This window comes from Haliotis asinina, chromosome 4, assembly GCF_037392515.1.
Source record: "Haliotis asinina isolate JCU_RB_2024 chromosome 4, JCU_Hal_asi_v2, whole genome shotgun sequence".
In the NCBI taxonomy this organism is placed as follows: domain Eukaryota; kingdom Metazoa; phylum Mollusca; class Gastropoda; order Lepetellida; family Haliotidae; genus Haliotis; species Haliotis asinina.
In genome coordinates this window covers 2,314,105-2,386,193 of record NC_090283.1, presented here as the reverse complement: position 1 = coordinate 2,386,193, position 72,089 = coordinate 2,314,105, and the positions used below count along the sequence as shown (strand labels likewise).

Sequence of the window (72,089 nt, the reverse complement as noted above, 5' to 3'; positions counted from 1 at the left end):
AACGATGCAGTCACTTACCAGGTATCTCGGATTTTATTTCACTTTGGAGACGAGGAAACTGCAGACTGACTTCCACTGGAGTCGGCCATCAATTGTCTTCAACACAACAGTGAGTCAGTAAAGACCGACCCCGCTCCACACAATATTCATGTTTAGTTTTACCATCTTTTTTTTTCTTTTTTCTTTATGGTTGACATAAACACATAAGATTATAACATGGCGAAAATCGGCCAAAATGTCAATTCTGATGTTTGAACATTGCAGTGAAAGTATCTCATGGATTGCATGATATAATAAATAGCGGAATGTGAACACATAAAGCTTACATATTTAATAACACTTAAACCAAATTTCCCAAGAAACATCCGAGAGTTGTGTGTTCATTGATTAAAACCACTATGCCACTCATTGGTGTGACAATTAAGCCATTTCTCTATAAAACAGCACATCATTGAATACGAAGGTCCTTTTTCAAGAAAGTGGCAATAAACGCAAAAAAAGGCAACATGCCCCAGATTGAAACGTGTGTGCTAAAATAAACATGTATGTTGAAACCTGCTGTGCTGTGCGTCAACACATGCCTCTGTTGTATTCGACCAGTATTTGACTGTCACTAACCCCATATCATTGACTGCGGGCAATCGTGTTGGAAAAGCGGAGTCCAAGGGCAGCATGCAACATAACATATTGTGCAAACACACAGAAGGGACCTGTTCTACTTGAGATGGAGGCTGCAGTGGTATGCATCTGTTGGACGTTATATTTTGTACAGAAATAATGTTACATTATTACATAAGGTGGTTACAGTGACATGAGTCTGCATGAGAAAGCAGCTAGTGCATCATGCAGGTGTAGAGGATGTTATATACTGTATACAAATAAGGAGGTGGTTACGGGGACATGAGTCTGCATGTGAAGGTCACTAGAGCACTATATGGATGAATAGAAGATAACGAGGGCGTGACAGTGACGCGAGCCTATGTGAGAACATTGCTACAGTATCGTGTAGTTATTGGGGATATTATACATTATCATGTGGGTGTAGCGGACACAATATATTGTATAAACATAACAAGGAAATCCTTCCTACTGAAACTGGAGGTCACAGTGACATACAGAGGGACCCGGTCCTACTTACTTTGGAGGCCTCGTGATGCCAGCGTTGTCTGACATTTGACTTGATGCTCCATGCTGAGTTTACAGAGGGATCCAGTGCAATCATACACTAATCGATTGAAACAGAAGGTTTTGTAAAAGAGTTTATAAAGTCATATAGTTCATTCTGCTAACAGATAAACACAGTGAGTAGCGTGAAGATATTGATCAGTGTTGATATCTCGACAGCTAGTTAGAGGTAATTTACAGTTTCTGGGAATGTGGTGTGACCAGTAAATCGTGATCACAATGCACGACTAGTCTCTTGTTTACAACACGCAAGACGTAGCCCGAAGAAGTCGTGTTGTAAACAATAAGACGTTTGTAAACAATAAATCCATGCCATACAGTGTTAAGCTGCATAATCACTCAATTCAAATCATCAATCAGTGAACTCCACACGTTGACAAAGGACACGTGTAAACGTACATTTTATGTTGTTCGAGGTCAGTGCATGTTGTGGTGTTGGTGCGTGTGTTGCATGTAGCTTGTTTCTCAAGAACGAAGAAGGTAAATATAAAACTGACACAGAAGGCGTAGAAATAAAATCTTTACTAATGGGAAAACCTGGATCTGATCAGGATCATTCAAGATTAACATGACTCATACACAGGTCACCTCTTGATCATGAGAGTGATCTGATGAAATAATCCATTCCGAGGGGCCGGTGATGATTAAAACATGCTTCACCACATGCAAACTGAGCTGAGGCGTCATGCGTTATCACAACACTGTCAACATGTTGACTAAGTTGAGACGTCATGCTTTACCACAACACCGTCGACATGAAGACTGATGTGAGACGTCATGATCATAGCCTATTCGTCGACACCCCAGATCAGCATAAATCTTTAATTATAATAATGCTCATCCCACTCGCTCATGGCCAATATTGACAGTTACATCAGCAGTGTTTTACCCCGTGATTTCCATCAAAGACACTTTGCTCATTTACAATGTTGTACGTGGAAGACGTCGGCGTTCAACGAACATATATTTAATAAATGGTGTGCAAATTACAGTTACCTACAAACATTCCTTTTATAATTCATACATATCACGTCAAAGTCGTTACAAAAGTGAGTGGCTGTACAGAGTCAATGACTATACAGATGGCACCCGTGGCGAGCCACCTCCTCGTGGTGGGTGCTGGGTAACGCCAAGAGCTCACCGACACCCCCGTAGTGGACCCGGGGGGATATTTGGTCCACCAACCCGTTTGCCGTGGGTTGCGGCCCTGTGTCGGCGGAGAAAGGGATCCTGGTGGTTGAGAGCAATAGGGGCCTGTAACCGTGTTCCTGTTGCTCAATACACCACTTTGGCCCTGACTTCGCCTAGACGGGTGGTTGAATGGGCCCGGTTCAACCAATCGGGTGGTCATGCTAAGCCCTGAGTATCTATATTCTCCTTCATAAATTTCCGAAACTTTTTTAAAGTTTATCAGATGTCTTGGCCTAATCATTATATATTTGAATTTCGAATGAGTGTTTTCAATTTTGTAATTTGCCTAGAGTCTTATGCCCAGAAGGCGGTGGCTCATGGGCCAATTTGGTTTATCCTCCGGATTAAGTGGAGTATATCATTTCTGTAACCCTTAGGTGTCAGTTTGCTGGAATACCGCTTACACATGACATCGCCCTTGTTGGCGCTCCGTGGTGGGCAGGGAACAGATTTGATGAACCAATCTACAATTCACTATGGGTAAGCAAAATAAAAAAAACAAAAAAAACGGCAACTTTCAGAATCTGATTCTGAGCTTAACTCTGATGAAGATGAGATTGTCACTAAATTGTTATATTCTGAACGGGATACTTGGCCACGCTTTCTTGTTCTGGAAGCAAAGGGTGAGCGAGCCCTTTCTTCTTACTCACCATTTTTGTTAGAAAAGGGATTGCAGGGCAAAGCTTGTGAGTTGAAAAATGTTACCAAGTTACGGTCTGGGGGTCTATTGGTTGAATGTTTCAGGAAGTCCCAAGCCATTAACCTTATGACGTCAACCAAATTAGCTGATATTCCAGTTACATGTTCAGCACACAAGACCCTTAACTTTTCCAAAGGACTAATCCGTGACAGAGACCGAAGTCTCGCAGATGAATCTGTTGAAGACATTGTATCTCAGCTTTGCAGTGAAGGTGTCATTGAGGCCAAACGATTTACATATCGTAAAGATGACGATGTGTCCCCATCAAAGACATATCTGTTGACTTTTGACACCCCGGTTTTACCTCATTCTATTAAGGTTGGATGTTTTTCCATGACAGTTGATCTCTTTATCCCACGCCCGAATCGTTGTTTTAACTGTCAGAAGTTTGGCCACGGGCACAATTCCTGTAGGAACAAGTTAGCTTGCTTCCGATGTGGAGAACCTGATCATGATGGGAAAATATGTACAAACACCATCAAGTGTTTACATTGCAAAGGTGACCACATGGCATGTTCTATAAACTGTCCTGTGTGGAAATATGAGGCCACGGTACAGAAACTAAAAAGTGAGAAACGTCTCAGTTACTCCGATGCCAGGAAACAAGCCAGACTGCTTACACCTGATTCAGCACGTTCATCATATGCATCAACGATCAAAAAGGTAACTACATCTATTCTTTGTCAGACAGACCTTACTTGGGTAAAATCTGAACATCCAAAATCCCTCTCAGAAACTGCACTAAATACAGAAAGTTCCAAATCTGCCACAGATCAGTTACCAGTAAAACAAAGAGGAACATCTACACAAACAGAGTCACATCAAATCAATGTGTCAAAAGCTACCAAAGTGGATATAAAGAAGAAACAAATTCAGCCTGACAGATTGCCAAAAGCATTGAAAAATACAGTGCAGATCCATAATAAATATGGACTGCTTGAAGACATGGATACAGAAGTATCCCCCGTGTGAGCACTGGTGGCCATACAAGTGGTCGCTCTCCAAAAAAGAAAGGTAGAGCAGTCTCTCCTGTTACCGCTCCTTAGATAATTAAAACACTATGAGTCATTCACCTAAGCTAGTACAATGGAACTGCAGAGGCCTCAAGAATAAGTTTAATGAACTACAGTTGTTAGTTCAAGACTTTAAACCGTCAGCACTATGTCTCCAAGAGACTTATCTCAAGTATACTGATACATTCGATTTACGGCAGTACACTTGTTATCACTCTTTTTCTCCTCCAGGGGATAAAGCGACTGGAGGGTGAACAATATTAGTTAGACGTTACATCATTCACAACGATATTCATTTAAATACCAATCTCCAAGCCGTAGCTATTCGCCTCAGTCTGCACATTGCGTTTACTCTGTGCTCTTTGTACATTCCACCTTCATCTGTTCTCCGACAAACTGATCTCCAAAATCTCTATGATCAGTTACCAAAGCCCTGTATCATCATGGGCGATTTGAACGGGCACAACCCTCTATGGGGAAGTACAAGTACAAACCATAAAGGCCAGATTATTGAGGATTTTATATCTGATAATAGCTTGTGTGTTTTTAATGACGAATCATACACCTATTTACATCCTGGAACTGGAACCTATTCTATACTTGATCTGTCTCTTGCTGATTCGAATATGTACAACGAATTTGACTGGTCTGTTCATGACGACCTTTGTGGAAGTGACCACTTCCCAACTGTCCTAAAAGCTATCAAACCTGATGATGATCCACCTTTGTCACGGTGGAATTTTAATAAGGCCAATTGGTCTTTATATGAAATGTTGTGTATGGAAAAAATAATACCGGCAAACTTTATGAATGTATCAGATCCGATAGAGTTGTTTTCAGCTGTTTTGAATGAAATCGCTGACGAATCAATTCCTAAGTCCTCTGCAATTCCTCACCTTCGTAAACCATGGTTCAACAATGAATGTAAACAAGCAAGAAAGTGTAGGAAGAAAGCAGAAAAATACTTTCGCAGACATCCTACAGTTCATAACTTAAATAGTGTCAAAATTACGTGTGCCAAGGCACGACGAACTTATAAACAAAACAAGCGCCAGTCTTGTAGGAAATACGTTTCCAACATTAATTCGCGCACACCCATGTCTAAGGTGTGGAATATGGTCCAACGAATAAAAGGCAAAGGTTCCAAATCCTCTGTTAAACATCTTAAAGAAGGTGATACACTGATAACTGGTAAGGGTGATATTGCTAATAAAATCGGTGAAACTCTTTCCAGAAATTCATCATCATCAAATTATATACCTGAATTTCAGAAATATAAAAATCGACAAGAAAAACAAAGAATTAATTTTGACTCTAATAACGGTGAAGATTATAATGAAGTATTTTCATTTCATGAGCTACATACTGCTCTCGAGCACGCTCATGACACTACCGCTGGTGATAACAACATTCATTACCAATTACTGAAACATTTACCTGAGACATGTCTTTTGACACTTTTGGAAATATTTGACCATATTTGGATTTCAGGAAACTGTCCTCAGTCGTGGCACAATGCCATTGTAATCCCCATACCAAAGCCTGGCCGGGATCATACAGATCTATCAAATTACCGCCCTATATCGTTAACCAGTTGCGTTTGTAAAACCATGGAACGAATGGTAAACAATAGATTAGTCTGGTATTTGGAAACGAATAATCTTATCACAGATATTCAATGTGGTTTCCGGAAAAACCGAAGTACTATTGATCATTTGGTACGATTAGAATCCTATGTTAAGAATGCTATTGTAAATAAACAACACGTTTTATCAATTTTCTTCGATCTGGAGAAAGCATATGATACTACTTGGAAGTATGGCATTTTGAAGGATTTACATGATTTTGGTTTGAGAGGTCGTTTACCTCATTTTATCTCACAATGTTTAAAAGACAGGCAATTTCAAGTCCGAGTGGGTTCAACTCTATCTGACCATTACGATCAGGATCAGGGTGTCCCACAAGGGAGGGAGTATTTTGTCAGTTACTTTATTTAGTATTAAAATAAATAGTCTTTCTAAAGTTTTAAATGATGCAGTTAATGGATCACTTTTTGTGGATGATTTTAATGTTTCTTGTCGTGGTAAAAATATGCATGCCATAGAGAGGCAGTTACAATTATGCCTAAATAAAATCCATAAACGGTGTCTTGAAAACGGTTTTAAGTTTTCTAAGTCCAAAACAAACTGTATACATTTCTGTAGAAAATATAAACCGCATAGAGACCCAGAATTATGTTTAAATGACACACCCTTATCATGTAAACATCCACTTTTAATACAAATTATTGCGTTATATAATGATCTTGCTACTGGCCAATGCGACATCGTCTTTTGTTGGTTGCCCAGCCACGTTGGTATTACTGGGAACACAATGGCCGATCGTGCTGCGAAGGCAGCTCTCAACAAATCTGTGACACCACTTCTTATTCCCTATTCCGATTATAAAGCTGTTATCAGATCTTACATCCGGGATATAATGCAGAGGAGGTGGGACACTCAAGTAGGTATCAATAAATTACATGAAATAACACCCAATATTGATTATACCTACTTGGGGTGTCAGTCCAGATTTGAGGAGGTCATCTTAAGACCATACCGTATTGGCCACACCAGATATACACATCAATATCTATTGAAACGTGAAGATCCTCCGTTTTGTATCCCTTGTGGTGAACGAATCACAGTCAAGCATGTCTTGCTTGACTGTGTGGAATATTCCATCACAAGGGATAAATATTTTAATGCACGAACTTTGAAGGATCTTTTTTTAAATAATAGTTCTCATTTAATTATTGCTTTTTAAAAAGATTTAGATTTGTTGTCTGAGCTGTAAATAGATAAATATTTTACGAATGGAGGTTTCAATTAGTAACTGAGATTGTTAGTGGCAGTATCCTCAAGGGGGGTTAAAGTACCGTAAAATCATTGTCCTCCCGAGAGGGTACGTAAGTCCCGTAACATTCTAGGTAAATTAAAGCTTTCCACTGTTTTAATCGTAGTTTTGATGTATGGTTAGATGTGACGAAATTGCTAACGGCTGAAGGGATGATGTAAATCCAGCTAGGGTCCATGCAGGTAGCGAAAGTACTGTAAGTCCCCATGGTCCCTAGTCTGGTGATCTACCTTCAGTTGTTGGCAATCTATAGCCTGTTTTTACATTGTATTGTCCTCTGTAATGAAACTGTTTTAGATATCATTACTAGTTTTAAATGAATGTCTGTGATATACTAGTGATTTTGCTGTTCTTTGTCAACTGTCTTTAGATTGTTTCAAGTATTATTGATATATATCATGGATCATTTGTATTGTTCTCGTCACGATATGATGTGACGATAAATATTAACTCACTCATTCACTCACTGACTATACAGATACAATCTCAATACACGCCACAAGATATTTATCCGCAAAGGACTAAGACCACTAGACGCTTCCACACAACGAATATATGTAGGGAGCTGGCTGTATTTCAATTGTTTGAGGCTGTGTGTTTTCCATGTCAGTCTGACCCCAGGTGTATTATGATAAGACGATAGAGCCCCACAACCAAGAATTGTACCTCCATGTTTAGCTAAACAGCTTACTTCATGTCATTCTGCTAGTCACATTATGATGTGTCACTTCAGGTAAAAAAAAAAAAGAAAACAAATAGTCTCAACTCTTTTTGTTTGTTGTTGTTTGGGGTTTTTTTTGTTTGGTAAAAAGAAGACATAACCACGATCACTTACTTTTATCAGATTTCAATTTTTTCGAAACTTGCGTTTATTTTGCTGTTCAGTACATATTAATTAGCATTTGTTTGTTCCAAGTATATAATGATTATTATTGCCATCACAGTTGCAAAACTGACCTCCTTTGAGTTTAAACATAAAACATTATGCATGCGATCAATTCTCAGTCCTTATGCCAGGACAGGAAACTTGAATTCAAATACAACATTAATTACAACGGGGTAATACCCTAACTTAATTGGTTTATTCCTGGTCTGCCACACCACTGATGGAGACTAAACCTAATCCTGGTTTTAGAAACTGAGGGGACATGTCATCAAGTGAACTTTAATTCAAGGTGCCACCCAAGCCAATCGGGGAACTCAGGTATGAATGTGTTCAGGGTGTATGGTGACGTGAACACTTCAGTTGGAGAAAGACCTCATGTTATATAGCCGTGCTGAAAACTCCGAGTCTGCCGACGCCGTGTCGTATTTGGACTTTGAGGGTAGTTAGGTACGAGGGGATGTCAATACGTTTTGATCCTTGAGCATTTTTCATGCCCAGGTGTCACAGCCTACAGTACGACATTGAACCGTGGGGTGTAGCTGATGTGTTATATAAGTTTTGGTATCCTACTCTCAGAAGTTATTGAACAGCTCACATGGACAGAAAGAGACCCCCCTCACGACAGTGAAAATAAATAAAATTTAGTATAGAGCAGTAATTAAGTTTTTTAGTTCTTGAAAGAAACTCGGTGAAGAACATTGAAGAAAGGCTTTCAGCAGTTTATGGGAAGTCTTCCCCTTCATCTGCTACCATCAAACGATGAGTCAATGAATTTAAGCATGGTAGAGAGAGTCTTGAAGATGACCTCCGTCCAGGTCGCCCAACAACAAGCACTAGTCAGGAAAACATTGACAGGGTGCATAGACATGTGCAGGATAATCGTCGAATCACTCTCCACGAGTTAGAGGAGATCACAGGCATTTCACATGGATCCATTGAGACAATTCTTCATGAACATCTCGTCATGTCTAAGGTGTGCCCAAGATGGGTGCCAAGAATGCTTACAGATGAAATGAAGCAAACACACGGAAGGGTACAACAAGAATTCAGAAGAGTTTTACTTTAGTCTAGTAACCTGTGATGAAACTTGGATCCACCACTATGATCCTGAGAGCAAACAAGAATCCATGGAACGGAAACATGTCACCTCTCCCAGGACCAAAAAGTTGAAAGCCTCCACATCAGTGCAGAAGGTAATGGCGACAGTCTTCTGGGATAGCAAAGGCGTCATCCACACAGATTACTTAACAAAACGAAGAACAATGAATGGGGAATATTACGCTAACTTGTTGAGGCAAGTGCGACAGTCAATCAAGGAGAAACGCCGGGGCAAGATCAGACGTGGTATTCTTCTACATCAAGACAATGCTCCAATACACACCTCTCGCGTTGCAGCCGTTGCTGTCCAGGAATGCGGGTACGAAATCTTGCTGCATCCCCCCTACTCTCCAGACCTGGCACCAAGTGATTACCATCTGTTCCCAAATCTCAAGAAACACTTGCATGGTCGTAGATTTCAGGATGATAATGAGCTTATTGTTGCTACTGAGGCTTGGTTTGAGGACCAACATGGCGCCTTCTACAGAGATGGCATCAGCGCCTGTCAGAAAAGATGGAACAAGTGTCTTAACTCACAAGGGGACTATGTTGAAAAATAAATGTGGTTCATACCAATAATTTGTGTTTTTCTATGCAAGGCTCAAAACTTATTGACATCCCCTCGTACATGTTTGTCACTGAGAGTTCTGTGTGTAGCAATAATTTCACGTGTCATAAGTAAGTTAAGTGAAAATATGTCATGTTGAAAGTGTAGTAAGGCTTCCTTAAATGAAGCGTCAATAAAAGTTGCAGTTTCCGTATTCATTAAAATGAATTTGTGGCCAGCATTACGTTCTATACTCAGCACAATACAGACATTAATTATACGTTGTATTTCAGATGTTTACAGAACTGATCATAATGCTCCTCCATAATACAATGTAGGTTCAAGAACACACATTCTCTGCGCAATGCTATGTTAAGCAGTGCAGGAACAGAAGGTAGCTACGTGCGAATGTGTTATATTGTAATTTGAATTATTATATTGCATAGATTTCTGTAGAAATCCATATATGATCAAATGAATAAACAGTGTTCGAGACCATTCTTTGAATGACACACTTCCATGTTTTTACTCTCCAGTTGGCTCCTTGGCACATGGTTACCATCTTGCATATTTAACGTACGCGAGTTTATCAACAAAAGCAACCAAGAGAGACCATGTGTACTTTGACGCACTTTATACCAACAACGACCGTCCCTTTCCTCAACATTGTTGATATGTCATTATTCATAACCATCAACAAATCTGCCATTTATCCCTGTTCTTAAAGTTGCTTTTCTTTTGCTTTTCTTAAACGAAAGCGTTAGCCTGAAAGCGATTAAGCTTATATCTAAAACGTTTCGTTATTTCAGGAAAAAAAAACTGAAATCAAAACCGTTTATGAATGAAAGATATTGAGAAATCTGCTGGCGACAACAACATTGTCGACATGCAGACTGAGGGGAAACGTCAATGCACGGACGCACGTCGACACCGTGAAAGTATATCACGGACGTGTACCCCCGGTTTGCCAGCAGCAGGGATTCCTGGGATCAGTGGACACTCATGAATGAGCGAGCAGGGCAAGTTGTACCCTGTGTAATGTGGTACGGGGTAACTAGGCTACTGATTGAACGTCCATACCATCTACATGTTGCGGCAACTTTTCACGACCACCAACACCACAAATGATCGCCCCCATACTGGCAGACCGAGAGTTACAACAATACTTATACCACTAAAATACCATTTTGTGCGGCAGCATGTACATAATCCCTGCATGCTGGCATTTAATACAGCACGCCAGGGAACACACGGAAGACCAATGAGTACTGATACAGCAGGCCAGGGAACACACGGAAGACCCATAAGTACAGATACAGCACGTCAGGGAACACACGGAAGACCAATGAGTACTGATACTGCACGTCAGGGAATACACGGAAGACCAAAGAGTACTGATACATCACGTCAGGGAATGCACGGAAGACCAATGAGTACTGATACAGCAGGCCAGGGAACACACGGAAGACCAATAAGTACTGATACAGCACGCCAGAGAACACACGGAAGACCAATCAGTACTGATACAGCACCCAATGGAGCACACGGAAGACCAATCAGTTCTGATACAGCACGACATGGAGGACACGGAAGACCAATGAGTACTGATACAGCACGTCAGGGAATACACGGAAGACCAATGAGTACTGATACAGCACGTCAGGGAATACACGGAAGACCAATCAGTACTGATACAGCAGGCCAGGGAACACACGGAAGACCAATGAGTACTTATATAACACAACAGGGAACACACGGAAGACCAATCAGTTCTGATACAGCACGACATGGAGGACACGGAAGACCAATGAGTACTGATACAGCACGTCAGGGAATACACGGAAGACCAAAGAGTACTGATACAGTACCCCATGGAGCACACGGAAGACCAATGACTACTGATACAACACGCCAGGGAACACACGGAAGACCAATCAGTACTCATACAGCACGCCGGGAGACACACGGCAGAACCATGAGTACTGATACAGCACGCAGTGGAGCACACGGAAGACCAATGAGTACTTATACAGCACGTCAGGGAACACACGGAAGACCAATGAGTACTGATACAGCACGCCATGGAACACACGGAAGACCAATGAGTACTTATACAGCACGTCAGGGAACACACGGAAGACCAATGAGTACTTATACAGCACGCCATGGAACACACGGAAGACCAATGAGTGCTGATACAGCACGTCAGGGAACACACGGAAGACCAATGAGTACTTATACAGCCCGCCATGGAACACACGGAAGACCAATGAGTACTTACACAGCACGACATGGAAACACACCGAAGACCAATGAGTACTTATACAGCACGTCAGGGAACACACGGAAGACCAACGAGTACTGATACAGGAGGCCAGGGAACACACGGAAGACCAATGAGTACTGATACAACACGCCAGGGAACACACGGTAGACCAATGGGTACTGATACAGTACGGCAGGAAACACACGGAAGACCAATGAGTACTGATACAGTACGGCAGGAAACACACGGAAGACCAATGAGTACTGATACAACACGCCAGGGAACACACGGAAGACCAATGGGTACTGATACAGTACGGCAGGAAACACACGGAAGACCAATGAGTACTGATACAGTACGGCAGGAAACACACGGAAGACCAATGAGTACTGATACAACACGCCAGGGAACACACGGAAGACCAATGGGTACTGATACAGTACGGCAGGAAACACACGGAAGACCAATGAGTACTGATACAGTACGGCAGGAAACACACGGAAGACCAATGAGTACTGATACAGTACGGCAGGAAACACACGGAAGACCAATGAGTACTGATACAGCACGGCAGGAAACACACGGAAGACCAATGAGTACTGATACAGCACGGCAGGAAACACACGGAAGACCAATGAGTACTGATACAGAACGGGAGGAAACACACGGAAGACCAATGAGTACTGATACAGTACGCCAGGAAACACACGGAAGACCAATGAGTACTGATACAGTACGCCAGGAAACACACGGAAGACCAATGAGTACTGATACAGTACGGCAGGAAACACACGGAAGACCAATCAGAACTGATACAGTACGCCAGGAAACACACGGAAGACCAATGAGTACTGATACATCACGCCAGGAAACACACGGAAGACCAATGAGTGCTGATACAGCACGCCATGGAACACACGGAAGACCAATGGGTACTGATACAGCACGCCAGGAAACACACGGAAGACCAATGAGTACTTATACAGCACGTCAGGGAACACACGGAAGACCAATCAGTACTGATACAGTACGCCAGGAAACACACGGAAGACCAATAAGTACTGATACATCACGCCAGGAAACACACGGAAGACCAATGAGTACTGATACAGCACGTCAGGGAACACACGGAAGACCAATGAGTACTGATACAGTACGGCAGGAAACACACGGAAGACCAATGAGTACTGATACAGGAGGCCAGGAAACACACGGAAAACCAATGAGTACTTATACAACACGCCATGGAACACACGGAAGACCAATGAGTACTTATACAGCACGTCAGGGAGCACACGGAAGACCAATCACTGCTGATACAGCACGTCAGGGAATACACGGAAGACCAATGAGTACTGATACAGAACGGCAGGAAACACACGGAAGACCAATGAGTACTGATACAGTACGCCAGGAAACACACGGAAGACCAATGAGTACTGATACAGTACGCCAGGAAACACACGGAAGACCAATGAGTACTGATACAGTACGGCAGGAAACACACGGAAGACCAATGAGTACTGATACAGTACGGCAGGAAACACACGGAAGACCAATGAGTACTTATACAACACGCCATGGAACACACGGAAGACCAATGAGTACTTATACAGCACGTCAGGGAACACACGGAAGACCAATCAGTACTGATACAGCACGTCAGGGAACACACGGAAGACCAATCAGTACTGATACAGCACGTCAGGGAACACACGGAAGAATAATGAGTACTGATACAGCACGCCAGGAAACACACGGAAGACCAATAAGTACTGATACATCACGCCAGGAAACACACGGAAGACCAATGAGTGCTGATACAGCACGTCAGGGAACACACGGAAGACCAATGGGTACTGATACAGCACGCCAGGAAACACACGGAAGACCAATGAGTACTTATACAGCACGTCAGGGAACACACGGAAGACCAATCAGTACTGATACAGTACGCCAGGAAAAACACGGAAGACCAATAAGTACTGATACATCACGCCAGGAAACACACGGAAGACCAATGAGTACTGATACAGCACGTCAGGGAACACACGGAAGACCAATGAGTACTGATACAGTACGGCAGGAAACACATGGAAGACCAATGAGTACTGATACAGGAGGCCAGGAAACACACGGAAAACCAATGAGTACTTATACAACACGCCATGGAACACACGGAAGACCAATGAGTACTTATACAGCACGTCAGGGAGCACACGGAAGACCAATCAGTGCTGATACAGCACGTCAGGGAATACACGGAAGACCAATGAGTACTGATACAGAACGGCAGGAAACACACGGAAGACCAATCAGTACTGATACAGTACGCCAGGAAACACACGGAAGACCAATGAGTACTGATACAGTACGCCAGGAAACACACGGAAGACCAATGAGTGCTGATACAGCACGTCAGGGAACACACGGAAGACCAATGGGTACTGATACAGCACGCCAGGAAACACACGGAAGACCAATGAGTACTTATACAGCACGTCAGGGAACACACGGAAGACCAATCAGTACTGATACAGTACGCCAGGAAAAACACGGAAGACCAATAAGTACTGATACATCACGCCAGGAAACACACGGAAGACCAATGAGTACTGATACAGCACGTCAGGGAACACACGGAAGACCAATGAGTACTGATACAGTACGGCAGAAAACACACGGAAGACCAATGAGTACTGATACAGGAGGCCAGGAAACACACGGAAAACCAATGAGTACTTATACAACACGCCATGGAACACACGGAAGACCAATGAGTACTTATACAGCACGTCAGGGAGCACACGGAAAACCAATCAGTGTTGATACAGCACGTCAGGGAATACACGGAAGACCAATGAGTGCTGATACAGCACGTCAGGGAACACACGGAAGACCAATGAGTACTTATACAGCACGCCATGGAACACACGGAAGACCAATGAGTACTTACACAGCACGACATGGAAACACACCGAAGACCAATGAGTACTTATACAGCACGTCAGGGAACACACGGAAGACCAACGAGTACTGATACAGGAGGCCAGGGAACACACGGAAGACCAATGAGTACTGATACAACACGCCAGGGAACACACGGTAGACCAATGGGTACTGATACAGTACGGCAGGAAACACACGGAAGACCAATGAGTACTGATACAGTACGGCAGGAAACACACGGAAGACCAATGAGTACTGATACAACACGCCAGGGAACACACGGAAGACCAATGGGTACTGATACAGTACGGCAGGAAACACACGGAAGACCAATGAGTACTGATACAGTACGGCAGGAAACACACGGAAGACCAATGAGTACTGATACAACACGCCAGGGAACACACGGAAGACCAATGGGTACTGATACAGTACGGCAGGAAACACACGGAAGACCAATGAGTACTGATACAGTACGGCAGGAAACACACGGAAGACCAATGAGTACTGATACAGTACGGCAGGAAACACACGGAAGACCAATGAGTACTGATACAGCACGGCAGGAAACACACGGAAGACCAATGAGTACTGATACAGCACGGCAGGAAACACACGGAAGACCAATGAGTACTGATACAGAACGGCAGGAAACACACGGAAGACCAATGAGTACTGATACAGTACGCCAGGAAACACACGGAAGACCAATGAGTACTGATACAGTACGCCAGGAAACACACGGAAGACCAATGAGTACTGATACAGTACGGCAGGAAACACACGGAAGACCAATCAGAACTGATACAGTACGCCAGGAAACACACGGAAGACCAATGAGTACTGATACATCACGCCAGGAAACACACGGAAGACCAATGAGTGCTGATACAGCACGCCATGGAACACACGGAAGACCAATGGGTACTGATACAGCACGCCAGGAAACACACGGAAGACCAATGAGTACTTATACAGCACGTCAGGGAACACACGGAAGACCAATCAGTACTGATACAGTACGCCAGGAAACACACGGAAGACCAATAAGTACTGATACATCACGCCAGGAAACACACGGAAGACCAATGAGTACTGATACAGCACGTCAGGGAACACACGGAAGACCAATGAGTACTGATACAGTACGGCAGGAAACACACGGAAGACCAATGAGTACTGATACAGGAGGCCAGGAAACACACGGAAAACCAATGAGTACTTATACAACACGCCATGGAACACAGGGAAGACCAATGAGTACTTATACAGCACGTCAGGGAGCACACGGAAGACCAATCACTGCTGATACAGCACGTCAGGGAATACACGGAAGACCAATGAGTACTGATACAGAACGGCAGGAAACACACGGAAGACCAATGAGTACTGATACAGCACGCCAGGAAACACACGGAAGACCAATGAGTACTGATACAGTACGCCAGGAAACACACGGAAGACCAATGAGTACTGATACAGTACGGCAGGAAACACACGGAAGACCAATGAGTACTGATACAGTACGGCAGGAAACACACGGAAGACCAATGAGTACTTATACAACACGCCATGGAACACACGGAAGACCAATGAGTACTTATACAGCACGTCAGGGAACACACGGAAGACCAATCAGTACTGATACAGCACGTCAGGGAACACACGGAAGACCAATCAGTACTGATACAGCACGTCAGGGAACACACGGAAGAACAATGAGTACTGATACAGCACGCCAGGAAACACACGGAAGACCAATAAGTACTGATACATCACGCCAGGAAACACACGGAAGACCAATGAGTGCTGATACAGCACGTCAGGGAACACACGGAAGACCAATGGGTACTGATACAGCACGCCAGGAAACACACGGAAGACCAATGAGTACTTATACAGCACGTCAGGGAACACACGGAAGACCAATCAGTACTGATACAGTACGCCAGGAAAAACACGGAAGACCAATAAGTACTGATACATCACGCCAGGAAACACACGGAAGACCAATGAGTACTGATACAGCACGTCAGGGAACACACGGAAGACCAATGAGTACTGATACAGTACGGCAGGAAACACATGGAAGACCAATGAGTACTGATACAGGAGGCCAGGAAACACACGGAAAACCAATGAGTACTTATACAACACGCCATGGAACACACGGAAGACCAATGAGTACTTATACAGCACGTCAGGGAGCACACGGAAGACCAATCAGTGCTGATACAGCACGTCAGGGAATACACGGAAGACCAATGAGTACTGATACAGAACGGCAGGAAACACACGGAAGACCAATCAGTACTGATACAGTACGCCAGGAAACACACGGAAGACCAATGAGTACTGATACAGTACGCCAGGAAACACACGGAAGACCAATGAGTGCTGATACAGCACGTCAGGGAACACACGGAAGACCAATGGGTACTGATACAGCACGCCAGGAAACACACGGAAGACCAATGAGTACTTATACAGCACGTCAGGGAACACACGGAAGACCAATCAGTACTTATACAGTACGCCAGGAAAAACACGGAAGACCAATAAGTACTGATACATCACGCCAGGAAACACACGGAAGACCAATGAGTACTGATACAGCACGTCAGGGAACACACGGAAGACCAATGAGTACTGATACAGTACGGCAGGAAACACACGGAAGACCAATGAGTACTGATACAGGAGGCCAGGAAACACACGGAAAACCAATGAGTACTTATACAACACGCCATGGAACACACGGAAGACCAATGAGTACTTATACAGCACGTCAGGGAGCACACGGAAAACCAATCAGTGCTGATACAGCACGTCAGGGAATACACGGAAGACCAATGAGTACTGATACAGAACGGCAGGAAACACACGGAAGACCAATGAGTACTGATACAGTACGCCAGGAAACACACGGAAGACCAATGAGTACTGATACAGTACGCCAGGAAACACACGGAAGACCAATGAGTACTGATACAGTACGGCAGGAAACACACGGAAGACCAATGAGTACTGATACAGTACGCCAGGAAACACACGGAAGACCAATGAGTACTTATACAACACGCCATGGAACACACGGAAGACCAATGAGTACTGATACAGTACGGCAGGAAACACACGGAAGACCAATGAGTACTGATACAGTACGGCAGGAAACACACGGAAGACCAATGAGTACTGATACAGCACGTCAAGGAACACACGGAAGACCAATGAGTACTGATACAGCACGCCATGGAACACACGGAAGACCAATGAGTACTGATACAGCACGTCAGGAAACACACGGAAGACCAATCAGTTCTGATACAGTACGCCAGGAAACACACGGAAGACCAATAAGTACTGATACATCACGTCAGGAAACACACGGAAGACCAACGAGTGCTGATACAGCACGTCAGGGAACACACGGAAGACCAATGGGTACTGATACAGCACGCCAGGAAACACACGGAAGACCAATGAGTACTTATGCAACACGCCATGGAACACACGGAAGACCAATGAGTACTTATACAGCACGTCAGGGAGCACACGGAAGACCAATCAGTGCTGATACAGAACGTCAGGGAATACACGGAAGACCAAACAGTACTGATACAGCACGCCATGGAACACACGGAAGACCAATGAGTACTTATACAGCATGTCAGGGAACACACGGAAGACCAGTCAGTACTGATACAGTACGGAAGACCAATCAGTACTTATACAGCACGCCATGGAACACACGGAAGACCAATCAGTACTGATACAGCACGCCAGGAAACACACGGAAGACCAATGAGTACTGATACATCACGCCAGGAAACACACGGAAGACCAATGAGTACTTATACAGCACGCCATGGAACAGACGGAAGACCAATCAGTACTGATACAGCACGCCAGGAAACACACGGAAGACCAATCAGTACTGATACAGCACGCCAGGAAACACACGGAAGACCAATGAGTACTGATACAGCACGCCAGGAAACACACGGAAGACCAATGAGTACTGATACAGTACGCCAGGAAACACACGGAAGACCAATGAGTACTGATACAGCACGCCATGGAACACACGGAAGACCAATGAGTACTGATACAGTACGCCAGGAAACACACGGAAGACCAATGAGTACTTATACAGTACGGCAGGAAACACACGGAAGACCAATGAGTACTGATACAGCACACCGACGTCTTAATAGCTTAATTGCTGTAGACCTTACTTCGGGCCTTCCCTCACCCCTCGTCATACTACAGGTTGCCCTACAACAGCATGGAGAAATGTTCTGTTCACATATGATGGTCGGTACTGCGTATCAAGTGCAGATGGCAGAACAAGAATATGCCGACGACGTCATCAATGTTACTCAGACTAGTATGAGTACCTGTAGACGACGTCAAGGTTGATGTGAAGGGGGATACTACTACCAGGAATCCTCCTGTGAGTCTGGATGCATTGTCTCCTACTACGGCTCGTCCTGCAGGAACTGTTCCAGCACGTGTAAGACTTGCAACAGGAGAACAGGGATGTGTGAAGAATGCCTTCCATCAGAGACATGGGGAGGTGCAAGCATCATGGTATGGGGTGGAATAGGCCTGAACCAGAGAGTGGGTCCTGTGGTGTTCCAGCTCACCAGACCTTGGTGCAGGGAGAGGAGGCGGCATCACAGCGGTGGGCTACATCGACCAATCTCTTAGACCCCACGTCATAATTGCACTTGATTACACAAGATATTGTACACAAAAACTGTTTTTGATCCTCTTATTTTGCGCCTTTCTGTAATGATTCGATTACAGTGCCTATCTATTTTTAAATCGTACTGACGCTTGTGTTCAAGCACTGAGTATATACAATGCGTACACACGCACACGCACACACATATACACAAAAAAACCCACAAAAACACACACAGACACACATACATCAGACATACAGAAAGGATTATATATATGGAGTGAGTGAGTGAGTTACGATTTAACGTCACATCGGCACTATTTCAGCCATATCATGACGAGAACATTCAGCAATAAATACGACTATTGTGTCCATTATAAAACCTGTCAACGAAGGACAGTAAAACAACTAGGATATCACAATTAGCATTAAAACTAGTGTGGAAAGGTAAAACTGATATCGTTATATGGACAATACAGTACAAAAACAGGCTATACATCGCCAACAACAGAAGGTAGATCACCACATTAGGGACCATGGGGACTTACAGTACCTTTGCTACCTGCATGGACCCTAGGTGGATTTACATCATCCCCTCAGCCGTTGGCAATTTAGTCCCATCTAGCCAAATATTAAAAATACACATATGCTACGATTAAAAACAGTGGAAGTCTAAACGTACATGAAATAAGTTGGGACTTACGTACCCTCTCAGGAGGACAATAATTTTACGGTACTTCAACCCCCTTTGAGGGTACATCCACTAACAATTCAAGTTACTAATCTAAACTACCATAAATTAAAATGCAGCTATCTACAGGACATAAGAATCAAAATTCAACGATGAAATCAATTTCTTTTAAAAATCCAAGAATTAAATGACAACTTACGCTATCAAAAAGGTCCTTCATTGTTTTTACATTGAAATATTTATCCCTATGATGGAGAATTCAACACAGTCAAGCAGGATATGCTTGACCGTGGTTCTGTCATCACAAGGGATACAAAACGGAGGATCCTCACATTTCAATAGGTATGAGTGAGTATATCTAGTATGGCCAATACGACATCGCCGCATGATGACCTCTTCAAATCTGGACTGACAACTATTGATGCCTACCTGGGTGTCCCACTTCTTCTGCATCAGGTCACGGATGTAAGATCTAATACTAGCTTTGTAATCAGAGTATGGAATAAGAAGTGGTGTCACAGATTTATTGAGGGCTGTCTTGGCAGCAATATCTGCCATTGTGTTACCAGAAATGCCCACGTGGCTGGGTAACCAACAAAAGACGACGTCGTACTGGCCAGTAGCAAGATCATTATATAATTCAATAATTTCTATTAAAAGTGGATGTTTACAAGATAGGTTTTTAATAGCCTGAAGGCACGAAAGAGAATCTGAATAAATGATATATTGTTTATGTTTAGGATGTCTTTGAAGATATTTGAGAGCCGTTAATATGGCGTTAGCTTCTGCAGTAAAAATTGAGCTGTTATCTGGAATTCTAGAAGATATTGTTCTGGATCCAATGACAGTGGCACAAGCTACAGCGCCACCGTCCTTAGATCCATCTGTAAATAAGGCTTTGTAAGTATTATATTTACTTTTTAATTGATGATATTCTTGTTTATATTGTAAGTCATTGGTTTCTGATTTTTTTAAATGATGTTAATGTTAGGTCAACTTGTGGCTGAACCAGCTGCCAAGGAGGAAAAGAAAGAAGTGGAGAAGGAGATATAGTTTCCAACTCAATGCCAGCAGCAGCAATAAACGGCTTTATTCTGAGCCCAAGAGGTGGAACAAGAGAAGACTTTTTGCTATACAAATCCTCATACAGAGGATTGAAGACACAATTATATGCAGGGTTAGATTCGTTAGAGCATAGTTTTGTGATATATTGCAAAGATAATTTTATACGGCGTTGTGTAAGAGATGGTTCATCGGCTTCAACGTAGAGGCTGTCAACAGGAGATGTTCTAAATGACCCAAGACAAAGTCTTAGACCTTGGTGATGGACAGAATCTAATAGTTTTAGGTTGCTTTTACAAGCTCCACCATAAACGATGGAGCCATAATCAAGCTTTGAGCGGACAAGTGATCTGTATAGGTGTAGGAGAGTAGCTTGATCTCCTCCCCACCTTGAATTAGACACGACTTTCAATAAATCAAGTGCCTTCAAACATTTAGTTTTTAGGGATCTTATATGCGGAAGAAAAGTTAAATGTGAGTCGAAAATCAGACCTAAGAATTTGGCCTCTTCGACAACTTTGATGGGAGTGCCATTTAAAAACAATTCTGGGTCTTTATGTGGTTTATATTTACGGCAGAAATGTATGCAATTAGTTTTTGATTTAGAAAATTTAAAACCGTTTTCAAGACACCATTTATTTATTTTGTTTAGGCACAATTGCATTTGCCGTTCAATGGCATGCATATTTTTACCACGACAAGAAATATTAAAATCATCCACAAAAAGTGACCCATCAATTGAGCCACTTAAAACCTTGGATAAACTATTGATCTTGATGCTAAATAAAGTGACAGACAAAATACTGCCTTGTGGGACACCCTGGTCCTGACTGTAATGGTCAGACAGGGTAGAACCAACTCGGACTTGGAATTGTCTGTCTTCTAAAAACTGACATATAAATTGGGGTAAACGGCCCCTCAAACCAAAGTCATGAAGATCCTTAAGAATGCCATACTTCCATGTCGTATCATATGCCTTTTCAAGGTCGAAAAAATTGATACAGCGTGTTGTTTATTTAACATGGAATTTTTCATAAAAGATTCTAAACGTACCAAATGATCGATGGTACTTCGATTTTTGCGGAAACCACATTGAATGTTAGTGATAAGGTTGTTGGTTTCCAGGTACCAAACTAAACGATTATTAACCATACGTTCCATAGTCTTACAAACACAGCTAGTAAGTGATATTGGTCGGTAGTTAGAAGGATCAGTATGATCCCGACCAGGTTTAGGAACAGGAATGATAATAGCATTTCGCCATGATGAAGGAAAATGACCAGACGTCCATATATTATCAAAGATATTCAACAATGTTTCTAAAGGCGTTTCAGGTAAATGTTTAAGGAGCTGATAATGTATGTTATCAGCTCCAGTCGCAGTATCATGAGCTTGCTCAAGGGCAGTATGGAGCTCATGAAGAGAAAAGAGTTCATTGTAGTCCTCCCCATTGTCGGAATTAAAATTTTCTATTTTTCTTGTTGATCTTTAAATTTCTTAAAGTCTGGTAAATAATTTGACGAAGAGGAATGTTTTGCAAACGTTTCACCTATTTTATTTGCAATATCAGATGTTTCAGTGAGAAAAGTGTCACCCTCCTTGAGATGGTGAACGCTACACTTTGATCCTTTACCTTTTTTCTGCACCATATTCCAAACCTTAGAAATTGGCGTTCGTGAATTGATTTTAGAAACATAGTTCTGCCATGACTGTCGTTTATGTTGCTTGAATGTGCGACGAGCCTTGGCATTAGAAAGTTTAAATTGATTTAAATTATGGACAGTTGGATGGCGACGGAAATATTTTTCTGCCTTTTTTTCTCTCCCTTCTAGCTTGTTTGCAATCAGTGTTAAACCAAGGTTTACGAATGTGTGAAACTGTAGAGGATTTTGGAATGCATTCATCAGCTATGACATTTAATTCATCAGAAAAGGTTTGAATAGGATCGGGGGCATTTAGGAATAAATTAGGTTGCAACCTTTCAGTGCATAATGTTCGAAACAGAGACCAATCAGTTTTTGTAAAGTTCCACCTTGATGATGGCGGAGTGTCACTTGGATGTACAGTTGATAGAACAGTGGGAAAATGGTCGCTTCCAGAAAGGTCATCATGAACCGACCATGCAAGTTCATTTAATAAGTTGGAGTCTGTAAGGGAAAGATCTATTGAAGAATAACTTCCCGTTCCAGGATGCAGATAAGTATGTGAATTATCATTGAATATACATAAATCAATGTTGGAGATGAAATCCTCAAGTATTTTTCCTTTTGTATTTATAACTGAACAACCCCAAGGTGGGTTGTGGCCGTTCAAGTAACCTGCGATAACAGAGGGTTTAGGAAGTTGATCATACAACTCTTGAAGATCTGATTGCTGAAGACAGTAAGAAGGGGGAATGTACAGAGAACATAAAGTGAACACAAAGTGAAATGTAAGCCTGACTGCAACTGCTTGAAGAGGGATATTAAGTGAGATAGGACTATGGATTATATCCTGCTTCACAATAACTGAAGATCCTCCAGCAGCCTTATGACCTGGAGGGGAGAAACTATGATATGAGCTATACTGTCGGAGGTCAAATGTATCAGTGGCTTTGAAATAGGTCTCTTGTAAGCATAAAACTGATGGCTTCAAATCTTGAACCAAAAGCTGTAAATCATTAAAATTATTCCGCAGACCTCTACAGTTCCATTGGATTATATTTTGAGAACGCATGGCGGTTCAGTAGGAGATCTGGATGAGTCCAGTATCACTACATTAGAGTAACAATCATTTAGGATGAGCTATTGGAGAAAGTTCACCTTTTTTCTTTGGAGAATGACTCCTGGAGTAGGGCTGGCCTGAGATGACACGTCCATGTCATCTAAAATTTCAAACCTATTTAGAACGGACACAGGGTCTCTTTGTCCTTTAGGCACACGATCAGTTCTATTTTGCTTTTTAGAATAATCAACGTTCGCATTTTTCTTTTTCACAACTGGTGCAGACGTCTGAGTTACTGATGATTTAAGTGATTTTTGTGAGGAAGATTGACTGTTAGAAAGGGAAGTCAGATCAGAAATGCACACAGGGTTTTCAGCAGACATCCATGTCAAATCAGTCTGACATTCAATGGACTTGACAGATGGTTTCAGTACTTCTGCGTATGTGGGTTTACCTCTCAAGGAAGCATTGCAAGAAGTCGAAGCTGACGCGGCCAGTTTCTTTGCTTCTGAAAAACTTATATTCTTCTCAGTTTTGATACGCTGAGCAGACATTTCAAATTGCCAAGCTGGACATTCTTTTGAGGAAGCCATGTGCGAACCAGAACAATTCACACATTTTGGGTCAGATGAACATGTGGTAGAATCATGATCGTCACCACCACGGCGATAACAAACAGCTCGGTTCTTACAGGTCTTCTGTCCATGCCCAAACCTCTGGCAGTTAAAGCACCTGAGAGGATTAGGGACATATAGATCAATTTTCATAGAAAAACATCCAACTTTAACAGATTGGGGCAGTTTTGGGATATCAAACGTCAGTAAATAGGTATTGGAAGGTGAAGCGATACCATCTTTCTTAAAGGAGAAACGCTTAGCCTCAACAACTCCTTGCATCCGTAGCTGACTGACAATGTCATCAGTGGAGAGATCAGCAAGACTTCTGTCTCTGTCACGAATAATACCTTTGCTAAAGTTCAGTGTTTTGTGAGGATAACATTTAACAGGAACATTTCCAAAAGATTTTGCTTCCATCAGATTAGCTGCTTGCTCTCTCTTCAAGCATTCTATTAAAATTGAGCCAGATCTAGTTTTGGTCACATTCTTTACTGTTCCAGCAATACCTTGGATCGCTTTCTCTAATAGAAAAGGCGAACAAGAAGTCAATTTTTTCTCACTAGATTCAGCAATAATGAATCGTGGCCAGGTATCACGGTCAGAATAACACAATCTAGAAATTGTGTCTTAATCATCATCAGAGTCATCTATATGAGAACGTTTTTGTTTTTTTGGGTTTTGGTTAGCCATTGTTGTGTAGTTGTTTTTTCACCCTCCTGGCTCCCCACCCACCACGGAGTGTCAACAAGGACGATGCCTAATGCCTGTGGGCCTCCAACAGGCGGTACAAAGGACACCAAGGGGGTATACTCAAGCAGTAACATTACAGATAATGTACCACCAAATTGGCCCATGAGCCATCGCCTTCTGGGCATGAGACTCTAGGCAAAAGTCTTGAAACATTTATTCATACAAACTTACATCAGAATCAAATGATGTTGTTTGAACAGAGGGCGCCAAGACCATAATTTCAACAATTCCAAATATTTTGGTGCAGTTATATACAAATTCATGAACAGGGCTTGGCATGACCAGACGATTGGTCCGGGCCGGGCCCATTCAACCACCCGTCTAGGTGAAGTCAGGGCCAAAGTGGTGTATTAGGCAACAGGAACACGGTTGCAGGCCCCTGTTGCCCTCAACCACCAGGATCCCTTCCTCCACCGACACAGGGCCGCAGCCCACGGCAAACGGGTTGGTGGACCACATATCCCCCCGGGTCCACTACGGGGGTGTCGGCGAGCTCTTGGCGTTACCCAGCACCCACCACGAGGAGGTGGCTCGCCACGGGTGCCGAATATATATATGGAGAGAGAGAGAGAGAGAGAGAGAGAGAGAGAGAGAGAGAGAGAGAGAGAGAAGATGGGGAGAGAGATAGTTTGAGGGTAGACATAACTGAAAAAGTATATGACAGTGCGTAATAGAATGGCCTTTACTATCATATCCTTTCAACTTCACAGTGTACAAGTACCCAAAATTGTTCAGTCTGTAAAGATCATGGCATTTGCCTCACAGAGTGTGACCAGGGATACTTTGATCAATACTGTAGCAGTAGTTGCAGCAGGAACTGTCAAAATCACACGTGTAAACCAACAAGTACTGGGATCGGGAGAAGCACGAAGGGGTATATACCGGGGTTTCGAGGTGATGACTGTAATCGCCCCTGTGGAGAACCCGGAAGTATCTGCAGACGATGTCAAGGTCGATGTGAAGGGGGATACTGTTACCAGGGATCCTCCTGTGTGTCTGGATGCTTTGACTCCTACTATGGCTCGTCCTGCAGGAACTGCTCCAGCAGATTTAAGACTTGCAACAGGATAACAGGGACGTGTGGAGAATGCCTGCCATCGTATCTGAAATGTGAGGACTTGTGTAAACACTGCTTAGGTCCATGTGAGGTGGAATGTGTAAAGGAATGTCCTGCAAGCCTGATTCATAATATCTGTGGCAAAGAGTGTAAGAATCTAAGCAACGCCTGCATTAACGGTTGCACTTCTGACTGGTATGGAAACGAGTGTTTGTCTCAGTGTACTCAATGTCATGAGACAAGATGCAGTAATACGGGTGCATTTTTAGAATCCTGGATACTTTGGACCTTACTGCAGATCATGTCCCATCACTTGTGCAGGTGGTACTTGTGACTCGCAGAGTGGATATTGCGTCCATGGATGCATAACAGGATATTATGGAGATATGTGTGGCCAGTCCTGGGACACTTGTACCGATGGTGTTGGTGATGAAACTGGAGACTGCACAGATATGACAGGTGTGTTAACTACAGGTATGTCACCACGTGTGTGTTACATTGTTGTGTTCGAATGTCTGATATCAAGGCCAAGCTGGTCAGGTTTTTGCTGCCATTACAAGACAACACACATTAATTGTCAAAGGATTTGAGCACGATAATATTTTCGTACACTTATCACACAGGACATGGTCCGTGAAGATCCGGGGAGGAATAGGTCTCCAGCAGCCCGTGCTCGTCACAAAAGGCGACTATGCTTGTCGTAAGAGGCGACTAACGGCATCCGGTGGGGAGGCTCGCTGACTTGGTGGACAGCTGTCATCGATCATTTACACACCACCGCCATATAGCTGATTTAAGGCTGCTTTTGGCGTAAAGCCAAACTCACTTACCTATAAAGGAGATCCGTAATCTATTTTCACAGTATAAAATAGAACAGGAAATGGTTCGCAAAATGGTACAAAAGTTTCTGAGTGATATATTACGTGTTACCAATGTCAATGTTTGACAGACGATGAAGTCAACAGCACCAATCCAGGAAACAAGTCATCAAGATATTTGGTGCAACTTTTCATCTCACTCATGATTGTACAAATCATCTTGGTGTCAGCGTGCGTGTGCAACGTCTGTTACCGAAAGAGGATGTCAGCACGAAGGTGAGAATTCGGACAAATACCAGAAACTCAGACCATCGTAACGTTGTATTTATTTTGGTATTTTTGAAAGAAAAAACTCTTTACCAAAAATGTTGTGTTGTGGTAGATAATAATAATTACAGTTTGTTCATTCACCGTTGTTATTGATTTCTGGTGTTGTAATATGTGGCTGGACAAACGCTATTTACATGTATGCCATTGACTTATCTAGACGCCATAATTTCTTTGACAGAAAAAAGTCGATCAGAAAACATCCGCCTTGCTACAGTATCGCCCCATCAACCTGACATCCTGGCGTGGACTACAAGCCATTGCACAGATACTATGAGATCAGGGAGGAGGACATGGACACAGTGGAACATGTGGCTCTACCTCAGTGATTGGCAGAACCTGGAGGAGGTATCGACAGACTGAAGTGTATGGCTCCACCTGAGAGACCGGCAGACCCTGGAGGAAACTTTGATAGACTGGAGTGTGTGGCTCCACCTCAGAGACCAGCAAGCTCTAGAAGAGGTATGGACAGACTGGAGTGTGTGGCTCCACCTCGGAGACCGTCAGAACCTGGAGGAGACTTTGACAGACTGAAGTGTGTGGCTCCACCCCAGAGACTGACGGACCATGGAGTAGACATGGGAAACATGGATGTCGTGGCTGACATCTTCTAACCAACATCTGGCGCTGATGATAGAGCTGATGCAGCATCTGACACTTACACCGCACACATACACACACCTTATGACGAGCGTCCCCGTTGACGATCAAGCAGACAGCATCTCACCAACTGAAAGCGAGAGCAATCAATAGACTTAATTCAAACCAGTTCAACCTGTTCAAACTAGTTAATATATGCTTGTACTTGTGTGAAATGATTAGGAACGTGTATGCATCTGTCCATGTGTTATCTGCCAATTGCAAGCCTTTATTAGCGTCTCGTTTTTAAGGTATTAAGCCAAATTAGCGGTGTTCAAATTCTGAGGGCATTTCTTGAATGTTTTCTTTCATGGCTTTTATTCTGCACTTATGCATTTTGTTCTTTTATTCCCATCTGACCCTCGGTTTCGTTGCTACTCCAAAATGGACTCCACTTTCTCCATGAGATGACTTTACCTCTGTTGACACTAAGGATTCCTGTTCTGTGGGCATCAATATATGTTCTGTTATAAAGGTTTTCCACATAAAACGATCAGTGATTAATGATAACCTTTCCACCAGTGTACACCGGAGTGTGAGACATGTAGCAGGTCCCTCGCTACAAAGAATAGCCCTTAATACACCCCAGGCATGATGTTGTTTCTACATCATTGAGGATCGGCTGTACAACAACTGCGATTAGAGTTGTCACACTAGGGCCAAAATTGCATTAGCAAACATAAAACAGTCATGTTTTGTCACAAGAGATATAACATCAAAAACTAGGGAGATAGACATACCATATTCATGCACACAATCTCAACTAACACGTTGTCAGAACACTTTCGTGGATATTTATTTACAATATTGAAGCAACGTGATCAAATTCCTGGTCTTCCTTCCTTCACCTGATATAACAAAGAGTTGCCTTTTGACTGCTTCCTCAGATCCAAGGAACTCTGTCAGGAACTTCATAATTGATCTTTAGGACAAGAGTCAACAAATACATTCCCAGGAGTAAGTCGTGCAGCGGGATAAGACGGACTGGTAAACCCATCATATTGCCTGATACGACTAGCACAGGTTGACAAGAATATCTTCTTAGAATACAAGTTTCTCCAAGTTAAGGCAACTCTTATGACTAGCAGGGATTGTCTATGGATAATATCTGAGGCCCACAAACGCTGTCTGCTGAATGTATTTGTTTGTGATTATCTCTTCTGGCGCGTAGACAACAGTGTAACAACATGATTTGTTTTGGCCTTAAAACAAGTCACATTACTATATTTAAAATCACCTTACCACATAAAGCATACTGCTCCTGAATGTCCTAAATGTCAGGCTTTTCCAACTCCCTGAACTGATCACATACATAGATGGCAATGAACACGCGCACAGCGAACAAATCACAATGAAGTGATATATGCAAGTAAGGAAACAATCTGCCAACATCCGTTGCTATTGCATTGCAGGGAACTTTGTTTCCTCTTTACCACTTCCCAATGCCCAAAGTATGCTGCATGACAAACGGTGTTCTTACATCTTTAACATTTCTTCTGTTACAGAATATAATTTCACCATGTTCCTTGCCGTCAGTGTCTTCATATTATTCTGTGAGTAACTGTGTCATCACATTGACAGTAGCTTTATATTTACACGAATCCACTGACCCACCTATCTTTTCACTTTGTAGTCACTTTTCAAACAATTGAAACATACCAACATACAGATAAATAGTCATGTATCCGATTCTTAAGACGATATACAATTGTCATTAACCCTTGTGAGCTCCGGGATATATGTTTCTTTTAGACTTTAACGTTTACAAATGTCTTTGAGGGCGCTCGAAGCGTAGCAATTTGAAACCAAATCCTGGTATCTACTGTGTAAATTGATGTCTCGATAATGTTGTATTGTATGAAAAATGACCAAGATGATATAGCTTAAAGGTCGGATTACCAGAATGGTTCTGTATAAGCCAGAGCATGTTGTAGACGTGTTTGTGTGATAATACTGTCTTTATGTCTGAACCAGTTATAAATATAACATCTTTGTATTATTCATCTGACGAGTTTGAGATGAGAAACATTTTGTTTTCTTATAATCATCGTTTAATGTTACAAAATAACCAAATGCACAGACTGGGATGAAAACATAATATGTAGCAACCAGTTTAAACAATATAAATGTAGGTATTTGTACAAACACCTTTATTTGGGTTTCGTTGTAATCATTCGCTGTGTCTTTCCCTATGCTTAGCGGTTTTGGTGTTCACTGATGCTGAATGCGACATTCGTTCATTTGGAGAACTGTGTGACAAGTCCTGTCCTTCACAATGCGCTGTTCCAAGGAACAGATTGGACAGATTCTGTGACTTGAGCAGCGGGATATGTCCTGAAGGATGCATCACAGGCTGGCATGGCAACTACTGCAATCAAACATGCAACACTAGCTGCTCGGGAAGTGTCTGTAATCAGCAAAATGGGCACTGCACCCTCGGCTGTATTGACAACTATGTTGGCCCTTTCTGTGACACTGGTAAGCATAACACATTTTGCACGTGACCGTAGTTTCTGTTCTTGTGTAGCTGTCGCTGTCAATAGCTGTCGGATGTCGTCATTGTGATAGCAGTAATTTTCTACCTAAGGTAGTTATGATGTAGCGCTAGAAATAGGTTCAGAAAAACCAAACCATTGTCCACAAAGCAAAACTTAATATATAATCCGTGTAGTTATACAATACCATGAGACATCGGAAAGTGATGTCGGAGGAAATGTAGAGATCGTAGAACATATCCTCTCCAACGTTAATGCTGAAATTAACAGCAGGGGACTTAACGGAAAGACTCAACTAATGTTTGCAATCAACTTTGGTCATGTACAAGTGTTTGAACTGCTTGTAAGTAAGGGCTGCATCTTACCAATAGTGTTCTCGGGGACATGTTTACATAGTCAAGCGTATTGTGACGGGGAGGAGGGGGGGTCTTATTAACATGTACTCGTGAATAACAAATGTGACATGAAAAAAGTAGACAAAGACGGAAACACTGTACTTCACATGGCCTGTATCGGGGGAAACAAAGACATTGTTAAAGATACTCTGTCAAAGGAACCTGTTGACATCAATAGTAGAGGACAGTCTCAGAGGACACCGGCAATGATGGCAGCAGTATGTGGACGCCAGGAAATGTTTGACCTACTCGTAAACAGAGGAGCGGACCTGACACTAGCTGACCGTGATGGTTTTGGTGTATATCATCTGGCTTGTATGGGCGGACACTTGTCAATGGTAGAACATATTCAGAACATCATTGATGTTCGTGGTAATGACGCACTTTAACACTGATGAACGAACAGACCCATACATGCTTTGTGCCAATGATCTTACAATATATATTCCGGCTGCAGTATGTGCAATACATTCACGTTAGTTCTGTGATCAGTTTGATTTCACTATATCGTGTCAGCAGTCTGTAGATGTACTCTAGGCACGTGCAGATGATACTAAATTGCGTCGATACACGGTACAAGGAAAACATCAATCAATCAGTCAATCACATATATGTGTGGACTTGAGAAGGAATGTGTTCTGTAGATGTTCTTTGGGTTAAAGCACGAATAAACTCAATTCTTAAAATTCTTTTGACCATTACATATGAAAGACTTGCGGTTAGTCTTAAGCGGAACACCAAATTCATTCTTAAGAAAACCGTGTGGTATATTCATACAGAGCGATGAAATGTTTCCAGAAGCCGTCTGCTTCTCTCTCGCCCGCAGACGCAATCACAGACAGGTTACGTAACTCTGTCGCCGGAGCCCTTCAGTGACGTCATGTGAGGAACGATTTTCACTTGTATGGAAATGTGTAGGAAGCTCGTCATTTTGAGGATTTCTCGACGTCAACAAAGAATCGTTGCGTTGCCGTCTATAGCACCTTGGGGTCGGTTGATGGTGTCACAATGCTCAGATTTCCACAGGACCCCACAGTTCGTGCTAAATGTGTTGTTTGTGTGTTCGAATCGAGCGTTGTGTACGCCTGTGGTATATATCAAATCGGGTAATTCACATTTGTGGTGGTTTGTTTTCATCGAGTTCTAAAACGAAAAGTACTTACTAGATGTAGTTAATCATTGGTCACCCAAAAGGATGTTGCATGAACATATAGGTTTCTTCCTTGGAAGCGGGCTTGTGATCGAAGTGAGAATAATATTGTAAATAGTATTACATGGACACCCACCTTGCTCCCAAGAGTGAAACTGTTGTGTTATAAGCAATATCATGCAAAATCCTATTATCCACCAATCAAATGCATATTTACTGCCAGTAGAAAGTCCAATCACGACCAAAAGGATTTGGCATCACACAACTTGTAACATAACGACTACTTCTGCGTATCCTAGTTCTAATATACGTTATATTTTCTTCAGTTTTAATATAGATATTTCTGACCTTATAAAATGGACCTAAGCAATACAGAATGTATATATTACGCAACAACGAGAATAGTAAAGTCAGTCTGAGTTAATGTTAATCTTCACTTTACAAGTTGTAAGATAATTAACGGTTTATGCACACGAAGTCGACCTTTTGAAATTTTGCCATGCACACGAAGTCGACCTGCGGCTAACTTTGATGTCAAAGGTGTTGTTAGAGTCACGCTAATCCGCTAGTGGGTGTTGTTTTAAGATTGTCGACAACTTGGGCGTCCCATTGGTACCGTACCGTTGTTCACCCAAAATGTCACCCTTGTCATCAGTGTAATGTCATCATTGTTATCATATGAGATTGGTGTTTTTTACAATCATGAACACATTTCATTTAATTTGATATATAAGGACAGAACTTGAGGTAGATTACATTCAGTTTCGATATGGCGAATGCACAGTTGAATCAACGATTTCTTCCTACCTCTCGTGGCAGCAGATATCTGTGTGTTGGTGGCTTTATGTACCGTGTGAACAAGAGGAAGCGAGATTGGATATCATGGAAATGTACACAGAAGAACTGTAACGCCACTGCATCAACCGTCAATGACATTGTTACGAAGGTGATAGGTGACCATAGTAGACATAAAGGTGAGCATTTTGTCAATCCCTAATATGAAAATGTTAAAAAGTAAAATATAAATGTGTCATAAATATATCAGACCTGAGTCATGTTTTACGTAGCTAACATTTGATATCTGTTCACAGGTGAAGGAAACCCTTGACGAACTTAAAGTGAAAGCAGCATCCACCCTCGCCCCGATGCCTTGCCTTTATGAAGAAGAAATAGGCAGTTTAAGAAAAGGTCCCTGGACAACAAAGCCCTAGTTTCATCAATGCCAACATTCGATAGTACCAGAACCCTCCTCTATCGTGCCAGAAGAGCCGTCCTGCCTCCCCTCAGAAGAGACGATCTTGTCATCCCAGAAGATTTCCAGAAGACCGAATCTGGTGAGGATTTCCTCCTGATCAACGATGGAACTGCCAAACGAATCCTCGGATTTACAACATCAGAAAACCTTCATCACCTGCGTGAGGCTGATACGATCTTTTGTGCCATTGTTACCAGTCCACGAGGTATGTATTATGATAAGTGTTTTAAAAGGTTGCAAAAATATATGAAAAGTACAATTAATAAACACAATAAGTATATATGTATAAAACATGCTATTCATCAATGTTTCTATGTTTGAAGGTTGAGGATGATATGGGATGATATTTATTGATCAATAAATATGTTGGTCGACATATAGTATTTTTTCCTGTTGTATGTGCTTTCAACCGCATAATCCGGATTATCCCCATGTGAAAACACTGGATTATTTCTTTGTCTTCTGTAAGTCCCAGTTAATTGGTACTTGGTCAAATGCACAGGACGTCGACCTTTTTTCTTACCTCAACCGTGACATTTTACCCAAAGGTCGACGTCCTGTGCAGACACCATAATTAACATTGTGTGTTAAGCTTTAAGACAACATGCATGGTCCGTCCCAAGTCTATAATCCGTCAGTGTCGATGTGCGCTCGGCTTGGTTGCTAACTTTACTTGCTAAGCGTTATGTAATAATCGTTAAGACTACATATCTGAAGATATGTAAAGATTACTCTATGATAACACACTCACCGAGAAAACTGTTATTTTAGTCATTTCTGCATTCTCAAGTCTTTCCAGCTACGGGGTGATCTGAAGATTTAGATAGGCAGTCGTGTAGATTAGCAAAATTTGTAAGTACTATGTAAAGATTAGTCCTATAAACGGGATACCTTACCACGAACTCTGACAACATCGGTGGTATATATCCTCCTTTATTCAGGGTATTTCACTCATGAAATGCAACGAATAAAGACCGGCCACTAATCGATGCTTCTCCTGGTTATTTGAAGGAAAGTCATTATCATTTCATCCATTGTATGTTCTTAATTAATGTTCATAGTTTCTCTGTTTCCGTTGCATTCCACACTGTCAGTTTATATGGATATTATCATGCATTTTAAACTATGCAGTACTGATTAAGCGCACAAGGAATATTCCTATCATGGTTAGACCAGACCATGTAACACAATTTTAGTGTACATCAAAATAGTTCACAGTATAATCGAGTAGCGTTAGACATAACCTAAGTTCGGTAAACCACAACTACATAGAAACGAGGTCGTGGATGCAAATTAATTTTGGTGCACGCGTTGTGTCTTGTATTGCAATCAAAGTGTATCCAAGTTAATGTATTGCTTAATGATTATCATTTGTGTTCAATTTAAATGTTTTATACTACCTGCCATCAAGGAATGTTTAAGCAATGTACACTGACCCAAAAAAGAAACGCATAGCTGAAATCTCATTTTTAAAGTAGATTTTTTCGGAAAATGTGGAATGGAATGACAATTAATGTAAATATTAAGTGTTTTTATAGTCAATACAACCAAAACAGACAAACAAACACAACCTCTGGTGATTATTCGCCACACCACAGCACCTTGAAAACGCTTTGTATAATCTGCACGTGGGAAAATCTGAAAGCATTATGCACGTGCAAATGCAGGATCTCAATCTTGATTATGATGGCTATAAAAGGGGACAGGTCCTGTTGCGATTCATTCTTCGAATTTCTTTCTATGCGACGCGAAAAATGCCAAGGTTAAATGAAGAAAACAGAAATAGAGCCATTGGACGTCTGGAAGCTGGGGAAAGTCAGTCATCAGTTGCCAGACGTCTGAATGTGAGGCAGAGCACGATTTCCCGTCTCTGGCAACGATACACGCAACACAACTCGACCAGAGACCGTCCAAGGAGTGGGAGACCAAGGGTGACAACTCCAGCACAAGACCGCTACATCCGGGTGCTTCATCTGCGTAATCGGGCCGTCACTGCTACGTATACCGCTGATCACGTTCCTGGGCTGCGTAGAGTCTCTCCACAAACCATCAGGAATCGCCTAAGAGAGCATGGAATTCGACCTATGCGACCTCATGCAGGACCTGTTCTGCATCCCCATCACCGTCGTGCACGTCTTCAGTGGTGCAGGAACGTTCGGGCATGGAACCTCTTGAATTGGAGGAGGATCTGGTTCAGCGATGAGTCACGTTTTCTGCTGTACAGACATGATGGAAGGATGCGTGTTTACAGACGTCGAACTGAGAGATATGCTCGACAGTGCGTTCGTGAGGTCAACAGACACGGTGGTGGAGGTGTAATGATGTGGGGAGACATATCTATGAACGGCAGGACACAGTTGGTGCATGTGCAAGGGAATCTCAATGCTGTACGCTACCGGGATGAAATTCTGAACCGTCATGTTGTTCCTACAATTGACGCTAGAAGGGAAATTTTCCAGCACGACAATGCAAGACCGCACACAGCACGCATTACCACGGATTTCCTTGCCAACAACAACATTACAGTTCTTCCATAGCCCTCAAAATCGCCGGATTTGAACCCAATTGAACATTTATGGGACCAATTGGGTAAACGGTTACGACGTCGACAGCCGCAGCCACAGACACGTCTACAGTTGGTGAATGCGTTGCGAGATGAGTGGAGAAGAATCCCACAAAGGCGGATACGATGTCTTATACAGTCAATGCCCAGGCGATGCAGAGCAGTGATTGATGCCCGTGGTGGTCACACCAGATACTGACTTTCTCACTATGCCATGGAAAATGGAGACGCTTAATACCACTGTGAATGATTGTATATGTCTTGACACACATTTGTTAATACCCGTGTGAATTATCATTGCTCAAGTTCCATTACTTTTTGTGCAATTTAAGTTAATAAATCATCTCTCATAACATTGGATTTTCACCTATGCGTTTCTTTTTTGGGCCAGTGTACATATTACATGAGATGACTATATTGTACACGCAAACCTTCTTAAACATAGGCTAGTCTAGTAATTGATAGCTCACGTACTACGTGTCTTACTGAAGAGTTACATACTTACTGTAGCGTATTTCTCATCTACATCGTATTTGTTATGGTTTCCGATATATTATGTAGTGTCCTCACTTCCGTGTAATCCTTGCAGTTATGTCTTGTTGTGAAGTAAGTTTTATGTAATTATTAATTCACATGTATTGATTGCTAATGTTTTACTGCATCATGACTCATGAAATGCAACGAATAAAGACTGACCACTAATCGATGCTTCTTATGGTCATTTGAAGGTTTGCGGTCTGAAGCTAATTCCCTGACAACAAATTCTAGGTATTATAATTATCGTAGACCATATATAAATCCTAAAGGTTACTATACGGTCAATGTTATTATATAGGGAAGCGAAGTTGAGGACGAAGTGACAATACTGCGCGATATATTTCTTGCTATATTCACTGGATTTATGAAGAGCCACTCATCAGTATGCATATACTAATCAATGTACGTCTTTATATTTGTCCTATAACCCTGTTTAGTTTGTAATCATGCTTGCATGAATTTTGAAACATAATGGAAACAAGCCACATGCTAACACGTATAGCGTATGTAAAACAGGAATGTAATATCTAGACATTTTATAGTTGTCAATATGAATCAAACTTCGCACATTCGCGCAATTTTTAAGCGTACGTTGTCTGTTTCATTGTACTTCACGTCGAAAAGCCAATCATGAGCAATCGATCAATGTATTGGTGGTTAATCCTTAGAAAGAAGGGTGTTGTATTTACACAGATATGACGGATTATTCAGTACAGATTAGTAAACCTACATACCTAACCACTACCTTCTGACAAAACCGCAAATAAGCAATTAATCAATCAGCCTGCCATCAGTTAATCCTTTGATCGATCCAGACACAGGACACAGGAAATGCCAAATGGGCACCTTCCTCTGGTAATCTAAGCGGTGTCACTGCTAATTACACCTGCTATAAATTCATTAATTGATCATCACGTTTATTGTTATTGTTTCAAGGCGTCTGCGAACTGTGTGAGGACACCAACAAGGGTTACAACTAGCGTGTGGCTCGAACAAAATAAGGCACAGCGACACCAAGCTATTTGAACAGAATCGCCTATGAAAACAAGTAGTAACTCGGAAACTAGGCAAAACAGGAGACAAAGATAAATGACAGTTGATTGTGAGAACGTATAGCTTTCATTTTTCACAACAGCTGACTCGGTTTCAAGTTTATACAAACCAGTAAACGAAACAATTTACCCCCTGAAATGTAGAAGAATTCTGCATCGGTCCACACATCTATACTTCACATTACGTGACCGAGCCGCGCCGCTCTGATTGGTTGAAAATTCGTTCGCGGTTTAGAATTGTGCACTGTGAAAACAAGTAGTAACTCGGAAACTAGGCAAAGCAGGAGACAAAGATAAATGACAGTTGATTGTGAGAACGTATAGCTTTCATTTTTCACAACAGCTGACTCGGTTTCAAGTTTATACAAACCAGTAAACGAAACAATTTACCCCCTGAAATGTAGAAGAATTCTGCATCGGTCCACACATCTATACCTCACATTACGTGACCGAGCCGCGCCGCTCTGATTGGTTGAAAATTCGTTCGCGGTTTAGAATTGTGCACTGTTGTCAGAAAGGTCGATTTAACGTAACTATAGTTTAAAATGAGTTAGTTTCAATGACGGAGTTTCATTTATAACAATGCCAGTGAGTGATTTATGCATTTGTACCAATATAGTATATGTGATCTATAACGTATTTGTTTAAGCGGAAAGCTGATGTGTGTTTATTAAAATCTCCATGAATTTGATTGGGACATGTGAATTGATGACAACAATATGTATAACATGTAGTCAGTATGTCCCCATAACGTTTCAAATTTCAGGATTAACATTATCACATAAACACCAGATCATCTAAGTAATTTCATGGGAAGGTACCCATCCCACCTAAATAAGAAAATACATACAAGCTGCTTATACGATCGATGAAGTAATAAGTTCTGCAGTTTTGCAATTTATGTAGAAGGATGGCGATATAGAGAAATGTTGCAATTTCGTTATCTATATACCCAAATAAACAAATCGTGCAACACCTGCAATCGATCGATACGAGTTAATAAATTTGGACCAATTTAAGTGTTATTGTTTTGGGGGTTTTTTTCTTAAAGCTGACAAATTTTGTGTTCCAAGACATATACGTACATGCAACAAACGTATCTTTTTCAATGCACTTGTTACATTATATAAGATACCTAGGAAGTACAAACATGTTTGCTGCCTTTTGTACGGGAATAGCGCATTCGATTATCAGAACCGTCCTGAACAGACTGAAAGTGGCCAGTCACATAACAGTTGTGACAAATGTTACCATGGAATATTGGAATTTGGGGGAGAATTGTCAGTTACATCGTGATACAATGTCAGTATATTGTATATATTCCTTTCAAATACTATCGGTCAAGGGACACATTTCTCCCGCAACTGAATTTGTCATAATTTACAAATTTCAGTGACAATAATGAGGAAAAATGTTTATCAACCTTTTGAAAACGATTGAAAACAAATGATAATGCATCGAAGCAATGGCACTTCGGTCACACCAAAATTCATGTAAATCGCACACCGTTTGTTCGCAACATCTCGACATAACTGTTCGCAATAACCTGACACGCGTGTTCAGACGCGTCGACAAGAACAAATATAAAATGTGATGACGTGAAACATCTAACAGCAAAAGGTGGACATGCCTTCCTTTGTACTTGCATCTTATTCCCATTGTTAATTGTTAGTAATACTAAGTACTAAGTCTGCACAACAGGAAATAGGCGGGATAAGATTTTAGCTGTGCGGTAATGCCAGACACCGTTCGATGTCTGTGCCTTCCAAAAGTCCCGTGTACTCGTGTCCCTGAACATGCATTTTGTGAAAGTCCCTTCCCTTGGTGATGCATAAATATTTTTTAACACACTTAGCACTTTCATTGAGCCAATGCATATAACTGAAAATACACCTGATCAATCTTACTGTTGCCTAACTTTAGTGCTAATCATGCTTTTGGATGTTTACATGCTTTTGGCAATTTTATTTCCTTTGAGGCTAGACAGGAGACCTTTGAGGCTAAGTCAAGTAGCACCAATAAAATGATTCCAATAGGTGAGGGTAACTGCCTCTGGCCTGATTAGTTCGGCAAAGAAAGGTCCAGCAATAATATAGAATTTCAGCACTTAAATAGAGGGTAATACATTCATTGTAAGAGAAAGGGTGTATATTTTTAAGCATTGATGTTACCCACTGACAAAATTCCATTTGGTTTCACATTGCATGGTAATAATTTCGTGTACCCTTTCCCATTAAATAATAACTCGATTTGCATCTATAGCTGTGACCAGTTTGAATTCCAGCAGGCATGGATTTTGAATTATCCTTACAGTCACCGTGCTAGGCATCGCCATTATCATCATCTGTGTGATATACGACCGTAAACAAAACAATCTGAAGTCATTCCTTCAAAACGGAATTAATTGCTGCATTAATGTGCACAATCACAAGTTATTCATTAAACTTCGTTATCGTAAGTACTACCTGATGATGTCGGCCTACTTTATGCGTGTTACCTAATACCCGCAATGTCATGTTTGTTAAACGGCGGTACACACTGCATAGATTTACCTGTTGTCAGGTTTTACTTGGGCAGTCACCTGATAACCGGGGCGGCCTTCAAACATAAAGTACACTAGACTTTCGGTAGTTGTAATTGCGAGTCGCGCAGCTTGCAAGTGGATATTCAATTTCATTGGCACATATGCAGCGTTTTTGTTGATTATACTAGCGCTAAGACCCGGATGAAGACATTCTTCGAGAGACAAGCTGGATCGGTCTACCTTGTAGCACAGATAGCATGAAGCCGGACTGGAGGGTGGTAGCAGCATTGCATGTGTAGTGAGGTAAGCTAGTCATTTGTCTTCAGATTCTACACTGCATGTGTAGTGAGGTAAGCTAGTCATTTGTCTTCAGATTCTACACTGCATGTGTAGCAAAGGTAAGCTGTTCACATGTCCTCAGAATTAACACTGCATGTGCAGCAAAGGTTAGTTGGTCACATGTCTGGTTTCTGATTTCTAATAACAGGGTCTGTAACATAAACGTCGAAGTTCAATAAATCAACAGAAACTCAATGTAAATATGGGGAGAAGAGCAAGCTTGTTGTGTTTTCTCCTCTGTATACAGAGCTATCAATGTACCTCTTTTTATCATTGCATTAGAAGCGTGTATTGATATACATATACGTCCCGTACATCTAGACACATATAGTAAATCTATGCATAGTGCGGTTTGTATTGACAGGCGGTCATTAGTGTGAATAGTCAGGTCATGTATTCTCCTAAACAACATACTTATCTGTGTTTCGTCATCATAGTAAGGTTTCTATCACACACGACCAGGCAAGGCATTAGTCCTGATTGGTGAAGCATAATTTCTAAGGCCTTATAGAAGTATTGATAGGAAATTATAATAAACGTATTTTTTAAAACGAATTTACGGAGAAAAGAGTCTAGACAGGAACCATTTTGTTTTACAAGGTCTTGTCCTCAAACTGCTGATTTTACGAAACTTCTTTTTAGTGATATTGTTCTACTTAGCGACTCTGTAAGTAAGTCTGGCTTATTGGCTGTGATGACTACAGATACAAGGCTGTGATGACTACAGATACAAGGTTGTGATGACTACAGATACAATAAGATGTACATGTGACTTTTAGTCTACGAATACAAATCTGAACAATAAGTGACTTTATACAATGAACCAAAGGGCGACAATGGACACGGAACCTTACCAGTACATTAATATCTCCTTTGTACCTCTTCGGGGGTATTTTGATTCTATCAGTGCCATTATCCTTACAAGGACTACGTGCATCTACAGTAACGTCTGACTTCTTTCCACCATTAACAATCAGCGCCCATTATCCACAGACTACCATTGTTAGGTGTCAAACTGTTTTCACTGTTGGTGTCACACAAGTATGAACATGTGCGTACGCACTTCACAAGCCCCACTTTGTATACCTTAATATCTGCTTAGTTTGTATTCCGTCACTGGGTTCATGCCCGATGTCAGCTTCGGCGCTTGTTTTACAACTTTTCCAAAATATCCCATAAAAAAACCCTAACAAATCATCTGGATATGTAAGATATACTGCTATGTACACGTTTCAGGAAACATTGGGGAACTGACGAGTAGGAATCAGCATGGACGCGTTGTTTCTGTTTAGACCCTTTAAGCTTGGACCGACTGGTTCATCATGAATTTTAATAATTCAGATAACGTGACCTTATTTCCATCCTGCACATTCCAAATGAATGTCTAGGTGCATTTCCAACATTTGCTGTTTCTGTTTTGTTTAGTTTGTTTTTTTCCTGTTTGAAGGATGTCAAGCAGACCGGAAACACCACAAACCGAATCATCTACCAACATAAAACCTAAAGGTAAACTTTAATGTTCGTTCGTCCAAAGCAGAAGGTACGAAGTAACCACACTTTCTTGACATTATTCATGCACTAATTTCGAGTTTCTTCCATGTCTTTTGTATATCTTAATTTCAGTGTCTGTTGATGACGATGACGTCTTCACTGTTGATTTCACTGGTAAAGAAGACTGCTTCTGGATAAACTCCACAGAATGGATATGGATACTACCATCAAAGAACTATGAAATCACATTCACACGAGGAATTAATAAGCACTTGTGTAACATGATGCAGCACTTTGACAGACCTCCTGGTGTGAAGCTGGCGAGTTTACGGATTACTGAAGAAAAAGTTATACTTGTCTTCGGACATGACACAAAGACTAACGCTTTCAACATGTTTAATATGTACACTGATGTGAGACAATCTGTCTTAACATTTCTGCAGAAAGTAAAAGTACACGTTGAAGATGTCAGAGTAAGAGTACGACTCACAGGAACGAGTCATTCAACAAGACAGCGACACCAAGGTAAAAACATGTCTTTATTTTTAGCGTGTCTCTTCTGGCTTCTACCAGGGAGCCCATGTAGTGTTGTAGAGTATCCCTGCTTCTACCAGGGAGCCTATATAGTGTTGTAGAGTATCCCTGATTCTACCAGGGAGCCTATATAGTGTTGTGGAGTATCCCTGCTTCTACCAGGGAGCCTATATAGTGTTGTAGAGTATCCCTGATTCTACCAGGGAGCCTATATAGTGTTGTGGAGTATCCCTGCTTCTACCAAGGAGCCTATATAGTGTTGTGGAGTATCCCTGCTTCTACCAGGGAGCCTATATAGTGTTGTAGAGTATCCCTGATTCTACCAGGGAGCCTATATAGTGTTGTGGAGTATCCCTGCTTCTACCAGGGAGCCTATATAGTGTTGTAGAGTATCCCTGATTCTACCAGGGAGCCTATATAGTGTTGTAGAGTATCCCTGCTTCTACCAGGGAGCCTATATAGCGTTGTAGAGTATCCCTGCTTCTACTAAACTACACATTCCTTCCACTTCAGTAACATCTGAGCCAAATGCGACAAATGTCTTTGATTAGAACTTTCTAATTAATGTCCACTAAACATTCTACCATACGTGAAGCATGAAGAAGATCCCTTTGACAATCTAAAGAAAATAGTAGCGACATCTACCCTTGATTTTGAGGGACGACCGAGTTTTCCATTATGGTAAATGAGTGTTGGAAAATGGATTGGAGGTCATGAAGAGCAATGACGTGCGTTTCTATTCTGGAATACAGCACAGATATCAAATGTCGTTATTTGCACCAAATATCGGTCTGTCGGTCGGCTACGTGACACGTATTTATTACTGAACAGCTTGCCACGAGATCACAGCACGTTTTGCGAGAACTTCTACCAAACTACGAAGGAAATATAATACATTTTTCAGACTAACGTTTACAATTCTAAATTCATCTAATTATATAATAAACACACTTCACAGGTGTTCACACTTATCGTGCGGTTGGAATACTCTACAAACTGTTCCTTTTGTTGCAGAATACAAGTGTTTATTTGATTCGATGTCAGACCACCCTGAAGGAGAAAAGTCAGAAACAAAGTGGTTCTGCATGCCAAACACCCCCAACCCTGTGGTAGACAATGAAACGAGCAACAGTCGGTTTTCTCGTCTTAAACAAGATATGATACATTTTGCTGGGGCTTGTTTGAGTAGAGTTACAACTGGTTCTGTCATATTTACCTTTCATCATGGAAGCACAGAAAACGCTCTGGAGATGATCAGTAAACATGAAGAAGTGAGAGCAATGATCCTGGAGTGCCTCCGGGAGATAGATTCTACAGTGAAGGACATCCAGATGGAGGTCCAGCTGCAAGACTTCATAGGTAAGGGACACATTAACGTGTTTGACACGGAACATGTTCTTTCTGACTTTGTTCTATCTTTAACCAGTTTGATGAACCTGTAAATGGGAAATAGTTTTACGATTCAAATGAAAGTCTATTAAAGTAAACTATGCTCGCTACTTTTGTGTAATGAGTCTTTTAGTGACGATTTTCATTTACATTTGTGTCGTTTAACATAAGAAAACTATCAATCGTAGGTACAGTTAAGTGTTTGCAATGGTATCAAATGTAGAGATTAGCGATCAATTTTAGAACAAATATTTGGAAAGAAATTATGTCTGTATTCAAAAATACGTACTAGACATTGATCAAATATGCTTGTTATTCTAATACCATGCATATGTGTTAATGTAGAATTATGCAGTTAGCAATGATGTGATCTGAGAGATACTTCTGTACAGTTTTACATAGTGTCAAGGTCAAGTCCTGTTGTAGGAATCACATTGAACCAGAACGTTTTATGGTTCTAGAGCACAAGCACTTGCTGTTCATTCGTATATTGTAGCAAAACACTGTTTAGTAATGCTAAGATGTGGAAATCTATACCCAAGTCATTTCATTTTCCAGTCCAAGTTTAAATGTATCTCGTGCCTCGTCTATAACAGCTGTAATAATTCTGTGTGATTTACCTAACAGTGTTAATACTGCTATAGTCATAACTATAGACTATGAAACAACATAAAGGCATGCCTCGTTTTGACTGATCAAAGCTATAACCTTGGGAGTCCTGGAAATACAGGATTCTCCATATCCTCCACGAAGATTGTAAGGTTTTACGATGCACATTCCATTTTCACTCCCTATTAATGCTTTTGTTTAAAAAAAAAATTCTAGCTTTTGAAAACAGTGTAACAGCCTTTTTGAGTTTTTGCAAGCCTGTTTTGTCATCTGTACAGGTGCTGTTACAAACGGATCCAACTTAAAGTTCAGTGTAATATTTATTGTATGTGTGTTTTACAAATTTTGAACGCTGTTTCAGATCCACGTTCACTCCCCGGACATGGCGACCGAGATAAAAGATATGTGGACAAACAGGTATCTGTAATCAACACGCCTGTCACTCATCTAGTTTATGACATCGTGCCAGCAAAGCAATAGATATATGTGAACCTTCCTGACGCAAACACCCCACCTTACTGACGGGACCGTCTTTTACACGTGTTATATTTGAGTGTTGCAATGCTAGTGAGATTTAACCATAGTTGTTCTGAGTCTAACCGCAGAAAGTACAAATTGTTTCAAAGGCTTGCGTTTTTCCTAATATATATTATCAAAATGTTGTGTTAACATGCACAAAATTCTCCAAAAAAAAGAAACGCATATAGGAATTTCAACTGTATTTTGATGCTTATTTTGAAACATCTTGTAGACTTTGACTCAATGATATATAGCTTAACTGCACGTTGGTAATGCAGACCTATCGGTCTTTGGCACCAACGCGTGGAAAGTCAGCGGTGACTTGGTAAACGTTCATGCGTCTCGAAACTGCACGTTGAGACTACCCAGCTTCAAGGAGAGAAAAGGCGGTATGACGGTTGGCTTCCCGTAGACGTGACGGTTTGCGTTCGTCAACAATGTTCAAAATACCGTGAATAATCGACAGACAGCGGTCAACATTTTATACCCATCAATGAAAGTATCTAAAATCCAACTTTCGGGTGTATTACATGTGGATTATGTATTCTGTGACGCTACACACCTAAACTGGAAATCGGGCTGTTAAATACATGTACGTGTATTTTACGGTTGTTGCGTTTTGTTGCGATCAAGACAAAAACACGATAGGACCCATAACAGAGCTTATACTCTTTTTTTAAAATCAATCACCTTTTATTTATCACTGCTATGTGAAATTGCAATTTTCATGATGCGTTTCCTACTTCCTTTCTCCTATTCAATGTAGGAATACGACAAAGTGGTACAAGACCTGTCAGAGCAAGTGGCAACATTGAAGGAACAATTACAAGAGATGAAGGAGAAGGAACGAGTACAACTGACAGGTACATGTTGTACAACGTATATGTCGGTATGATTAAACATTTGTGAAACTCCAACCACTAGTAGAGGTTCAAACTGGTAAAACTGACTTCATCCGTGGAGTGACGTGTCCTAAACTTGTGTGTTAAAGGTAGCTGTCTAGAAAAAAAATGTATACTATGGAACACAGTAAAGTTAAAGAGGTTATCTGATAAATTCTGTTGGAGTATTATATACTGATTCTCACATGTTACCCGGTTTGCCTCAGACACACGGCTGTCAATGTGGAAGACGAGGCCAGGTTCTCTTCAGCCCTCAGAAAGCAGTGTATTCCGTGAGTATAAACTGTGAAAAGGAACAATAATTTAAAAAAAATATCAGCAGGTAACTGAAACACATTACAAGACGCGTTCCGTCTTGTAACTGGGTCCTGCTGTCCCAAGCTTTCTATTTACTGTGGAAATGTAAGGGGTACATAAGATGGCAAAGACACTCCAATTTGTTCATCTCATCAAATACATTCATAAAAAACACAACTTGAACTGTTTGAACACAGAAGCTATATTTCACTTCAATCGATAAATCATCAGAATCTGTGTCTAGTTAATGTTATCTCATTTACATGCCACTTGTAAAACTTTAAATCCTATAGGTGCAAACGTTATTGTTTCAGTTTCAGCAACAGATACAATGACAGAAGTTGTTAATGAGGATGACACAGGTGAGCTGGAGCAGGATCAGTATTTGTCTCCAATTCAATCTTGCAGAAGATGATAACACCGTTAACAAACAAGGGATACATAACATGGACAAGGAGAAAATACACATGGGTGGTATATGAATGTTTACAATTACCGAGGGTGAAGTACATGACGTCACTAGTAGTTATTGTGACAGTACCTGTTGTGAAGCCAGGTGGACAAAGGGTAGGAGCCGTGAAATCTTGACTTGCTTTGATCTGATAAAGGTCCGCATGTAAGGAGCTAGAGTTGTACTAACGTTGATCTCTGTAGAAAATAACTTCTGAACCATAATCTCCACAGTCCTTTACGTACAGCGCTACTACTTAATATGTTTAAGAAGTTATTCTTTCGTTATGTTTGTCATTAGTTTGGCATAGGTGTAAAAGAACTGAATCCAATGTTTTCTGAAATCACGTTCTACTTTTGCGGAATAGCAGTTGCCTCATACCAACTCCGGTTAGGTCGGGTGCTGGCACTGTCATGGAACAAAATTAATCCCGCACAAACCACATGTCGAGCAGTCAGTCTTGTTAACTCCTGTTCCTCCCATCAAAACACAGTTTGATTATTTGAACAGGATGCTGCGTAATGATATTTAATGATAAACTTAATCTGGCCACACTTAATCTGATCACATTTAATCTCCTAATTACTGTGTGGAAGCGTTAGCATATAATAATGTAGTGTGTTCCTGTATTTACATAATGACAAAACGATGCTGGTTCCTGTGAGAACGTGCGTTATAAATACATTTCTTACAAATACAGATCTGTCAGAACCTGAAGGCGCCCACAGACAAACAGGAGACGCCAGTAAACAACAGGTATTGTCAATTTGACATGTTTGGAAATCATTACAGTCAGAGTCCCTTGTTTCCGATGTTCAAGATCTCCAAATGGCACCATGCACAAATCTAAGCTGGTGTTGATAGAGTTGGAAATGTATACATGGAAAACAGGCAGGCCCTTGACAATACGAGATCTTGACCTGGCAATATGCCTGACATATATACCTCTCAAATACACATAAACTATAAATCAACAGATAATGTCAGAAGGTATTAGTTGCTATTAGATGCAATAAGAAGTTGTTAAATTAATTAATGCTACTCATTTACCGTCATCGCGAACAAATTCAAGACTGTTGCTGCTGATTAAGCATTCTTACTCATTCATTCACATCTAACTATGTCTTGCAGCACACGTCTGGAACGGTCACTGATCTGAGAAGACAACTCGCTGACATGAGGCAGGAATTAAAGGCCACCACAGAGAGTATGCAGAGACTTGAGATCTCACACTCGAAAGGTAACCCTTGTCGACAATTACTACAAAAGCCGCCTATGACATCATAACACAACATTTCAAAATACTGCAATAGATTGTACTATGGATTTTGTATTCATAATCAGTACCATAAATATTAGTTTCCTAATCAGAAATGTAGAACAGATGAGAGTTACTTCCCCTGTAACTAAGTACACCGGCCAGGTGACCCTCGAAAATAAGTGACAACTTGAACAGGTGTTTATCATAAACAGATAGCAGCACATTCATTCTCTGCTACATCACTACCACTGGCACCGCTCCGGACAAACAACTGTGAGAGTCACTATCACTGTGAAGGTCGTCTGACTCTCGCCACCATGTGTCTGTTTGCCACAATCCAACAAACATACACAGCAGCATCACACAGGACCGACAGCATTCCCTAGCATTGATATCTACAATGAAATAAGCACGTCAACAACCCTATCATGAGCATATGTATTGCATCTGCAGCTAGAACATGAAATTACCTCTACCTTTTGTGAGCAACTCGTGTTATTCCAGGACCAGCACCAAACCGAACTTCAGCACTTCAAACAAGAATGACATCCTTATTTGTGATTAAGTCTGTGAGCATTAAGCATGAGTCAAGCTCGGCTTTGAAATGTTTGACCTGTTTTATGATGCCTTGTTGATGTTCACAACGTAGTTGGCACCGACAGCTCCACTTATATTTGCAGATGTACATTCCTGTGTAGGAGCTCAAAAGAGATTATATCCACGAATAGGCATTTGAAATTTTGCTTCATTTCCGCTAAAAGAAGTCTTAAAATAGAGAAATTCAGAGACGATTTCTTGGAGAGTCCTATCATGATAATATGCATTCAATGTCAACTATTTGTCTGAACTTACACGTAACCTTGCTGTCATGGTGGCACATAACATCTGCTCATATATACTCTGGTGGCACCTAACATCTGCTCATATATACTCTGGTGGCACATAACATCTGCTCATATATACCCTGGTGGCACCTAACATCTGCTCATATATACTCTGGTGGCACATAACATCTGCTCATATATACCCTGGTGGCACATAACATCTGCTCATATATACCCTGGTGGCACATAACATCTGCTCATATATACCCTGGTGGCACATAACATCTGCTCTCAAACAAATTGAATTGTCCCCAAACCGTCAGAAGACGTTAAGTTAAATGTGTATGAATAAAATTGATTAGTTTTGTAGAAATAAACGGTTTAAAAACTTGCACCTATTCATACACTTAAAACAAAAAAGTATGGAAACACCCTAAACATTGATAGCCATATCCGAACTTATACTTTATGAGGTCATTTATATTCAATGGACACTTTGAACGACTTGTTGGAGAATGCATTGAAGCTAAATCAGCATTCGCTGAGTTTGAGTGAAATGAAACATTGCCGGAAACAGCTAAAGTCACGGGTGCTAAAACACACCAGCACCATTTCTTGGGAAGCGGTATTGGGTTTTACTTTCAGCTGCTTGAATGTCGCAACAAGCTGGGCAGCTTCTGCTTCCGACATGTTAGTTGGCGAACAGCGAGCAGTGACAGAAATGCTTGGGAGAGGTAAACACTAATTGTGAAGTAGTTAGTATCTACATCTGTCTAACGACCGGCGGGTGTGATCAACACTGTACACAGAGTGTACTAGACAAAAGGTAAAATGCATGGCAGGCAAGGCTAGATTATTACGTACAAGAAAGTAATCCAAGACAAATTTGGGTTAGCTTGCTCACAGCACAGTTATTTTCATCTCTTCGTATTTATCACTGACAAAACGCACATTGTAATACAGAATGTGGCAAGCGTTTCAGTCAGGTTCAGTATCACTTGCACAATACAAGTGTCTCATATATAGTGATATAGTCTTAAATGTTCAGTAAACTCAAGGCCGAAACTTGTGTGTAACAAAATGTCTGGTAAGGGGTACGCTTGATCAGTATGGCTCAACGATGCCCAGACCTTAGTCCTTTCCATCTATGAAGAATTATTGTCCATCCTTGTCCCTTGTCCCTGGGTGCACCACTGTCACTCCTGAACATCTACATTCGTGCGGACGACGCCAGTGTAACCGGAATGGTTTTGTATATACACAATGCAAATATAAACTAGCCTGTGAATAGTTGTTGTAAATGATGACCTGGAAATGTAAGCTGACCCACAAAACATCCTGCTGTTCATGTGGCACTGATGCGGAACAGTTTCCTTGGACTGGTTGTTTCTTTTCTTATTGTTTTTCTGCCATAAGTACCCGGATGATATTCCAGCATTCATGACTGGTTCGCGATCTCTGCTGCGCCACTCATATGCGCAATGGATAGTTTAGGTAGAGATTGATCAACAAACATGAAGTCGTTATTATGAGAACAAATGAAACACTGACGTTTTATCATCTGCCAGTGATAAGATAATAATCACCAAAAAGCTGTTAGGCCTGAAAATATAGAAGTCAGTGTATGTATTTATGTTTGTCTTTTAACCCTATAACCCCTTGTCACATTTGTATGTATTTAGAAATTTGTATGTATGTACACACACCCTGTTCGCAGCCTGGTGCATTTTTCCTGTAATACAGATTCTGCTGAATGCTACAACAAATAAATTAAAACGAAATGCAAATATTAAATTTAAAAGAGACTAAAGTTATTGCAGCGATGTCAGGGTGGTACCTCGTTCAGGAATGTATACATCAATATCCACATAAAAGAACGATATTCCATTCATCCGCAACTGGTAAGTAATCTTGTTCTATGTCTTGTGACTTTCACCAGTCTAATATGCGAAAAAGGGGCACATCGTTTCAGAATGTTTCACACTATAGTCTCATTGTATGAACTGTACCATGTCCGCCATTATAGCCAATAGTGATGCATGATAAACCCTCTTGCATCACTTACATGCACATATTACATAACATCCAACACATTTGCCACGTCAGACCTCATTTCATAATGTTGAGTATTTACTCCGGACTGGAAGAATGCCAAATGGGAACCTTTGTCCTGTAATCTTAGTGGTGTTACCACTAATCATGCCAGTTATAAATTCAGTAACTGACCACCAAGTGAATGATGATAAATGACAAATGTAGGTTTATACCATCGAACGCGGGTTACAGCAAGGAAGATGTAATCTTTGTGTCGCGTGCAGTCTGAAAACTCTTATGAGGCGAAAATGTTTTGAGGATACCCACGGAACTTCGTTGTTACATAAGAAATACATATAGGCATTTGCTGTGTACTTGAGTAAATAGGTGTAATCAGTCTTTTTTAAAAAAAAATAAACATCAATTGTGGGTTTTTATTATCATAGGGGCGTAGCTACCAAAATTTACATATGATTTTTGCTATGACAACCGGGCTAACCTTCAAAACTATATATAAACTATATATAAAGCATTCCGATCTATCGGACATGAAGCAAATGGCATGCTAGATAAGTGTCTGTAGACATGTTTTCACGTGACATGACATGATTAAATTACGAGGTAAAAACACAAAAACAGGATCAAATTGGATCAGTTACTGTGTCATCCAGGATCAGAGAAAACCTACACTGCTGGGATGTTTTATTACAAACAGACAAGTAATACCAAGAAATAAATAATGGCATATGATGGTCATCCTTCTTTTGGGTGAAGAAATTCTGCTAATGTGGACAGAAGCCCATGCAGTCCCCGTGTTCGTCACGGTCGAAGGAGCAGGTGCTGACAATTTGCAGCTTGGTTTCGTAATTAGACCGTTGGAGAGAAACATTATCCCTTCCACCGAGTCGTTGTGTGTTCGTTGTACTCAGGATTGTTCTCATAAAGTATATCAATCCGAATGCTCATTCCTCCTGATTTGTCCTATTTTGGCATATCATTATTACAGAGCGTGGGGCAAATCTTTGTGGATACAAAAGGGGCGAGGTCGGACCAATAAAACGGTTTAGGTCACCCTACAGTTTTTCTGAGAGGTAAACTGGTGGAGGTTCGTGGGTAATCCCAACTTGTTTTAGTTTGGCGGTAGAGTACCCTTCCAAGAGTTACTTCCCTTGAGCCGTTCAGATTACAATGTTCCCCCCCCCCACCCCCACACACAACTCACGTACACGTGTATACAAAGACTTTATATAAATGATTGAGAGGACCTGTCAATCCCAGGAATATTTGACTCCTCACAGACCGACTCAAGTCAGGACTAGAGTTATCAGCTACCATGTATATGCGTTTTACGTCATGGAATCATAATGTGAACACACAAACCAGCTTTACAGGTACAACATACTGTGTACCTTATCTCCTCATCCCACACCCCCAACAGACCAGCTGAATAGGTACAAGATACTGTGAAACCTCACCCTTCTCACCCTAGCCCCCCACATAGAACAGCATTATAACTACATGATACTGTGTACCTCACCCTTCTAACCCTATCCCCACACAGAACAGCATTATAACTACATGATGCTGTGTACCTCACCCTTCTAACCCTATCCCCACACAGAACAGCATTATAACTACATGGTACTGTGTACCTCACCCTTCTCACCCTATCCCCACACACAGAACAGCTTTCTGAGTACATGATGCTGTGTACGTCACCCCTCCCGACCCCAATCCCCACATAGAACAGCTTTACAGGAACATAAATACTGTGTACCTCAATCTTCTCTCCCACTTGGAACAGTTTTATACGTACATGATACTGAGTACCTACCCCTAATAACGCAATCACCACACAGGCCAGCTTTACAGTAACATAAATACTGTGTAACTCAACCTTCTCTCCCACTTGGAACAGCTTTGGTACATAATACAGTGTACCTTACCCCTCTTCTCCCCATCCCCCACACAGCAAACCTAGGTGATGAGGTGATGGGGATGGGCTCTGTACCTCACCCTTCTCACACAGTACACAGCGTAGTGGATACATAATCCTGTGTACCGCTCCCCTCCCCACCCTCACAGCTCCATGGGTACAAGATTCTACGTACCTTCCCCACCTCACCCCACCCGTTACACAGACCAGCTTTATAGGTACATGATGCTGTGTACCTCTCCCCTCCGCACACATAACAGGTTTTTAAGTACACGATACTGTGTAAGGGAGGGGTGAGTTACTCCAAGATCCAAGATAGGTGGCATGTCTCAGAACCCAAGAAAATTCAACAGCTTTATGAGGACACTTCTTGGCAAGCAGAAAAGTTCACCACTGCCAAAACATGACAATACGAAGACCCTAGTTGATTCATTTTCTTCTTACGTCATCAACAAAACTGAGGCAATAGCGGACAACCTCCCCACAGTCCATGGCCCTCTTTCGTGCTGGTGTCATTCACCTCCAGACTGTCATCCACTAACCTTACTTGAACCCCCCAGTGTCAGTGAAACTGGGAACGTTATAGAATCACCCAAAAGAATCACATGCTCTTAGGATCCGCTTTGAACAGTTTGTTTCAGTCGTATCTCAGTGGAAGGCAACAGGTTGTCAAAATCGAGGGAGAGCAATCCGTTCCGTTGGTATAAATGTTTGGGCAACTACCTCAGCAGGTTGATAAATAGACTATGTTAAAGGTTTATCAAGACTTTGTTACGCGCCAAAAAAAAGTCAATTCCTCCACATTTCACCATTATTTTGTCTTCTTACGGAAAGTATTAGCAAATAAAATACAGCCTGATGCCCGAACAACAAAAGTGTATTTAAAATGGATTCATGAGCAAATGCATAGCGTAATACCCTCAACATTAAAATGACCTGCAATAAATGTCAAAAGTGGGTTTTCTTCTGTGACGTCAAACGTCAACAGAGAGGTCATGCACGTATAGAGATAAGGGGGCATAACTCCACTGTGCTTAACACTAGGTCAGTGTAACTTAGTTCGCTTGGAGAGGATTTGTCGTTGATACGGACCCTATATGTTTCTTATGTTTTGTTCCCGGTGAACGAAACTATTCCAATACAAAGTTCCCCAATATGACCTGATACGTCATGGAAGTTTCAGAGTTTGTAAGAAAAGATGACAATGTACTACATGAGAAGGCAGGTAATAGCGATCTGGATGGTCCAGAGTACTACCTACATTTTCAATGTAATGACGTTACTGTAAATAATGCAGCATCTTAGATGACGTCATGGCTTGTCGGAAAATGACGACAAGGGGTTTGCTGATAAATATAAATCGCACTTAATTTCGATTACTTGCATAAACATCTCGGATTCTATGTCATAGTTTAGCACTCTTTTGAGAAATATAAGAAATAAGCGACTTTTACCATTTAAACAAAATCCTTACTATGTCAAAAATTAGATGGCATCGCACCTGTTTGGCATCAACTGTACGTAAATATAAAATAATAATTCACAACACCAGACTATTCTTTGTTTATGATTATGTAGCTATATCTGTTCATAACTAAGCATTGAAAGGTGCAGAAAATAATAGGTTTTTGTATGGAACTCTTAGAATATGGATGTAGATGATTTGTCCAAAATAATATCGGACATCGATTATGTATTTTTTTAAAAATATAAAAAATATATATGAATATCTTTAGAGTTTGATATACTACCATCACAATTGTTTTAATCGAATATTAATGAATTATATTATCTAAAACCGTGATAGTGACTCATAAAAAAAAGTTTCTGACCGACACACACAAACTATTTCAATGAACAAGACAATTCATCAAAATATGTGCATAGATACACTTCATAAAACTGTATAAACAATTTCTATTAATGTTATCACTTTTACTTATAAGGTCGAAATAAATCGCTGTTCATTGTCCGATTCGTATGATAATGAACATTAGTTTCAATGTATTATTGAACATTGTACATGATAAGAACTGAAGTACACGTTGCACTCATGGCTACCTATGATTTTCTAACAGCTGTGTGAAAAGTCTAAATACGGTTTACGTCTCTAAATTTGTGAATTTCCTATATAGATATTATTCAAACAATCCAAAACGTTCAAATAATAACAACGTATGTAATACATATATATACAGCTGTGCAATGATACTGAACAAGGGTAAATGTAGATACTGAAAGTAGTTTCATAAAAGCAATACTGGAATGATACGCAAAAATATATTGTTTACATCATGGTTCCACCGACCTTCACCTCAAAGAAATTGCCCAGTATGTACAACAATGTTGACACCACGACCGCTGACCGATTTCTGACAAAATGGCGGCTTTGCTAGCAAGGGTAAACAGGATTTTGCGAGCACTTTTCCTTTGATACAAGGATCGTTTGTTGATAACTATGAGATGCAAGTAATCAGAATGATTCTGACAATTTGTGTAATGTTATAAAGATCTGCCGTTATCATTCTGCGTGGTTTTGTGTCTGTCATGACGTCACGCTGCTCGGAAACTTTGACAATTTAGTTGAATTGTAGTTATATCTACATTTAATCTACTATATCTTGCTACGATACTCTTCCCAGGCATATTTTAAAGGTACTGAGATATTCAAGGCAATGAATAGACGGCTGGATGTCAAAAAAGTCTGAAAATGTTAAAGTGTAAAATCGGATTTTTTGGTTTACATTTGAAACAAGGGCAATCTTTCGTTTTCAAACCCAGTGTATATCATTTCGTTTTATCTTGACAGTTGTTTTTGGTGACAAAGACAAGTTGTAACTTGTATTCTAAAATTTATGGATATTGGGAATTGAATGATGCATTTGTCGCAGCTGAATATGTAATATACGTGATGAAATAGGCGTCTCAATACCGTCCTTCGCGAAATGTAATTTTGTAAACCCTTTCTAACATGGCGGAAAACGCTCTTCGGCGTATTTTCGAAACATCCCAAATGATTGTAGATTCGTCGGTAACGTTTCAGAATTATTATTAGTGGTATTATGTATAGCCGATATCAGAGATCATTAATATGCTATATTTGAAGTTCTGCTGACTCAGTAATTATCCGATTTTCACATTTTAAAAAATGCAGCAAACAACGCTGTGAATCTCGATTTCATGTTGTGTAAAATTTTACATTTACGATGAAGCCTATTTGAAAATGTAATTTTAAGCACTTTAGCTTTGTCTGAGATATTAGTAGATGGTATCAAGAAACAAGGAACTTTCCGCAAAATTCAAAAGTGTGAGGTGTATTTGTATCCGTGGTAGATTTAGAGTGAGTGAGTGAGTTAATATTTAACGTCACATCGGCAATATCTCAGCCATATCGTGACGAGAACATTCAATACTAAAATGAAATATATGTCTATTATAAAATCTGTCAGCGAAGGACAGTAAAACAACTAGGATATCACAGATTATAATATAAAACTAGTAACTATACCTAAAACAATTTATCTATACAGGACAATACAATGTAAAAATGGGCTATAGGTTGCTAACAACTGAAGGTAGATCACCATACTAGGGACAATGGGGACTTACAGTACTTTTGCTACCTGCATGGACCCTAGCTGAATTTACATCATTCCCTCAGCCGTCAGCAATTTGTGAAATCTAGCCATACAATAAAAAGACATTTATTCTACGATTAAAAACCTGGAAATTTAGAATTTACTTTCACTGTTTGTGGACTTACGTACCCTCTCAGGAGGACAATAATTTTACAATACTTCAACCCCCTTTGAGGGTACAGCCACTAACAATTCTAGTTACAAATGTAAACAACCAAGAATTAAAATACATCTATTTACAGAACATGTTATTCAAAATTTAATCAAAAAATCAATTTCTTTTAAGAAACCTTTAATTAAATGAGAATTAATGTTTGTAAAAAGATCCTTTACAGTTTTGACATTGAAATATTTATCCCTTGTGATGGAGAATTCAACACAGTCAAGCAGAATATGCTTGACCGTGACTCTCTCATCACAAGGGATACAAAATGGAGGATCCTCACCTTTTAAAAGATATGAATGAGTATATTTAGTATGGCCAATACGACATCGTCGTAAAATAGCCTCTTCAAATCTGGACTGACAACCCAAGTGGGTATAACCAATGTAAGGTTTCATCTCATGTAACTTATTTATACCCACTTGGGTGTCCCACTTATTCTGCATCAGATCACGGATATAAGATCTAATGCTCGCTTTGTAATCACTGTAAGGAATAAGCAATGCTGTCACAGATTTGTTGAGTGCTGCCTTAGCAGCAAGGTCAGCCAATGTGTTACCAGAGATCCCTACATGGCTGGGTAACCAACAGAAGACGATGTTGTATTGGCCAGTTGCAAGATCATTATACAATTCAATAATTTCAATTAAAAGTGGATGTTTGCAAGAAATGTTTTTAATAGCCTGAAGGCAAGAAAGAGAATCGGAATAGATTATATATTGTTTACGTTTAGGGTGTCTTTGAATATATTTAAGAGCTGTTAATATGGCGTTAGCTTCTGCTGTAAAAATAGAACTATTATCTGGTAATCTAGAAGATATTGTTCTGGATCCAATGACAGTGGCACAAGCAATTGCCATTTGGCCAATTGCCATTTCGCCATTTGGCCTAACCAATTGCCAAGGAGGAGAAGAAAGAAGACGGAAAGGCGATATACTTTCCAGCTCAATGCCGGCAGAAGAAATAAATGGTTTAATTCTGTGCCCAAGAGGTGGAACAAGAGAAGATTTTTTTGTTATACAAATCCTCATAAAGGGGATTGAACACACAGTTAAAGGCAGGGTTAGATTCATTAGAATATAATTTAGTAATGTATTGTAAAGACAATTTTATACGACGTTGAGTAAGAGATGGTTCATCGGCCTCAACGTACAGACTATCAATAGGTGAAGTTCTGAAAGTCCCAAGACAAAGTCTTAAGCCTTCATGGTGGACAGAATCAATAAGTTTAAGGTTGCTTTTGCAGGCTCCACCATATACGATGGAGCCATAATCGAGTTTCGAACGCACGAGTGATCGATATAGATGTAAGAGGGTTGCTTGATCCCCTCCCCACTTTGAGTTGGAAACAACTTTCAACAAGTCAAGAGCCTTCAGGCATTTAGTTTTAAGGGACTTAATATGAGGTAGAAATGTTAAGTGGGAGTCAAAGATTAGTCCAAAGAACTTGGCTTCCTTCACAACTCTGATGGGAGTGTCATCTAGAGATAGTTCAGGGTCCTTATGTGGTTTATATTTTCTGCAGAAATGTATACAATTAGTTTTGGATTTAGAAAATTTAAAGCCGTTTTCAAGACACCATTTATTTATTTTGTTTAAACACAACTGTAGTTGCCGTTCAATAGTATGCATATTTTTACCACGACAAGAAATATTAAAATCATCCACAAATAACGATCCATCAATTGAATCGTTTAAAAGTTTTGATAAACTATTTATCTTTATGCTAAAAAGTGTAACAGACAAAATACTGCCTGTGTGGAACACCCTGATCCTGATTGTAATGATCAGACAGGGTAAACATTGCACAACAATAAAAGCATTTAACAGCATCGGAAACGTCAATAAAACTTTCAGGTGTAAGTTAAAGATCCGGATTAGAAATGATATTCAGTAACCCATCTATATCGTTCGGGGCAACTGACGTGATTGGAATGTGAAGCCCGCTGACTTAGTTGATACATATCATCATTAACCTATTTGCGGAGATCAAAGCTCATGCTTTTGATCATTCGATTGTCTGGTCCAGATTCCTCTATTTTCCGGTCGAAGTAGGCGTATTTCTCTGGGCGTTAACAGTGAGAGAGATAACACCTTCTCAGATTAACTACCTTAACGTTTTCTCTACCACCAGACTAGTGCAATAGTTTGACCAATGCCCGACAGTTACATGTATACACAAACTATATGTGTACCTTGTGTAAACACACATTCAGGAAAAATGCGTGTATATGGTGTAGCAGTGATCATAACCTTTTTACCGAGAAGGGGAGGTAACTCGTGACAGACCATAATAAAGCTATAAGATAAGATAACATAAAACGAGATCATTCTTTATTATCCAGAGAAAAACTTGTTTAACGTATATGTAGTGTTGTTCTATGTGGGGGTTGGTGTGAGGTATGTACAGTATCATTTACCCACAAAGCTGTTCTGTGTGGGGGCTGGGATGGGGTGAGGAGTGGTGAGTTACACAGCTTTATACGTACCTATAAAACTGTTCTCTGTGTTGTGTGTGTTTTGAGGAGGGTTGAGGTAGACAACTATCATCTACCTATAAGGCTGTTCTTTGTGGTGCTGGGTTGAGGAGTCGTGAGGTACACAGCTTTATATGTACCTGTAAAGCTGTTCTCTGTGGCGTGTGTGTTTTGAGGAGGGTTGAGGTAGACAACTATCATCTACCTATAAAGTTGTTCTTTGAGGGGGTTGGGTTGAGGAGGGGTGGGGTACACAGCATCATGCTATCCCACGCTTAACCCCCTAGATGCCACAGGGATATGTTTGCCCTTACTCTGCAACCCTCACTTTCAATTCCAAAAGAATTCTAAATCTACCGGCACCCGTCGCGAGCAACCTCCTCGTCATGGGTGCTGGGTAACGCCAAGAGCTCGCCGACACTCCCGTAGTGGACCCAGGGGGATATTTGGTCCACCAACCCGTTTGCCATGGGTTGTGGCCCTGTGTCGGCGGAGGAAGGGATCCTGGTGGTTGAGGGCAATAGGAGATTGCAACCGTGTTCCTGTTGCTCAATACACCACTTTGGCCCTGACTTCGCCTAGACGGGTGGTCGAATGGGCCCGGTTCGACCAATCGGCTGGTCATGCCAAGCCCTGTGCATGGGGTATTATTATATTTATCAATGCACATATACCATTTGGAATTGTTGTAAATTTGGACTTGGCTTTATAATCTAAAACATTTTTGAATTTGAAATATGTTGTTCTGTATTTTGCCTAGAGTCCTATGTCAGAAGGCGGTGGCTCATGGGCCAATCTGGTAGAATTATTAATCTTTTAATTCTTCTGCTGGAGTATATCATCCGGGTATCCTTGGTGCTGCAAGCTGGAGGCCCGCTTACTTTAGCATTGTCCTTGTGATACTCCGTGGTGGGTGGGGAGCTCGGATGATGAACCATATTACCTTAACCATGGCCTACGAAATACCACTGAAAAAAAACAAAACGTCCACTTGATATTGACCCTGTTGATACTGACCTGAGACCATCTGCATCGATTGAATATTGGCCACGTTTCATTGTGATTGAGACACCTGACAAGACACCGTTAAAACTGAACCCCTTTGCTGTGTCCAAGGGTATTCAGGGTATTGCAGGGGAGGTGAAAAACATTAGACGCTTGCGTTCGGGTGCCCTGCTAGTTGAATGTGGGAAAAAACAACAAGCAACGAACCTGATGAACATGAAATATTTCGTGGGCATTCCGGTCACGGTCTCTGCTCACAAGACCTTGAATACAAGTAAAGGTATTGCGAGAGATGGTGATCGATTGTTGGATGATATGTCGGAACATGATATAGGATCTGAAATGAAGGATCAAGGTGTGCTCTATGTCAAACGCTTTTCAACGCGCAGAAACAATGAAACCATCAAAACGAATACGTACCTGTTTACTTTTTCATCTCCAAATGCACCCAAATCAGTGAAGGCAGGCTACTGTAACATTCCAGTTGATACGTACATTCCCAAACCGCTCAGGTGTTTTAAATGCCAGAAATATGGGCACGGTGTAAATACTTGCACATTGTCTGTTGTGTGTGCTCACTGTGGTGAGAAGACACACACAACAGAAGATTGTGACAGTGATTATAAAAAATGCACCAATTGCTCAGGCAACCATTCTTTATTTTCTAAACAGTGTCCTATTTGGAAAGAGCAAATGGAGATCAATAAAATAAAATTTACCCAAAATATCTCTTTTTCGGAGGCCAAAAAACTGGTAAAGAGATCTGAACTTTCAGAAAGTTATACTACAATAACAAAAACATCATCGGGATCTAGTTCTAAAACAACATCAACCACAGGGTGCCAAACTACTTTGACTTGGGTAAATTGCGATTCTCCACAGCTTTTGTACCCTGCTATATCATCACAGACCGAAGAATCACTTCCCAGTACTTCAAAGTCTTCTTCTGATAACAAATCATCATCTCAGTCACACTCAAAGTCTCAGTCGACAGCTGATAGTCAGCAAGCTGGAAAAGGTAAACCGAAGTCAAAGCCTGATGCTCCAAAACAACAAAGTGGCAGAGCTCCAAAAGGGTCACAGAACAAAATTCAATTGTTCAATAAATACGGGTGTCTTGAGGACATGGACGTTTCTGAAAACGCCCATTCTATGGCACATAGCTTGTCGCCCTCCAAAAGAGTGCGGGGTAGATCCCCAATAAATCCCCCCAAAAGATAGTTTATTCCACTAATATTGTACAGTGGAACTGTAGAGGACTGAGGACTAATTTACATGAATTACAGCTATTAGTCCAGGATTTTACACCTTCAGCGATGTGTCTCCAAGAGACATATTTAAAACAAACAGATACATTTGACCTTCGTCATTTTAATGCATATCATTCTTTTTCACCTCCAGGTGATAGAGCCACTGGTGTGTCATCCGTTCTAGTCAGACAAAAAGTTATTCAAAGCCCTGTTTCACTAAATACTAATATGCAGGCTGCTGCTGTGAGAATTACTTTACATGTAGCGTTTACACTATGGTCGCTCTATATTTCACGTTCGCATATCTTCGACGTTTGCCAAAAGTGATCTTCAAGCTCTATATGACCAACTCTCGAAGCCCTGTATTATAATGGGAGATTTACATGGACACAACCCACTCTGGGGTAGTGTAACTACAACCACGAAAGGCAAATTGTTGGAGGACTTTTGTTCTAACAATGATTTATGTATTTATAATGATGGTTCCAACACATATTTACACCCTGGTACAGGGACCTATTCTGCTCTTGACTTGTCATTGACAAATTCAGAACTACTAAATGAATTCGAATGGTCAGTCCACGATGACCTCTGTGGAAGTGACCATTTTCCTACTATATTAAAAGCTCTAACACAATCTGATGTTCCTCCATCATCAAGACGAAATTTTAAAAGGCTAACTGGGCTTTGTATGAAACACTGTGTGCTGAATAACTTAAACCTGAACGTTTTCTTGACGTTCCCTTCAATGCTTTTCTGATGAACTGAATTCCATAGCTGATGAGTGTATACCAAAGTCCTCTGCAGTTCCACACATAAGAAAACCATGGTTCAACGATGAGTGCAAACAAGTTAGGAAGGTTAGGAAAAAAGCAGAACATTATTTCCGTCGCCATCCTATGGTGCATAATTTAAATAAATTTAAAATTTTCAAAGCTAAAGCACGGCGTACTTTTAAACAGAACAAATGCCAATCTTGGCAAAATTATGTATCCAAAATAAATTCTCCTTCACCCATGTCCAAGGTATGGAACTTGGTCCAGAAAATTAAAGGTAAAGGTACTAAATCTAGTGTCCATCATCTTAAACATGGAGATCAATTACTTACTGATAAATCAGATATTGCGAATAAACTGGGCGAAACTCTTAATAAACATTCTTCCTCTTCTAACTATGTACCTAAATTCCAGCAATATCAAAAACAACAAGAAAAGAAAACTATTAATTTCAATTCTGATAATGGGGAAGATTATAATGAAACGTTTTCCATTCATGAACTCCATACTGCTCTTGATCAAGCTCATGACACTGCTACTGGAGCTGATAACATACATTATCAACTACTGAAACACTTACCAGAATCCTGTTTAGAGACGCTCTTATCAATTTTTGATGACATTTGGACTTCCGGGAAATTTCCTTCTTCATGGCTGGATGCTATAGTAGTACCAATACCTAAACCTGGACGTGATCATACGGATCCATGCAATTATCGTCCGATTTCATTAACTAGCTGTGTTTGCAAAACCATGGAACGCATGACAAATAATCGACTTGTTTGGTACTTGGAAACAAATAACCTTATCACAGATATACGATGTGGTTTCCGGAAAAACAGAACTGTCGACCACTTAGTGCGTTTAGAATCATTTGTGAAAAACGCGCTGATTAATATACAACATGCTGTGTCTATCTTTTTTGGAACTTGAGAAGGCATATGACACAACCTGGAAGTATGGCATTCTGGGAGATATACATTATTTCGGTTTGCAAGGTCGTTTGCCTGAATTCATAGCCAAATTTTTAAATAACAGACAATTTCAAGTCCGGGTGGGTTCTACCCTGTCTAATCATTACAATCAGGATCAGAGTGTTCCACAAGGCAGTGTTTTGTCAATCACACTTTTTAGTATAAAGATAGACAGTTCATCAAAAGTTTTAAACGATTCAATTGATGGATCGTTATTTGTGGATGATTTTAATATTTCTTGTCGTGGTAAAAATATGCATACTATTGAACGGCAACTACAGTTGTGTTTAAAAAAGATTAATAAATGGTGTCTTGAAAACGCCTTTACATTTTCTAAATAAAAAACTAACTGTATACATTTTTGTCGTAAATATAAACCACATAAAAACCCTGAACTATCTCTAGATGGCACGCCAATTAAAGTTGTGAAGGAAGCTAAGTTCTTGGGTCTCATTTTTGACTCACACTTAACGTTTTTACCACATACTAAGTCACTTAAAACTAAATGCCTGAAAGCACTTGACTTGTTGAAAGTGGTTTGAAATTCTAAATGGGGAGGGGATCAAGGTACCCTTCTCCGTCTATATCGATCTCTCGTCCGTTCTAAACTTGATTATGGCTCCATCGTCTATGGTGGAGCCTGCAAAAGCAACTTGAGGCTATTGGATTCAGTCCATGATCAGGGTCTAAGACTTTGTCTTGGCTCCTTCAGAACTTCACCCGTTGACAGCCTGTATGTCGAGGCTGATGAACTGTCTATTGAGCAGCGACGTATAAAATTAGTTTTACAGTATGTAACAAAACTATGTTCAAATGAGTCAAACCCTGCATATAACTGTGTTTTCAATCCTCTGTACGAGGATTTATACAATAAGAAATCTTCTCTTGTTCCGCCTCTTGGTTTAAGAATAAAACCACTTATTTCTGCTGCCAGCATTGAGCTGGAAAAAAATAGCTCCTTCCCGTCTTCTTTCTTCTCCTTGGCAGTTAGTTAGGCCACAAGTTGACCATTAGGCCACAAGTTGACATTAACGACATTTAGGCCCCAAGTGGACCTAACATTGACCACATTTAAGAAATCAGAAACGAATGAATTACAGTATAAACAAGAATATAATCAATTGAAACATAAATATAGCAATTATAAATCCTTATTTACAGATGGGTCCAAGGACGGTGGTGTAGTGGCTTGTGCCACTGTCATTCGATCCAGAACAATATCTTCTCGATTACCAGATAACAGTTCTATTTTTACAGCAGAAGCTAACGCCATATTAACAGCTCTTAAATATATTCACAGACACCCCAAACGTACACAATATACAATTTATTCCGACTTTCTTGCCTTCAGACTATTAAAAATATTTCTTCTAAACATCCACTTTTCATTGAAATTATTGGACTGTGTAATAATCTTGCCACTGGCCAATACGACATCGTCTTTTGTTGGTTTCCCAGCCACGTAGGCATTTCCGGTAACGCAATGGCCGATCTTGCTGCCAAGGCAGCACTCAACAAATCTGTGACACCACTTCTTATTCCATACTCTGATTATAAAGCCAGCATTAGAACTTACATCCGTGATCTGATGCAGAAGAAGTGGGACACCCAAGTAGGTATAAATAAATTACATGAAATGAAATCGTATATTGGTTACACCTACTTGGATTGTCAGTCCAGATCTGAAGAGGTTATTTTACGCAGATGTCGTATTGGCCATACTAGATATACTCATGCGCACCTTTCCAAAGGTGAGGATCCTCCGTTTTGTATCCCTTGTGATGAGAGAGTCACGGTCAAGCATATTCTGCTTGACTGTGTTGAATTCTCCATCACAAGGGATGCATTTTTCACTGTCAAAAGTATCAAGGACCTTTTTACCACTGTTAGTTGTCATTTAATTATTGGTTATTTAAAAGAAATTGATTTTTTGGTGGAATTGGAATATTATGTTGTGTAAATAGATGTATTTTAATGATTGTTATTTTGAATTGTTGGTGGCTGTACCGTCAAAGGGGGTTGAAGTATTGTAAAATTATTGTCCTCCTGAGTGGGTACGTAAGTCCACAAACATTCATGGTAAATTTAAGTCTACCAGGATTTTAATCGTAGTATTCATGTGATTTTAATTTCGGCTAACTTTTCGTACAATCGTCAGCAGCTGAAGGGATGGTGTAAATCCAACTAGGGTCCATGTAGGTAGCAAAGGTACTGTAAGTCCCCATGGTTCCTAGTGTGGTGATCTACCTTATGTTGTTGTCGATCTATAGTCTGTTTTTATATTGCATTGTCTAAATAGTGCTATTAGTTTTAACTTTCCATGCTAGTTTTAATTGAAATTGTGATATTCTAGTTGTATTACTGTCCTTCGTTGACGGGTTTTTATAATGCATATCTGTCCTTTTTCATTGTTGAATGTTCTCGTCACGATATGGCTGAGATATTGCCGATGTGACGTTAAATATTAACTCACTCACTGGGACTGTGTGTTCATGGTGTCAGGTTGTCAGATCTGTCAGAGACCTTTGTCCTTCCTAAACACAACACCCGTGTCATCTACTGGAGAACTGCAGGGATTTTAAAGTTACCCCTTTATAGAAATTGATTTTATGCACTCTCCTCATTGATATATATATGTTATATATTTGTAATCTAACATCATCGATGATAAATGCAATTAAGAAACAACGCAATCAATGTAATGTAATATAATGTAATGAATCTGGTGTTTATTTTAACCCTCATGTTTGCCTCCACAGCCACGAGCAAGGACGCACGGAAGTCACTGACTCCCTCAAGACCTGATACACGAGGTGGGTGGAGACAATGTCACGTGTGTTGTAGTGGGGTGACAACTCTCCACATACTCACACGACTGTGTTAGAACTGTCAGTTAACATTGTAATGATGTAAGTATCTAACGTGTTAAAGTATGAACTAGTTCTTGTCATTCCCTCACAGTATGTCGTCAGCCATGCTACATGTATGGATTATATATCAAGAGCTTTGCATCATCAGTGTAAGATGTGAGCAATGTAGCTGTAAGATAAAGATGTCCTACCTGTATGCAGAGTTTACTTTGTGTTACAGCAACACCGACTCCCGCAAGTAGAGACGCCCGGACTGTCACCGACCTCCGTAATGCCTGCTTCGAGGGGAAACTGGTAGAGGTGAAGCGGATCCTAGACACAGGTCGGACTGACGTCAACAGTAGAGTTGGAGGCGGGATGACGCCGGTGATGTGGGCAGCACGTGGGGGACACAGAGATGTGGTGGAGCTGCTTGTGAGTCGAGGTGCTGATGTGTCACTGGTGGACGTGTACTGTAACAACATCCTTCACGTGGCCTGTGTGGGAGGAGACAGGGAGACGGTGGTGTTTGTCCTGTCTCTGGACGGGGTGGACGTCAACGCCAGGAATAGCGACGGGCAGACAGCAACCGACGTGGCAAGAGACTGGGGACATCGTCAACTGTCCGATCTCCTAGTGTCACGTGGTATACAGTGTTGTGTTATGTAGTGTTGATGTAGACAATGATGGGGGCCATGTCGCTACTGACGCTGACGTGGTGTATGCCGTTCACGTCGTCGCGTTGTTTATAGTTCAGTATTTCGGTGAGAATATTTGTTGTGTTTGAGGACAAATAAAACGTTTTGAGAACATTTTCAGACATTTTGTTGTTTATGGAACTTTACAGAATCAGGTAAGGATATTGTTGACTGTGAATATTGATGATATGTCGTTGGTATATGAACCCTGCATCTCCTAATGTAGTTCTGTTTTAATTATGTGTCATAATTTCCTCATTAATCGTGAAACAGAAAACAACAAAATGTTTGTTTACATCTCGCTGCACTCTGTGACCTCAGACAGAGCCGAGGTTCGCCAGCTGGCTCGACACCAAATGTACACCAAAACGTCACACTGCTGATGACGTCACGGTATTGTGGTCAAAGCACTGAAGTGGCCAGCTGCTGTCTGTGCCTAGTGTTACATTGCTGCACACTGCTGGCTTAGTGCCAGGTTACTGTAGCACCTGTACAGAGCAACACAGTCACCCGCAGTTCCTTGTTGTATGGTCAAGGGGGGCGGTAGGGTATCCTAGTGGTTACATCACGCCGAAGGCCTGGGTTCGATTCCCATAGATACGATGTGTGATGCCTATCAACGATGTTGAAGGCCGTGGTACTGTTGGGATATCAATAAGGCCCGCGCAAAACTAAACTCACTTTGCGTTTCCTAAAGTCTGAAAACAACATGACATCAAAGGTCTGAAGGAATCATGAGTCTTACATGCAAAACGTGAACCTAAATACTGAAATAACTGATAAGGCAGCATTTATCCAACAACTTAAATCAGTTAAAAAATATATTTTCGGGGTTTTGTTTCACGGTAAAAGTTATATTTACAAATATACTACCTGTGGAATTTCTCTGACGAACATTCTTTTAAGGTCTGAAACGTTGTGTGAGAATTGTGTGTGCGTGGTGCTGGCTTGCTTGTTTGTTGTTTAACACCGCACACAGCAATATTTCAGCTATACGTTGGTGGACTGTAAATAATCGTGTCTGGACCAGACAATGTAGTGACTGACATCATCAACATCATTCTGTGCAATTGATACCCGTGAAGGTCCGGGGTAGAATTGGTCTTCAGCAACCCATGCTTGCCATAAAAGGCGACTGCTTGTCGTAAGAGGCGACTAACGGGATCGGGAGGTCAGGCTCGCTGACTTGGTTGACACATGTCATCGGTTCCCAATTGCAACATTGTATTCTTTGTGTTTTCTACAAGTGTTATTTCCAAATGTTTACATGGACTAAAGATGCATTGAAAGTCTACTTCGTCTCTGTCGTCATTAGTATTTACGTGAGATAAGCGCATGCGTGTTGTCTTTCTGCATTCTGGCTGCATGTCTGAGAGCGTCTGACCGTTGTTTTTTTTTTTTTTTTTTTTTTTTTTTCGTTTTTTTTTTTACTTTTTTTTTACGTTGTTAGCCTGAACAGTTGAGAGTTCACCAGGCGCATAGCAAGCCAATTTGACTCTTGTAAGCTCGCTAGGTTGCAAAGCTTTATATTTAGATAGTATTATGACCTTACCCAACGTTTTTTAGCAGCAATCGGGCCCAGGTGTTTTTTGTAATGGTAGCTGTTCCCCTGTAGACACTTATTTACGAGAAACGTCTTTTGTAGACCCTGTAGATCCGCAATCTTAATTGCACTTTTTTCGACTGGCATTTTGGTGTAAGGTGAAATTCATGGGTATGGTTCTACTGCCAACAGAGCATACTTGAAGGTAAAGGACTTCCAAAGCTTTATGCACAATGAATGACAGTACAGATTTCTAATACAACACAACTGGAATACAAATCTAACATACTGGGTCAGTAGTATAGGGAATGACAGTTCTGGCTCACTTTCACAAAATGTCTCTACAAAGCCTTATTTAATAAATAAGGCTTTGGTTGGGTCATTAGCTCTTGCTACTATTACCCCTACTACAAAAAAGTTGGCGGTAATTACTGTGCCTTGGTAGGAGGTAACACTGTGCCGTACGATACGATCAATAATTCTTCTCTTACAAAACCCCTACCCGGCCCATCCCTCAAGTAGTATAAGTTAGGTTCGTCGGCTTTCATATCCACTTTATCTATGTTGTAAGTTTTGACTGACCATATAGGATCGGTGGCTCGCTTACGGCTATCGCCCTCGTGTTCCCCCGGCTGGTATAGATACCTCACTAGGGCCCTATCTGGTATCTGTTTCTCCTTCCCACGCAATGGAGCGGCCGACTCTGCAACTATTGATTTTAGTTTGATAGCGTCTGCCGGTTTCTTACCGGTGAGACGGGTGACTTCATGGTTGATTGCCGACACCACCTTGGGTAACCTCGTGACCCATTCAGTCGATCGTTTTCCAGGGGTGGCCATCTCCCTAGCATACTGATAGCCGAACAAGCGCTCAGCCAAAGTCCTATTAAATCTCTCAACTATGGCTTGACTGCGATGGGCTTCGGCCGTGCCACGCCTGACCTTTGTATCGTGTTTGGCTAGCAGTTGTGACACGGCACCCATGAACTCCCGTCCGGGGTCAACTTGCAGCTCTGTTGGCCACGTCAGCGGACTACGTTTGTATATGCGTTCGAATCCTCTGGCTACCTGGGCCGAATCTTTCGTGGTCAAGGGTTCGGCTTCCTTGTAACGACTGGCTACGTCCACTACGGTTAAGGCATACTTGTACCTCTTGTCGTGGGGTAGGAACAGTAGGTCTGCCTGGTGAACGCTATTAGGTATGTTAATACCGAACCTCCTTCTAGGCACATAGCGTGGTGCCGGCAAATAGATCTGCCACAGGGCTTGTTTTTCAAGCCACGCTTTGGCTTCCTCCGGGGGTACTCGCGCTAGTTTAGCTAGCTTATCTACTGCGCTAGCTCCTTTCCAGTACCCACGCGGGCTGTAGTAAATAGCCTCAAATTTTTTCATGTCCATACGCGTATGTGTTTATTCCATCAATAGCTATCCAACGTTTCGTGTCCATAGGCGACAGGGACGTCTTGTTTATAGTCAGTCCGTATATCTTATGCCCATCACTTCTAAGTGTGTTCATTTTATGTCTAAAGGTACGGGTCTTGAACAGGGCTTCCTTGAATCTAGCGTGTTTAATGTGTTGTTTCACCACATACTTCTTAACCCCCTTAGCCTTCCGGATCTCACTATTGTCGGCTTTCAGTATGGAGTACATCTTAGGTCTCAAACCTATGTACTCGGCTATGGGCGTGCCAGCACACTCGTCCTTCATCTTACCTAGGACCTTTTTATTTACCGTACTGTGTAGGGTATGGGTCTTAGGATAATCGCTGGTGTCGTATAAATCGAGGTGTTTTTTCATGTCCTCGTACACGTCCTCGGTTTGAATCTCCATCAGCAGGGAATCTGTGTCAGTGTAGAGTACTTCACACCTGTCGCCGTACTGTTTCTTGAGCTCGTTGTAGTAAAAGTCGTACATCAGGTGTTTGGATAAATCGAGGATGCTCATCCCCACGTAAACAGGCCGGTTGAATTTTATGTGGCTTTTCTTTATGTGTAGGGCAACCAGGTTGTCTGTGAATATCTTACTACGGTTGAATGCCGGACTGGCTATCAATTTCCTGAGCTTGTCTTCCTCACTAGATCTAACCAGCTTCACGGTCACGCGTTTCCTCAGGTTCTCCATAGTCTTACCAAACACCGAGTTATTCATGAGCTTGTAGAGATTTTTCTCAAAATCACTGGTGGCTTTTTTTCGTAGGTCTGTGTTCATCCTGATGTAGGGCTCCATCCATGGGCTCTGGTCGAACATGAGCACCCTGTGTATTTTGGTCAGCCTCATACCCAACGACAGGTACAGCTGTAGGTTGCGATAGTGAACGATATACTTGGTCTTATTCATTAAGTTAGGCACGAGTTTTTCAACGTCTGTCACACGACCACCTGACAAGTTATGTTGGTACTCAGACATCCAGTCTGCGTTAACCCTCATACGTTCGGGTGCAAGGGGATAGCTGTTGTGCGATGTGTGTAATTCCTTGGGATACTCTAAGTCAACTTCGAGGATATACCCTTTGTTCGAATCTGGTGCAACCTCCATAACATCAACGTGGGGTACCCATTCGAATCCCCCTGTAGGTAGATACTGGCTCATGGCCCAGCCGTACAGGTTGTTTGCGTCGAGGTAGAGAATGTGATTGGTTGGTTTGTTAGGATCGTAACCTTTCACGTATTGATTATTTGCTTTCGCGTATCGTTTGGATGCCATGGAAATCCCACCTCGCAAGCCTTTCTCAATGAATAGGTGCATGTCGTAATCTGTGAGCAATTCCAAATTAACTCCGGTCTTTTTAAGCAAGGCGTCCAACGACAGACCTGGGCTGGTGTAATACCATGCGGGGTCGAGTTTATACTGCTTTAAACATGTCTGCCGAAACGTTTCAAACACGTCGGCTAACAGCAGTACATCTGTCCTCAAGTACAGGTCGTGATAATCACCCAGGTTCTTACAACCCAGTTTATTCCATACGTTAGTCGCGTGCGAGTAATCATCTCGTGAGACGGACGCCTCATTCAGCTTGCTATAAAAGCAGTCAATAGGAGGTAGTCTGGTCTCGGTGAACTTGGCCCAACTATCCATGTACTCATAGGGGTACACACCCTTCCTCATAAGCAGGGGTCTAGTCTCGGCGTCTGTGTATCGATCGGTGATAGGGAAGGTATTGTTGGCCTTGACCAGACTGTCGAGTGACGACAGGAGGAACTGAAACGAGTCAATGAACCTAAGTCCGTTTAAACTGAAGGAGATGTATCTCTCCATGTTGTTGGGGATGCACGTTATATTACCATCGATTTTCGCGATGGCCTGCATGATCAAGTGTGAGTCGTACCCTCTCAAGTTGTGAAAGACAACGGGGATGTTTATTATCTTAGGGTTGATTTTAAGCTTGAGGTTGCACGCGTTGTGAGCGGCGCCTCTATACTTACCAGTTATGTGGCAGTGATCTCTCACCGAATCACCGTTAAGTGGTGAGTCGCACACGTGACAGTTAGTGCTACTAGCGTGAGCTAGCCTGTCGACTCGGGTCATACGCATGGGAGCTATTCTATACAATGCATTCCTAATAATTTTTTCTTCCTCCTGCAAACACTTTAGAAACCTTTCAGCCGCGTCAGGGCCCCTATACACTACCGGAGCTTTCGTTTCCCCGTCACAACGGACGACAATGTATCCAAACGAACAGGCTTTATGCTCTTGTGTCTTGTGGGTGAAGCTACCCCCACTAGGGGTATCCCCACCCACAACTAAGGCTTCGAAGTCGGCGTATATGATATAAGGCACAGACATTTGGTTCTTGTGGTTACTGAATTTTAGGATATTTTCACCTTCCTTAGGCATGTCGACTCGTATGGCCGTCTGCCCCACACCTTGGCAATCATCCCGGTGGGATTTTAATAAATCAGCTCGACTGAAACCGTGTAGGCATCGTACACAAAAGTGTTTTTCCCCATCGTGTTTCGACTGGTCGTGCAACAACCGGCTGAGATGTTTTATCCACGTGTAGTGATACTTTTCACCTAGTTGGATCATGAATATATTGATAACTTGGCGATCCTTCACCGGGCTGATCCTGTGTACT

At 41.3% G+C, this 72,089-nt stretch overlaps 1 protein-coding gene across 1 annotated transcript; it reads left to right on the top strand.

Annotated features, from left to right (window-relative positions):
* The first annotated feature begins 40,039 nt into the window (after positions 1-40,039).
* On the top strand, positions 40,040-66,591 carry LOC137280703 (uncharacterized). Its single transcript, XM_067811922.1, has 12 exons — positions 40,040-40,358; positions 41,842-41,900; positions 42,018-42,410; positions 43,434-43,778; positions 44,779-44,834; positions 45,703-45,799; positions 46,045-46,110; positions 46,450-46,497; positions 47,287-47,342; positions 47,718-47,826; positions 65,684-65,737; positions 66,015-66,591. Exons 2-12 carry the CDS (start codon positions 41,843-41,845, stop codon positions 66,440-66,442), a joined length of 1,710 nt encoding a protein of 569 aa, XP_067668023.1. The 5' UTR covers positions 40,040-40,358; position 41,842; the 3' UTR covers positions 66,443-66,591.
* The last annotated feature ends 5,498 nt before the right edge of the window (positions 66,592-72,089 follow it).

What these genes read in the sequence shown, in the direction of transcription:
- LOC137280703 (XM_067811922.1), top strand. Translation starts at nt 41,843, where the DNA reads ATGTCAAGCAGACCGGAAACACCACAAACCGAATCATCTACCAACATA. An exon ending in CCAGCTGCAAGACTTCATAG is followed by an intron (nt 43,779 to 44,778) that starts GTAAGGGACACA and finishes ACGCTGTTTCAG; the next exon opens with ATCCACGTTCACTCCCCGGA. An exon ending in CTCAGAAAGCAGTGTATTCC is followed by an intron (nt 46,111 to 46,449) that starts GTGAGTATAAAC and finishes TTATTGTTTCAG; the next exon opens with TTTCAGCAACAGATACAATG.